This window comes from Brienomyrus brachyistius, chromosome 4, assembly GCF_023856365.1.
Source record: "Brienomyrus brachyistius isolate T26 chromosome 4, BBRACH_0.4, whole genome shotgun sequence".
Taxonomy (NCBI): Eukaryota; Metazoa; Chordata; class Actinopteri; order Osteoglossiformes; family Mormyridae; genus Brienomyrus; species Brienomyrus brachyistius.
Window position 1 is genome coordinate 31,981,145 of NC_064536.1, and position 72,089 is coordinate 32,053,233.

A 72,089-nucleotide genomic window follows, 5' to 3' on the forward strand; every position below is an offset into this window, starting at 1 on the left:
GCGGATAGTGAGGATAGCTGAGAAGATTATTAGAGTCTCTCTCCCCTCCATCATGGACATTCACATCACACGCTCCATCCGCAAAGCCACCAACATTGTGGATGACCGCACCCACCCCTCACATAATCTTTTCACTCTGGCATCTGGAAAAGCATTCAGGCCTCCACAACCAGACTCAGAAACATGGCATCAGACTACTGAACTCTCAGGGACTGATCTGATACCACACACAACACACACACACACAGCTGTGTAATTATATCTTCGTGGGGACTCTCCATTCATTTCTATGGGGAAAACTGTAATCCCAACATGACAACTTTAACCCCTACCAACCCCTAACCTTAACCATATGTAACCAAACCAAATACAAGACTTTTGGCATTTTTAGTTTTTTGACTGTATTTACAGATCTTTGTGAGTACCTGAAAATGCCCCCCAAAACATCAAAATAACAGGTTTTTGTCACATTGTGGAGGACATTTGGTCCCCACAATGTAATATACACCTAATCCACACACACACACAGAGTAGGTATTTGAATCTTTGTGGGGATTCTCCATTCATTTGTATGGGCATAACCCCAATCCTAACTATGGCAACCTTAAACATTGCAGTAGTTACCAAGCAGTAACAGTAAGCAACCAAACAAAATGCAAGACTTTTTGAATTATTCCTTTGGCTGCATTCATAGAATTTAATAAAATTCAGTATCTTCTTACTTTCGGGACCGAAAACATGTCCCTACAAAGTCAAAATAACATGTTTTATAGCACTATGTACATAACCACCCACCCAAACGCGCGCACACACACACACAAACAGGCCTACCTTCAGTATACCCTCCATAGATTCATGAATGAAATATCTGTAAAGCAGTTATTATGGCATGGCGTTTGGTTTGAACATGCAGTTTTTAAGAATATTGCGCTAATTCTAAACGAAAGACTGCACTAATTCTAAAATGGCTATATAAGAACTTTATTTACCATTAAATAAATTATAAATCAAACCAAAATTTAGTCTCTCAAAAAACTTGTATATGACATATCTTTGTTCACATTATGAGAAATTAAAAACACCAGGACACAGAATGTGAATAACAAGAACTATAGTGTTCTTTCTCAAAAGCGTACCTACCAACTTGGCTAAAATGTTAATTACGTTCACCAGCTATGGAAAAAAAACAGCGGGGCACCCCAAACATCGCGGTATTACGAATTACCGTAATACTGCATAGCAAAGACATAATGTCATAAAAAAAATTACAGTCAGTATTTATAGACAGAACTGCGTGGTTTCCCATTGACAAGTAGATACATGGTTTACGGGCTTGAAGGCGGTTAGATCAACAAATCCAATCACGCCCAGCCAGGACAAGCACGAGATAAACATACTACTTTTTATTGGTTCACCTTCAAATTCGTCCCGCCCTGACAATTAATTCTCGTTTTCATTCGTTGAAAATGGCGTCAGTACATATCTTCATCCATTCGACCAATGAAAAATTTCGCTGGTTTCCATAGAAACAAAATCTGCAGGTTGAACATAAACTTTCTGATAGATCGATGGCACAGAGGTGAGAAGCATCTCTTCGTATGTTTCTTGCTATTTCTTCAGATTATGTTTTGTTAGCATAGTTAATTTTATATTTCATTTTATGTCGTGATATAGTTCATGCAAATACTGCCGCAAAATATAATTGAAATATATTTAAAATTAGTAGCTTAAACTGTAGATGCTGTGGCCATTTTTCGGAATGTGATTGTTTATATTTAAATTGTAAGAGAAAATAATTGTGTTAAACTTAAAAACAATAAGCCTTATGGTTGATATGATTGGTTTTACTCATCCGGTCTGTCGTAATGCGTTTCATCTGAAGATGTTATTCTGAAAAGAGCCCCTATACGTTTACTTTTTAAATGTCCCATGTTGTTGAAGTAAGATTAACCGTTTGCTGGGTTCATTACCATGGCGATGTTATAACGTACCGAAGCAGCGTCCTGATTTCGCCAGCGTTACTGTATAGGTTGTGAAACAGTTTTAGCAATTTGGCCGCTTCTGTCGGAGTAGCCTCGATGCCACGAGCAGCTAATGAAGGCTCCATCCCTTTCCATAGGCATTCTTGGTGAATAGCATTTAGCAAATGTCTGGAGTACGTTGAAAATACACAGTGTCTAGTTTGGCTTTGAGAGTATCACAGACGGCTAGTTAATTATGTTAACCAGAATGAAAATTCCGAAAGCTGTTTCCTGGACCAACGACCAGCACTGGGGAGCCTGGGACCTGTGGGACGAGGTGATCGACTGGGGAGAGAGGAAAGGTTTGGAGGAGTGCTCACCAGCGACACCCCCCACTGTCCAGGCTGGGGAGGTTATGGGGGGACTGGGAGGTGTGACGGACTGGTGTAAGGGAGGGGAGGGTGTGAGAGTGATAGGCAATGCTGGCATTGTTTCTGAGACTCTTCAGAGAGGAAACTGGCGGTGTAGAGATAGATGTGGGTCTGGTATAGATAGAAGATGTAGAAGTGGTGGAAAATTAATATTAAAGTTGAGCTTGTAGAGCTCTTGACACAGAGAAGAGCCAAAATACAAGGAAGATGAAGCTGTGGTTCTTCTGCTGCTGTTTGGGGAACATTAAATGTTTGAAACAGTATCAAAGATAATGAATTAAGTGTGCTAAATTTTGAGATGTATAGTGGAATGTTTATTAATAATTGTTAATGTGGCGCCCCTGAACCCCCTCGGTTGGCCGCCCCTGCCGGTTGTGTGGGGTCGGGGATGAGGACTAATCGGGGCCAGTCGGGGTTCTGGCCCCGGTGCCAGGGGGGGCCCACTCCTGCACGCCCTTATTGCTCCCCTGGGCCGGACACCACATTTCATACAACACTAGGGCTTTGAGGGGCAGTGGGGAGGTTTTACTTGCACATTAGACAGCACATGACACTAGGGCTGAGGAGGTGGGTTTAGGCAGGTGGGGCTCTGCCAGCGGTGGGGTGCCCGTGCCTCGACTGTTCACCTGCTTTTTGCACTTTAGTTATATACACAGTCCATGCTACATTAGGGCCTTGGGGTGCAGGGAGGGGGATGGGGGACTCTGCCATCTGCCAGTGGTGGGGCCCTCATACTCGAACTGCACCCACTAATTTTAATGCATTGTAGACATAAACACACAAGTCTCTCACACATGTACATGCACACTTCACATTAACATGGGACGGGGAATCAGTGGGGGCTGAGGGGTCCCCCCTAACTCTCTGTCTCTGGCCCTGCGCGGGTGGGGTGGCCCGGCAGGTAGAAGACGGCCCTGGCCGGTGTGGGCCGTCTCCTCTTGTGGGCTGCGGGCTGGGTGGTCCTTGGCTCTGCTGCGCCATGTTGGGGCCCTGGCAGGCGGTCCGGGTTATCTAGGGATGCCTTCTGCGGACCTCTTTTTACGGGGGTTGGCGCCCCCTTAGTCCCTCGTGGGCTCCCTCTCGGGTTGGGCGGGTGGTTGTCTTGTGGACATATGGCCATGGGCCGTGTGTTTTTTATGGTTGTTTGTACTCTGTATTCCCCTACACTTTATTTTCTCCATCCCACCTTTATTACTACGATTGTTGTGTCTGTGTCCCCCTCTCTCCCCGGTTCGGGGAGTTCGGAGCGGCTACACTCTTTACACTGTATCTTTAATTTAATGTAAAATAAAGTTGTCCTCCGAAGATGGGGGTGGTGGTGGGCAAAAAAATAATTGTTAATGCTTATTCACAGCAAAATTGAATACAATTTGAAAATGATCTTTTTAGTATTATGTTCAGAGTTACCAGTGTCACCAGGTAAGTTAATTTGATTTAATTTCTTTTAAACGACACACACATAAAAATTACTAGCCTCATTATGTATTTGTGTTTAATGTATTGTCTATTTATTAAGCACCATATCTCTCATTAAGGATATTGTCAAGGTTCGAGAAGGATGCAGGTAAAGGCAGGCGTCGGGGAAAACGAAGGGGATTTTATTCTAATAAAAACACAATGCAAAAGGCAAAAGGAAACAGACCATGAGGGGTCAAAACCAGGCTGGGAGAGCAGGGGGGAAACACAGGATCAGCAGGATTGATCCTATACAGCAGGATCGCACACGTAACAATACAATGACTGGACTGGGGAGCACACGACGAAGAGGCACTATATGCACCACAGATGAGGAGCAGACGAGAGGGACCTGGGATCATCCACACAAGGGCTGAAACGGGAGGCAGGATTAAACGAGAAATAGATGTAGCTCATTAGCACCACACCACAGGGAAGACGAGGGAAACGGGCATGTGGGGAGTGATGGGCATGTAGTCCAGGTCACCTGTGTTACCATAGACTTTAACGTGTCCTGCAGTCTTGTTCCCCCCCCCCCCCCCACACCCTCTGCTTGTTCTCTTCCTCTGTTTCTATCTGCACTCCAGATCCCACACATCTCCAGCCCGCTGTTCCTGGGAAAAGCCACCTGCCAATCATCCTTGGAGCAGCAGCCATTCTCAGGATCTCCTACATCACAGATCACCTAATAAACACAGGACCTGTCGACGACTGGAGAAAAGGAGAAACGCTGAAGCACACTGGGCATTTTGGAAGCATTTCATCATAATAAATTACCTTTGCCTTTACTGGTTCTGTGTACAGTTTCATTATAGTTAATTGCACTTAGTTGTGATTACTCAGTTACAAAGACAATGGGTCACTCTATAATGGGTGATGGTATGCTTTTAGCTGTGCTTCCACAGGTTGTATCTGCCTTAGTAAGTGACTAAATGTCTTTTTCACAAGTGATTTTGATTATGTTTGTAGAATTAAATTAAAGGTAAACCTGTACATTGGTTAAAATAACATCTGACTGCTACAATAATACATCATACAGCGTTTTTTGTACTAATGTGCTACCTTGAGACATTCAGGTTGTATAATGAACAATTTTAATAAGAATTGTGTTAAGTAATTAACTTTCAAAATCTATCAATACCATGCAAAAGTGTAAAGTCAAATTTATGAGATACTTATTACAATAAACGGAAGTAGTCTGTACCCATTTAAAGAGGCTTTACATCGTACAGCTTCTTATACTGGTCTGGTTGGTGGGTATAAAGGATCTATTAGAAATCTTCCTCCTCCAAATGTATCATATCATTTCATGAGTTTTGGTAGAGTGGGGGTAGCAGGATAATAATAGGATTTACTGGTTATTTTTGATACGGTAAAATCGCAAGACGCAGAAAAATAAAAATTTGCGTATGGTCAGAATTATCAGTGGTAGGAGATTTTGTCCCTACTACTGTCGTGGTTTTTTTCTCCTTCCCCGCCAAATTAGAAGTCAGAAGTCCGCTTGTGCAGTATCCAGAATTCAGTCTTTATTGCAACAAAGAAGTTACAACCAAGGCTGGACACGTAAAAGTGTGTCCAGTACTGTTTTACACCAATTTTTATATAAGTTCTTATCATTTAACAATATCTCGTCACTTAAGCATCATCATTCCTTCAGCCATTCACAATAATAGTTTTTTCCCTTAATCCACACCCCTAGGTGATAAGTTTGTCCATCATTTCTTTTACCGTTTGGTCTCTCGGCTGAACATAATGGTGGCGTGAGCAGCTCCACTTGGGTTTTTAAAAATGCTCAGCCGTGAACTCAGGCGAATCCCTTCCTTCAGTAGTAAACCTAGGCAGTTTCAGCCTTTTACACATTGTCTAACTAAAAGGTTGATAATATATTTGTCCTTTAATATTGTGATAAAATATACGTTAATAAAAGTGAATATTCATAGATTCAGGACTAATATAAAGTAGCTAACAGAATCTCAGACTAACAAAAGGTGCAAATACATACTCAGCTGATTACGTTGTGTTGATTACATTATAATGTTTATATTGTAATGATTACATCATGGATATTTCACATACTTTTTAATAATATCATAATACTTGTATTCTATGTTATATAGTGCTAAATAATATTCCATATATTTCCCCCCTTTGGGACTCCAAGGAGTCCCACACACAATCCTGTACATCCAGCCTAGGAGGGAGGGCAAAAACCCTATGACCCAGGGAAATTCCACTCCCAGCCCGCCACAGGCGCCGCCCCCCTTCGGGGTCCATGGCAGGCATGGCTCACAAACTACTAACACTGAGAGTCAACCAACGGCAGCACAGGGGGTACATCAGGAAAGGGAAGGGAGGATCGCCATACAATGACCTCCCCTGGATATATTGCATATACAGTAGGACTACAAAATCTATTACAAACCCAATACAAAAACAGATATATGTAATACAAAGATAAGTAAAAGGTTAACTAATAACAATGCAGACTATTATAATGGACAGTCTGTCTTAATTAGAAAAAATCCCAGATGTCGTGGGAGGCAGCCACGCTGCAGGTCTCCTGCTCGGAGTATTCACACACGGAATGGCCGAACTTCAGCTATGGGCAGGACTGCATCCAAGGTGTCTATGTCGCCATCCATTTCTGTGTTGGTCCAGGAGGATGCCGCTCCAAACGGTCCTCCCACCACTCTAGACATTGCAGCTATAGTTGCCTGCCGGGACAGTGCTCTCCCTACTAGGGAGCGAACAAGAGGAACTATACAGCAAAAGATTAGTAGCAGAGCAGAAATGAGCACAGCACCCACACAGAGTGCTTTCATAAGGGCTTGCTGCCAATTGCCCCACATATCATACCACCAGTCAAACAACCCGTCATGTTGTCCTGCATTACTTGCCATCTCATCCTGTAACCCCTGCAACTTTCTCATAGCCTCAGTAAAGGAACCATCCGGGGCTGTATTATTAGGAATAAACGTACAGCACTGATCCCCAAACAGCACACATACTCCCCCTTTTTCTGCCAGGAGCCAATCCAGGGCCATCCTGTTCTGCCAGGTCATCAGACTGGTGGCCTGAAGCTGCTCCCCCAGAGATGCGAGTGCCCCCTGAGTATAGTTGGTAAACCTCTGCTGATTATAGTACAAATAATTTATCCATTCCACATTTTTGTTAAGAGTAGGCCAGATTAATATTGATTCGAAACCAGCAGCTATCTCACTTCTCGCCTGATATTTCTCTGGAATGCCCCTCGGCTGGCCAATCGCATCTATATATACATTGGGATCCTTCTCATAATTTGCAACAAATCTGCGGGACCTAGATGGTCGTCTTCTAGAATATATATCCACCTGGCTTGCTAACATTACCCTAGCGCAGAGGCCTCCCCAATTATAGGGAAGAGTAGGCCTCAATCCGCCCTCCTTACCACACAGCCACCACACATCTGCCAGGGGTACACTCTGGTTTTCTAACGCATCCAGCGGAACACGTGATAGTTCTCCATTCGGTACTCGGGGACCTTTCACATCCCAAACAGTTCCACAGGTTCCCCAGAAGATGCCTACCTCCTCTGGCCCATCATTTGTAAAACACTCATAAATAAGTCCCTTGAAAAAACTCAATTTGTTCACCATAATATCTTGTTGTCCCCCTTCCCAGGGCTTAAACTGCCCACAATGCTTTTCCACCCTGTAAGCATATTTAGTATTTCCCTGATATATCAGACACTTATAGGGGCAGTATGGTATGCGCTCTGACTGGTTAGATATGGGTCTGCAGTCTTTCTCAGGAGCCGGCCCCTCCTGACACAGACTCTTCCAGAATCTCATAATCCTCTCCATTTCCCATTCTTCACACCGTTTATTAGTGTATGGGAACAGGACTACCCTAACTGAAGGGTCAGGACCTGCACACAACACACAACCCTCCTGTCCTAATGAAGCAGCGGTATACTTAGCCCATTTATACCACCAATTTCCAAGCGTACGTTTTGCTAATCCTTCCAGGTCTATTTCATCCTGGTAATATTCTACAATTTGCTCACTCTCCTCACTCCCATATCTCCTCCCTACCTCTCTCCGCTTTCGCTCATTGTTATCTGAGAGGTTATTCAGCATTAAAGGACAAGGCTGAGTCAGTGAAGTCAATTGTTCTGAACTCACCTGACCTGTGGTCCTGCTGTGCCCCCAGACCTGAAGGGCCTGATATATCATTAGCATCACCAATATCATCGCTGTCAGCCCTACCAGAACCCACAGCTTCGTGTTCTGTCTGGAGTGGCTGGTCTGCTTGCGACGCTCCCTCTTGACCCTCAGTCTGCTCTGAACCTGAAACTGGCTCCTCTCCAAGTTGTGGAGCTCCTCTGGGAGCTCCATCAGGGCCATCTGAGCCAGGGGCAGCTGCATCCTCTGTGTTGGTTTCAGTGACTATCTGCCTTTCATGCAGTACTCTAGTGCAGTGGTTCAAATGATACCACGTGTTACTCCTTTCTGCCTGTACCGCTGTTGCTGAGGCTCGTGTCACCTTGAAGGGTCCCTCTCGTCGGGGCTCGTGCCACTTTCGCCGGAACACTCGCAGGTAGACTTTATCTCCTGGAAAGATGACTGGCTCCTCCCGGTCTGTGTCTTCTTTCTGTGCTTTCTCCTTTTCCTGTTTGGAAATAGCTTTGTGTATTTTGGTTAAAGTCCTCATGTACAACTTTAATTCATCCCCCAGCTGATCTAGGCTGGGTCCCTTATACGGCCCCCTCCAAGTCGATCCAGGCATTGGTCTCCCTGTCAGCATTTCATGCGGAGACAAATGCGTCACCCTGTGCGTTTCCATCCGATACGCCATCAAGGCTGTTGGCAGTGCATCTACCCAGTTCATTTTCATGGTGGCGCAAACTTATTCAGCTTCTGCTTAAGTGTGCCATTCACTCTCTCCACCATGCCCTGAGACTGAGGGTGATACACACATCCCAACCTTTGTTTTATTCTCAGCTGTTGAACCACTAACTTAGTAACTTTCCCCACAAAGGCAGCTCCATTATCAGAGCTTATTTCAGTTGGTATCCCAAACCTCGGAATCACCTCTCTGATCAGGAATTTCACCACTGTCATCGCCCCCATGTCCTTGGACGGTATTGCCTCCACCCATCTGCTGAACCTGTCCACAATCACAAGCATATATCGCTTTCCATATGCTGTTTTTCCCATGTCCACATAGTCCATCACCAAGTGTCTGAACGGTCCCTCAGGCACTGGAATGTGCCCTATTGGGGCCGTGATTGATTTGCGCACATTGTTTTTAATGCACACTTCACATTCGGACAACCTTGCATCCACCATTGCATCCCAGAAACCTTGTCGTGTAATTTTCCGTAACACCCCCCCCCCTTGCGCAATGGTCAAGACCATGCGCATCCGTTATGAAAATGTTCACCAGAGACAGAGGTGCGGCCGAAAGTCCCTCATGGTTGTGATACAGACCATTAGCATCCTTAGAGGCCCCCCTTTTTAGCCACACAGAGGCCTCATAGGGGCCCGCACGCTCCTGCAGGGCCACCAGATCAGAAACAGTAAGGCTCTACAGTCACCATAGGCAAAAGATGAGCAGCCCTGACCTGTGCAGCTGCCCTGGCTGCCGCATCAGCGGCCGCATTGCCTTGTATAACAAAATCACGACCTTTGCGGTGGGCCTGACACTTAATAATAGCCAAACGCTTAGGACGCATCATTGCATGTAGCAACTCCAAAATCTGATTATAATGCTGAATGGGGGAGCCGTCACTTTTGCGAAACCCCCTTTGCTTCCAGACTGCTCCAAAGAGATGGCATACATCGTGTGCGTATGCAGAGTCTGTGTAGATAGTAACCGTCTTATGTTGTCCTCACCGGCACGCTTCGGTCAAAGCCTTTAGCTCCGCTAATTGAGCGGAACACGGTTGTGCCGCTGGCTCTGAAACGAGAGTGTAAAAATCATCACCCTGTGCCTGAACTACAGCAAACCCAGCCTTTAAGGCATCCCCATCTCTCCAACATGAGCCGTCCACAAACAACACCATCTCGCTATTTTCAATGGGAGAACTCTCCAAGTCTGCTCTCAGTTTAGTGTAAACCAAAGACTGCCACACACTCATGTGGCTGCCCCTCATCCTCCAGGGGAATGCTGTCTGCAGGGTTTACTGTAGTGCAACGCTTTATTGTCACATCCGGGTAAGTGAGAAATGCAAAGTACGCTAGCTGCCTTGCTGGGGTCAACACAAATTTGCATTTGTCAATAAGGTCCACCACCTTATGTGAAGTATAAATTTTCACTGGATAACCCATCGTGATGGCAGTGGCCTTTTCATAGCCTAAATAGGCAGCCACCACTCCCTGGAAACAGGGTGGGCATCCCTGAGCCACATTGTCCAGCTTCATGCTATAGTATGCCAATGGCTGCTTCCGTCTGCCAGGACACAAGTCCTGAGTGAGCAGAGCTGTCCCAAAGCCGTCCTTCCTGTTCCTGACATACAGATAAAACGGCTTGGTGTAGTCTGGGAGGCCCAGAGCAGCTGCATTCTGTAGCTCCTGCTTGATAGATTCAAATGCTACTGAGACCTCATTTGTCCAAATTAAGGAGGCCTTCAAATTAGTGTGGCCCTCCTCCTTTATCAGTGCCCGCAACGGTGCCACCTTCACAGCGTAGTCCTCAATCCAGTCCATGCTGAATCCTGTCATCCCTAAAAAAGTCAGCATCTGTGACACAGTCATGGGTTTCGGAGCCTTAGTGATCCCCTTTAACTGTTCTGCTGCTATAGCTTTCCTCTGTATACTGTATTACTGTACTTTTTAAATTCAGTCCATCTAAGTCTGCCTTAAGCACCTGATTAAAAACATGCGGCGAATGCTTAAATCCCTGTGGCATCCTCGTGTAGGTATACTGCTGACCCCTGTAGGTGAAAGCAAACAGAAACTGTGACTGTTCTGCAAGGGGCACACTGAAAAACGCTGAACACAAATCCACAACTGTAAACCATTTTGCATTGGGGGGGCACATTTGTCAACAGTGTGTGTGGATTGGGAACTTCTGCTGTCTGATCCTCCACTACCTCATTTACTGCACGCAAATCATGTACCAGCCTCCACTTTTCACCTCCTGCCTTTGGCACAGGCAAGAGGGGGGTGTTGCAGCAGCTAATGGTAGGCACCAACACCCCTGCATCCAGTAATTCCTCTATCGTTTCCCTTATACCTTCCTCGGCTTCAGGTTTCAAGGGATACTGGTTTTTCCAGGGTGGTGTGCACCCTGGTTTAAGATAAATTTCCACTGGGCTAGCTGAATTTACTAGGCCTACTTCTGTATCGTGAGCAGTCCACACCTCCTCAGGCACTTCTCTTTCCATTTCCTGCCAACATTCCTCTGTACTTTCTTTTGCATCACACTGTACTCCTATCATGCTCCACAGCCACGGATCTCTGTTGTCTAACTTCAAATCACCTACAACCTTTGCACTCCACTGAATCCTTAACATCTTCTCTCCTGCCGCTGCCTGCACGCCTTCACGCACCATCGGCACCCAAACCACCTGCTTTGCTCATTTCTCCCAGATCCAGCATGGACTGATTAAAAGTCATCGCTATGTGGGGCTCCGTGTCTGGTATGTTGTACCATTCTCCCACTATTCCCATTTTCCGTATCGGAATGGCTACTCCCTCAGGGTCTAATATTATCCCGTCTGTTATCATGTACATCCTTTCTTTCTCCCAGCCAGGCAGATACTCTATGAGCTGATCCAACTCACCCTTTATTTCAGGATCACTGAATTTTCCCCATCGCAACAAACCTATTGCTATATTTGTTCCTGTATAAATGGACTCCACTTTTCTAAAATTTCCCAAATTTTTCCAGTAACATCTTCAATCCCATATGAACTATACTGCCCTTTATGGAACAACAAATTTTGTCACATGAGGCTGTACTGTCCACTGAGCACCTCTACACCCCCCTCTGTACATTTTATGTCTATCTGCAGCTGACACAAAGCATCTCTGCCTAACAAATTCACTGGGGTGTGCTCTGATATTAGTATGGGCATATTTACATTTTTGTCCCCTATCTTAATCTCCACTGGAGCAGATTTTGGAATATGCTGCACTTGTCCCGAGAATCCTATGGTCCTGACCTTCTCAGCGGACCGGGGGATATGACTGGCATCTTTTAGTCTTACACAAGTGTAGGTGGCTCCAGTGTCTATCATCATTGGAATTACTTTGCCATTTATTTGAACCTGCAGCATCGGCTCAGCCTCAGACCCCTTACTCAACATTGGCATCTGAGATACCCCTTTAGGATTTTCTGGGCACCCCTAGAATAAACGTCCCTGGGCCGATGGGTTGATCGGACCCCGTGATCTGTTATTCTGCAACTGCGGATTGCCACCCCTGCCTCTATTTGGCATTGGACCTACAGAGCCTCCTGGATTAACCGGGCCCATAGGGCGTGTCGGGCTCACCCGCTGAAAGGGTGGATTTGGGCAGACTCCAGAGGTGTGTCCGGGCTGGTTACAGTTCCAGCACACCAGCTGAAGTGGCCTGTTCTCCAGTCTTCCCATAGACTGGGATTGTCTAATTTGTGGGAAATCAGGTGCTCTCTGATCACCCCCCCACGTATCATATCTATTCTCTCTATTCCAATCAGGGACCGAAGGCCAATTAGTATTCTGAGGGGCCCCAGCGACAGGAGACTGTCGGCTGTCTACAGGCTGCCCCCGGGGGCTGGGGTCCGGAGAGACCACTGGTGCCTGGACTTTTTTCTTTTTAGCGGTCAGCTCCTCCAGCTGCATCTGATTCAGTTTCTTTGTCAGCTCCCTCTCACGCTCTTTAGCAGAGTCCTCCTCCTCTCTGTATAAGTCAATAGCATGAATCAGCTGCTCACGGTACTGCTCCTCAGGCATAATAATAAGTCCCACAACTTGCCTTAGCCTGGTTCTCACTGGCTTAGGGAGCGCGTCCTGCAGTGCCCTCCGGCACAGACCTCTGAATGCCGGATTCTGCAGGTCCTGCTCTGTCTCAGTGCGCCACCGCTTTTCTTGAGCTTGTAGATAGGCAGCTGGGCTCTCCCCCTCCTTTATGGGCTCCACCTTCATTTCAACCACACTCAGCCATGGAGGAAACATTAATCGCAGCTGGTGCCAGAGGTTAGCACGGTAACCGTCAAAGGGACATGCATCATTCACAGGAGTCCCTGTCGCCGCTGCCAGGCCACTGCTTCGCAGCAATCTCTCCATTGCGTCCACCCCCAAAGCGCGAGCCATAACTGCCTTTATGTCCCCTATCGCCAGGAGCCGACCCATAGTTTCCTCCTCTAATGCTTTTATCCACTTTCCGGCCCCTTCTGCCAGGACTGGGAGTCTGAGAAGCAGGCCCTCCAGATCCTGTCCTGCCCACGGCACATACTGTGTCTGTGCTCCTTTCACCATTAACGGAAGCATCGGAGTGTACCTGGTGGGGGCCCTTACAGCCCTCCTGCTTCTCACTACTCTATCCTCTACTCCTTCCTCACTTTCTGTTTCTGTCTCCTTCTCCTGAAACTGACTCCATCCTTTAGATGGAGGGTTAGGGGTGTCCAGCAGGTGCATCAGCCCTTCTGCATCAATACCACTTACTCCGTACCCCACCTTTTTAGCACTTCCCTTTTTCTCAGATCCACATGCCTGGCCTTCTGTTATTAGCTCACTCTCTCGCAGTCCTTCCTCCACAGCCTGCCGCAGCAATGCACTCACTTCCCTGTATCCATCTAAACAACTTTCCGTTCCTTTCTGCTCCCTTCCTGCTTCCTCCGTCTGTGTCACCTCACCTTTGAATTCTACCTTCCCCTCTATTACTGGAAACTGACCCTTGTACGAAGGAGGTGGGGCTTCCACTAACGGGTACTGACTTTGATAAGACGGTGGCCATATTTCTTCCTGCCTCGTCTCTTCTTTCTCACTTAATGCCTTTCTCATTGCTTTCTGGTCCCTTCTCCGGGTCTCTCCCTTTACTTTAAACAACCTCAAAACTTCCAGTTCCTTACGCCTTTTCTTTTTACGCCTTTCTGTGTTCTTATTAGCCTTATGATACTTTATCAGAGTCTCCATCTCCTCACACACTGCTACATCCCATGTGCCCCCTTTAGGCCACTTAGTTACCAGGGCCTCTGTTCTATTCTCCCACTTTTTAGACACCTTTTCTATCTTTGTTTTAAGCAGGGGGTGCTCCCTCCCCAGCTGCTGTACTGGTGTGTCTGCTGCCTTTACTGGGCCCTTCATCTTACTGTTTTCCTCCACTCTACTGTCACTTGGGCTGTTTTCCTGTCTGGTATAAAAATTATCAAATTTCCTAACAGCCAACCCGTGTTCTATTGTTTTCCTTTCTTTTCCTTAATAAGAATTCTCTCCCTGACTGAACCTACTTCACCTTAAAGTGTCACTGACTCTAAATTATTTTCTACTTACTCCTAACGTTGCACCCAATTATCTACGGGCACACATATACAAAAGCCTCCCTTCTCTCATTTTTATCAGCCTGATTTTACGTTTGCCTGTCCACCATGCACACAAGCCTCCTCACGCTTTCTCTGTTAAACTCTCTAATTCCATGGAAGGTCACAAAACCCCTTGTCTATGACCTGTTGTTCTCTCACAAAGATGTGCTTTAATACCCTTTATTTCTAAACTTAGTCTCTATAGTCCATAGAATATTCTAATCACATTTTATTCAAAAAACTTTATTTTGAGATTTGTCAAAATTCTAAACTCACCTACCTGCACTTCCACTACTATAATTGATTTTTTATAGAAATGCACAAATGCTCTATCCAGTCCCCCTGCTAGATTGATCCCTTTTTAATTTTAGTTTTCTAAGCAGTTTTACCTCTGGGGTGCTTATTTCTGCTTCATACTCCTTATCACTCAACTTATCCGTCAAAAATATATGTGCTTTTTCTCTGATTCAACCCAAAAATGCATATATGATCACTTTCCCCACTTCTGCATAACAAAACCAGTCTGATCCAGCAGACCTTTAAAATCCCCACAACTTCTAATACTTAGGCTCTCTCTGGCCTTATTACTTTACCAATATTTTATTTGCAACACAACATAACCTTTGCTTAAAATAATTCCTTAACAACTTAGCAATATCTTTGCATCACGACATAACAGCATTTAACAACTTAAAACACACGGGCCCCTCCCTTAGGGCCACCCAACCTTTATCAGAACAGGGAGACCCCCCTCTCTTAGGGCGATGTCTCTGACTCACACTAATCCAAGAACCTGCAGCACAAACACTGGCCCTCTCTCAGGGCAATACCTTTAAATCACTATTAAACCTTCAAGGCCTCTCCGTCTCGCAACAGTATATCAAGCCCTCAGGGTCAACTTTCCCCTCCTTCAAGGCGCTTATCTCTGAGGGAATATCCACACGTGACCCTTCCTTTAGGGATTTCTCTCACATCACACACACACACTGGGCCCACTGGACGCTGCACAAACAGCTCTCCTATCTTTAGTTCTTCTAATCGGCGAGTGCCCTTACCGGGAGGCTCTGCCTGGCGGCGTATGTCCCCCGGGACACCCCCATCTCCGTCTCCTTATTCTATTTCCCTATTCTATTAAACAATAATAAAAACCTTTCCTTACCTATGTTTAGGGCGCGCCGCTCAAATGCAGACGGGTGTCTCCCGGTTCTCCGCCAGGTGGTCGCCTCCCCAGGTCTCTTCTCCGATCCTGTTCGTGACGCCAATTTATGTCGTGGTTTTTTCTCCTTCCCCGCCAAATCAGAAGTCAGAGGGCCGCTTGTGTAGTATCCAGAATTCAGTCTTTATTGCAACAATGAAGTTACATCCAAGGCTGGACACGTAAAGTGTGTTCAGTACTGTTTTACACCTGTTAGGTTGAAGAAACTGTTATTAATCATTTGTTATCATTTCTGTATAATCAGCAATGAGTGTAAATATGTATATACATTATTTTGTTTTCCTTTATCTTCATACTTTAGATTATATTAGTTTACACGTATCCTGAGCACGTGTTTAAATAGTTGTCCACCTGAGTAAAACCAGAACTTCTTCTTACTCTCACAGTCCTTTCTTTGTTCTCACTCCAAGACCCCTGCCCCCCATTGACTATAAATAAAGGTGCCAAGGGGAACCACCCTTTGTAACACATTAGTTTGTAGCCTAGCATGCAGAGAGTGTGGTTACCCTTGCGCAAGTAAAACTTTAAGTGTGTTGTCTCGTAATTAATAGTGTGTGCAGAGTTGGAATGGAAAGCCTGACGCTTTCTCCAACAGAGGGTATACTGTAGGTAGGCCTGTTTGTGTCTGTTTGTGTGTGTGTGCGCGTTTGGGTGGGTGGTCATGTACATAGTGCTATAAAAACATGTTATTTTGACTTTGTAGGGACATGTTTTCGATCCCGAAAGTAAGAAGATACTGAATTTTATTAAATTCTGTGAATGCAGTCAAAGGAATAATTCAAAAAGTCTTGCATTTTGTTTGGTTGCTTACTGTTACTGCTTGGTAACTACTGCAATGTTTAAGGTTGCCATAGTTAGGATTGGGGTTACGCCCGTACAAATGAATGGAGAATCTCCACAAAGATTCAGATACCTAATCTCTGTGTGTGTGTGGATTAAGTGTATATTACATTGTGGGGACCAAATGTCCCCCACAATGTGACAAAAACCTGTTATTTTGATGTTTTGGGGGGCATTTTCAGGTACTCACAAAGATCTGTAAATACAGTCAAAAAACTAACTATGCCAAAAGTCTTGTATTTGGTTTGGTTACATATGGTTAAGGTTAGGGGTTGGTAGGGGTTAAAGTTGTCATGTTGGGATTACAGTTTTCCCCATAGAAATGAATGGAGAGTCCCCACGGTATTATAATTACACACCTGTGTGTGTGTGTGTGTGTGTGTGTGTGTGTTGTGTGTGGTATCAGAGCAGTCCCTGAGGCCTGAATGCTTTTCCAGATGCTAGGAGAGTGAAAAGATTATGTGAGGGGTGGGTGGGGTCATCCACAATGTTGGTGGCTTTGCGGATGGAGCGTGTGATGTGAATGTCCATGATGGAGGGGAGAGAGACTCTAATAATCTTCTCAGCTATCCTCACTATCCGCTGGTCTTGTGATCTGAGGCGAGGCAGTTCCCAAATCAGACCGTGATGCAGCTGCTCAGGATGCTCTCAGTAGTTTCCCAGTAAAATGTTGTGAGGATGGGAGATGGACTTTTCTCAGCTTCCACTGAAAGTAGAGGTGCTGCTGTGCTTTCTTGACTATGGAGCCTGTGTTGAGACAAACTTGTGTGTTGTTTTTGTTTGTCACATAGCGTAAAAATTGCCTAAGGAATCAAAAATGTGGTTCCATGGGGTTCCAGACAGTGGCCTTTTTCGAAGACAGTGAGACTAAATTTTATACCTAGGTGCACCAGTTATGACATTGGTCAGGTAGGCTGTGGTCTGTTAGTTGGTGACAAGTGGCTGGTGATCCATGCAACCCAAGCAGAAGTGAGCAGAACTTGTATCAGCCAAATAGACAGGAGCCCCCAATCAAACACCACATCCTTTGTCTTTTGTTGTTTCCATAGTAACACTGACACTGTCTCCATCCACACCCGTCACCTCCTGTTTGTCCACTGACAGCCCTGGAGGACTTCAACACACAGGTAAAACACTCAAAGATTTGCACAGCAATGAAATGTTTATGAATATCAGCCCATTACAACATACATACTGTATGTAAATGTTTGGCCAACCCCTGACATTTTTTAACATATTGCTTATCATATTTAACCTCATGAAGTCGCCCGATTTAGCTGACACTGTTACTTCTTCCAAGTCTCGTTTATCATATTGAATTAAATTAAAATGCAGATTTTTAAAATATTAAAACATTTTTTTCATCAGTGTTTGTGTTAAGGTCCTTCCTTTTTGACTCAGTGACATGTTACATACTGCGCATCTCATTGGCTACAGTCTGCAGTACAGACATATTACCATTAGTGACTGACAGATTAACCTGATCAAAGAGGCTCCACTGATCTTCACACCACACCAGTACTGATCGGAGTCCTCAGCTGTCAGATTGTTGATGGTCACAGTGAAGATTCGCTGGTCAGGATCATCTCTGACTGACATTTTACCCTCCTGTGGAGAGTCAGTGTGTACTGTGGGAGTACATGACCTCACAGCATGCAATTTGTACCAGTATTTCACATGAGTTTCATATCTGTCACCATAGGAACATGGGATTGTTACAGATCATCCTCTCTGTACACAGACCCATTTCACTGTCGACACACCATCAGCACCTGTGGGGAAAATAATTAACTGAATAAGGATTTTCCACCTCATGACATCTCTAACTAATGATGCTTGGTTTGTGTAATACTTAGATTAGGTCATGTGTAATTAACAGAACAGTGATGATGTATAAAACTCAAAGACCATCATTTTACTATAAAAACAAGGAAAACAAAACTAGTGTCTAATCTTTGGAAGGGCTTCAGCAGGATGTAGGATCGGGAATCTGAGCCTGGCAGTGTGTTCTAGGGTCTGAGAGGAAAACCAGGACCTTAAATCCCTAGTAAAAGGCCTAGATGAGGTGAATGAATGGGCTTGTCACTGTGTGGGATGGCCACACCCCTTCAGTACTATGGCCTTACTTGTAAACATATCCAGTCCTGTGATACAGGCCCTCTCATATTCCCTCTATACATGCTTCCTTTGGGTTCTATTTGTGAACATTATTATGTAAAATATCATTGCTATGCTGGTGATACGCAGCTCTATCTGCCATTAAAACCTGGTGACTGCTGCTCTCTGGTGGCCCTTTCTAACTGTCTGGAGGATATTAAGAACAGGACAGCAATGACTTTCGTCCAGATTAATGAAAACAACACAGAGGTAATGAGTTTTGGTCACTCAGGGTCTGTTCATGAGAACAATTAGGGCCTCATTCAGAGAACTTCCAGTCACATACTAAAAATCTTGGTGTCATCTTTGATTCACCACTGAGTTTGATAAACAAATAAATGCTGTTGTGAAGGGGTGTTTCTGTCAGCTGAGTTCAATAGCCTGGCTTAAACCACACCTTTCAACCAAAGACCTGGAGAGTTACTCCTGCTTTTATCCTGATTGGGTTACTGCCGTTCTCTGTACCCAGGTTTACAGTTACTCCTGCTTTTATCTTATCCCCATTGATTTACTAAAATTATATATTTTATGTAACTTTGTCCAATGTCTCTGGTTGTATTACGTATTTCATGCTTTTATTGTACTATTTTTATCTACAGCATTTTGGCACAATATGTATTGTTTTTTTTAATGTACTTTTTCAATAAAATCACTTGACATGACTTATACAAAAAGCATTTCAATGTATTTTAGTTCAGCCATTTATCTTGCACATTCATATTAAGTACAGGGTCAGTACAGTACTGGGAGCATGGAGCTGATCGGAGGCAGCACAGAGCATAAAGTCGGGGAACACCCAGGACAGGATGCCAGTCTGTCACAGGGCAAACACTCACACACAGTCACTATGGGCACTTTTAGAGGCACCAATTCACCTGAACCACGTGTCTTTGGACTGCGGGAGGAAACCAGAGAGCTGAGAGGAATCCAAGGTGGATACAGGGAGACCATGCAAACTGCCCATGTAACACCCTGAATAAAGGGGAAATCTAAATAAACACATCCATGCACGATGCTTCCTCCGTGGTAGCATTACCGAGAATATATGTGTATTATTTTCAAAGCATCTGCAGAGATGGTCCTTTTGTCCAAAATAAAATATTCCAACAATTAAATATGCGTTTATAAGGTTATTCTCAAAACAAAATATTGCACCAATTATATGCTCTTTCAGCTCCGAATGTAATTCCATTCTGCTGTACAGGTGAATAAACACTAACATCTCTCACTTTTCTTAAAACAGATAAAATCAAGTGTAACAGGTAAGTATAAGAAGGGTCTATTAATCAGTAAACATGACCTTAAATTTACAAATGAGAATTTACAGAAAATAAACAAAAAAAATACATATAGCATGTGTCCCTTCGTATTATCCGTTTTTTATCATGGCGACTGACTTAAGAAGTGAACATACGAATAAATGCATAACAAAGTACACCCACAAACATACCAAAACCCAAATGCTTTGTGTGCGTCTTACTGAGCTTGACCTGAGCAGAGCGCACACGCTATACAACAAGCTGGCCTCAGGTCGTTCTGTTCCCGCCACTGGGGAAGAAGTTTCAGCTAGCCGCTTAGCCATATACTGATTAACAATTTACAACTGACAATACAGCTTCAAAACACACTCAACATACAATCGACATGTTAATAAAACACAAATAAAATAGCGCAGCAAACATATTAACAATTCAGGAGCTAATATGCTCATATCGTACCTGAATAAAAGGGGAATGTAAATAAACTCATCCAGGCACAATGCTTCCGCCGTGGTAGCATTACTGAGAATGAGGCATCGCGCTGAAAGTTTCCCCTTTCCAGCCTCCGCAGACATAATCAATCAACCCGTTGTGAGCAGTAAGGCTCAACAGGTAGACAGCAAGTTAAATATGGATGTATAGGCAGGTATAATTTTTTTTCTTTAAAAGCTTTTAACCCCGTCAGCCCATTTTTAACTTTTCTCATAGCTTTGACATTTTAACCTTTTTTAAATAAAACTTTGTTTTTATCTGACATTTTATATTTATAATTATGAATTTATTAATGTATTAATAAATGAATTCTGCTTTCCCTCAATGACCGTTTTATTTTTTTAAAACTACTGTGTTACAGCTTTCTAATAAAAATTAATCTATCTCACCCACAAAAAGCTGGGCCAGATATCGAAACCACAAGCCCAGCTAGAGGTTAACTTGCCCTCCAAACCTGCTGCAGAGTGAAAGACAACCAGGTCTTGTCTCAACTCCTGAGGCTGATCGTGACCACTGATCTGGACCCCCTTGCCTTCTCACTCTGGATCTTCAATTCCATGTCACTCATCCCCCTCCCTCTGAGCCTCAACACCAACTTCTAGAAGAAAACATCAATATTACCTTTATCTTGCAATTATTATACTTTTTAACACCACATCTGTCTGTGACAGACAGGTTGACCCAAGACCAAGCTACGCCCTGCCCTTAGTACCCCAGCTGACATCCCTGATGGATCATTTCATCCTTTGCCTATGCAAGGAGGGAAGTGATGAGGAAACGCCTCTTTCTGTTACCAAAGAACAAGGGATAAGTTCTTTTCCTAACTTCGCTGGGTGTTTCACTGTGGGAGATACAGACGGCTCCCAGAATGCACTGCAGTATCCCGAATCAGGAAACTATAAACACCCAAAAGCTGATTCTTACACCAGTTCTGAGGGATTGGCTTCCAACACTGCATGTGCACGGACGGCTCTGAGACAGCCAGCCTGTAAAAACACACAAATGTGTACAATGTAGCTCAGCTTGCCACATTACAGATATCCTGGCCTGACACCCCCTGAACAAGGCCCATGATGTGGCCACACCCCTAACAGAATGGGCATCGTATCGCACCGAATCACACTGCATCACAATAGGGGTAAATGACATCGAATTACGTTAGTAGTTTCTTCATATGTATCTTAATGAATCAGATGGTTGCCAGTGCATTGAGATGTGTATCACATCAGCCTTAGTGATGGAGAGGCACACCCCTAATGTATAAGTTTAGGGTATAGCTTGTACAATGCAGTGAGGAAGCCTCTGGCGGGACAGTGATTTGCCCCTCTGGGGTGTAGCCCAGGACACGACCAGCTGATGGTACCTCCTGAAGCCCGCTGTCCTGTGTACATACACAGGCAGGCTCTGAACTGGATACAATGTGCTCAGCTTCTGCTCCTCAGCAGAGGAAAGAGGAGGGGGCTAGAAAGCTGTCAGCTCCAGTGAAGAGAATCTGTAGGCCAAGTCTGCAATATTGTGACCACCAGCATGACTCTAAAAAGGATGACACTTGTATCCAAAAAGGAGGACTACAGCACAGAAAGGAGGACGACATCTGTGTGCATTGGTTCCCATATAAAATTTGGTCAATGAACAAATTCCTCGATCAGATTTCATTTTTTTAAACTAATGTAATGCCGGTGGGGCGCATATCCCAGCATGCCCCGCGTACAATTGTAAATAGAAGGACCACGACAGGCACCCAACAAGCACCGAACCCAAATACACAGATGGGAAACACAATGTAGTCAGATGCTGAACTGCGAAATGCACATGCAGTGAGAGATTTACACACACTAAATACACGTTAGGATCGGACAGGGTATACACACAAGACATGGGCAAAGTGTAAAGTGAGGTAGACCTTCAACAGCACGTCAGTCCATTGCAGGGCAATGGAAGCTGGAGAAATGCCATGTGAACAGCAGAAATGTGGTCATACAGGATGTGAGGGTGAGACTGTGTGCTGTATACAGAGGGTCTGACCTCACGACTTTGTTTCAGTCTTTAGTATTGTGATGACATTGTGATAGCCCAGTGATAACTATACTGGATGGGTGGTACCCCTTTAAAGAGCAAGGGGAGATGGGATACCATTGTGGTATGCAAGCAGGTCCTCAGGGTTGTCACACGTGTTTTTGTGAGGTGTACACTACTGGTTGCTTGAGCCCTTGGATGAGACACTGGTCAGTGCCCTGCAGAATCGCTGTGGGCAGTGTGAGGACTTCTGCCCTCTCAGTTAAACAATAGGCGCAGGGACTGAGTCAAATGAGTCTCTCTGCATCCTGGCTAATGATATCAAGGGGTTGTGTAGGCGTGTCTGTGCTCACATGGCTCTATCAGTACAGAGTGAACTGGCCAGGGATCAGTTTATCCAGACACTTAACCCCAGATAGCTCACATTCAGACACAGCCAACCCACCCTTGTATGCATGTCTTTTCTTTTTGGTAAGAAGTTGAACTTATGTTTAATATGTTTTATAGTAAAACAATTAACTGGAAAAGAAGGATGTTATTTTCTTTTATGAAAAGACTGATATTGAATACAATAGGAAATGTATATTAAACCTTTTTAATTTACATGGGAAATATTTTATTCATAGATGTAAATATGGACAAAGAAGGAACCCAGGATCCAGGACTTTAAAATCGAAATGGGACTTTATTTCCAAACTCTGCATGGATCAAAAAACAGAAAAGCTGTTAAGACCATGGATGCATTTTCAGCCTTGAGCTTACCGTTAAAACTTTTTCTCCTTTTTCTATTCTGTGCATTTACCCCTGTCTGTATCTTGCTGTATTTCGTTTTGTTAAGTGTGTTCAAATGAGAACATCAGCATGTTGTTGTTTGGAATGCTTAATAATAAATAATAATAATAAAAAGAGTATCATGCGTGCAGCCATCTTTGTTTATGTACGGCTTCAGGGTACAGCCATGTTTGTTTACATTCTTTTTTTTCTCCCAGAAGCTTTATTAACAACATAAAATTCAGAACAATATACAGAAATACAAATTCTCATGGCCGATGTAAGAACTATAAAGAATAAGCTAGGGGGCAATCTACCGAAAAAAAAACAAAATAAATACACAATATGGGAGCATGAATAAAAAGGGACACTTTAAACAATAGGTTTTCATTAATCTGATGTGAGATGATTCTAGCGCTTTTCCAGTTTTTTTAAATCTACTTAAAAAAGGATATTACAATTTAAATTTATTCAAGAACCAGGGAAAAGAGGGCTTGTTACTCCTTCACTTACTACAGTGTCTTTGTTTACGTTCGGCTTTAGGGCGCGTCCATCTTTGTTTACATTCGGCTCCAGGTCGTGGCCATCTTTGTTTACATTCGGCTTCAAGACGCGGCCATCTTTGTATACATTCGGCTTCAAGACGCGGCCATCTTTGTTTACGTTCGGCTTAAGGGCGCGGCCATCTTTGTTTAAATTCTTTTAAATTCTTTTTTCTTTGTTCATACGAGGAACGGTTACTTGAGCTAAATCTGTTCAGTCTCAAGCAAAGGAGACTGAGGGGGGACATGATCCAGGTATATAAGATTCTAACAGGTTTGGATGCTGTTCAACCAAATAGTTACTTCAGCATTAGTTTAAATACACGAACTCGTGGCCATAGGTGGAAATTAGCGGGAGAACATTTCAAGCTGGATTTAAGGAAGCACTTCTTTACACAGCGCGTAGTCAGAGTATGGAATAGTCTTCCTGATAACGTAGTGCAAGCTGAATCCTTAGGTTCCTTTAAATCAGAGTTAGATAAGATTTTAACAACTCTGAGCTATTAGTTAAGTTCTCCCCAAGCGAGCTTGATGGGCCGAATGGCCTCCTCTCGTTTGTATAGTTCTTATGTTCATTGCAGAATAGAAACCCACAAATGCAGCTCCCTCCACCAGCAACGCCAACCAGCTTAAGCGCTTCTATGCTCAGTTTGATATGGACAATAAAGAAACTGCCACAAAATCCATGCCCCTGATGACCAGCCCCTTATAATTCCACCACCGTTGTGGGGTCCATACTACAAAGAGTCAACGCAAGGTAAGCTGCAAAGTGCAGACAAATTTACACCTACCCTACCAGGGGGTTCATTTGAAGCCGGCACCCGGCGATATTTCGCCGCCTGTGGGTAAGTACATAGCCGGCTACTTTCAGTTGTTGAAAAAAAAAATCTGCCTCTGTTACCAGAATCAAACGATCAGCACTCGGTGCCACAATAAAAGATTTATTTTGCAGAAATTTCCGTGTTCTGTCTAGGCGCAGCCATCTTCATCTTAGCTTGGCTTTCTTAATTCTTATCTTCGTTTTGATTGGCTATTTTTGGCAAGTTTTTATTCTACGTTTTCTGATTGGCTGATTGAGGCAAGTGGACAAAATGGCGTCTAGAAAGCGAAGCAGCCTTCTTGACCAGTGGCTGCAACCGAGCGCGAAATTGCCCAGGACTGAAGGAACTGAAGGTGAGTTTAATACTTAATAAAGTGAGACCAGCATGGCGTAACACTATACTATTTCATCCCGGTGTCGTCGCTTCGTTTGCTGCATGCATTGCATTGACATACGACTCGACTCGTCGACTTATTCACACAGTACAGATGCACATGGATCAGACCAGCAGCAGACGATCGATATCTTCGTTCGTTTGAGCCAACATCGGCGTAAAATTGGTGAAGAATATGGGGAGATATTGCATGACACTGATTTTGTTTGAAAGCTAAGGCCGACAGCTTATTTACAAAGTGAAATATTCTGACAAAAAAAAACGACAGAACGCTGGAGCATCTGAACTCGCTGATCTAGTTGTGTGTGTAGGCTAGCTACTATTACTAGCCATATAAAATACAGCGATGACGTCACGATCAGCCGAGCTTGTTTACAAACATTAACACGTGTTCCAAGTTAACCTATTCTGACAGTTTTTATACCATGCGTGAAAATTCAGTCTTTCTTAGTAAATTCAGTCTTTCTTATTTGATTTTCAGATTGATTATTTACCCTGTACTGTGCCTGTGGAATATTTCTAGCCGAGTCTTGACATGAGTGTACCTGGTAGGATTATGGAATTATTTTGATTTAGGAGACCACTGAATTTACTGAATTTAAGAAGCTACATTCAGACAGTTGTAGGTTCCTTTAACATGTCTAATAGGGTGTGAAATAAATAAAGTCATAGACATAATTTCCTTTGTCACGTTAACTTTATTTTTTAAAATGATTGGTTAATGGTTAAAAGTCTTATTTCAGACACTGGTAAGCTGACATCTTGTTGATGAAACCATTACTTGATAATTGAGCACTGCAACTGACCAGTACATCAATCATTAATCAACATAATCTGAGAATGAGATACATTTGGTGTCCTCAGTAACAGACTGCTACTACTACTTAGTACTACTACTGTATGATGAAAAATAACCCAGAGTTTGTGTCAGTAAAATTTGGTGGAATGAGGCCTCTAAGATGCCTGAAAAGGGGACTATTAATGGGTCTACATTTCAAAATTTCCTCAGAAGGACCCCTACCACCCCCTGAAATTGGTTTACGTCTCATGTCTCAGAGTTTGCATGTCGAGTTTCCCTAAACAATGGTAGCCACCTACTTTCAAGGTGGTAGCCTCCTTCTCCTGAAACTAATGAACCCCCTGCCCTACATAGTGCACTACGTTTACTTTGTACTATGAGTTCTGTCTTTGCACCATATCTGTTTGGCACTATATGTCAGTCATTCCTGTTATTCAGTGATTTTTCTGTCCCCATAGTTTACTTACATTTTCTCTAACATGAGTCACATATTTAAAGCAAATAGCTTATATATTTAGGTCTTTATCACGTAAAGAGATATAATACGTATTAAAATATCATTTTGTATATACACACATTTTTTTGATGTATGCATTAAGGCTGCTATGATTAGTGGACATAGTGGATGACATGTCTTTCTTCAATATCACTACGTAATTATTGGAGTAGTTATTCTCTATAGCCCTGCAGTGACATACAGTTTGTTGTTGTCAAAATTAAACTTAAACACTCAATGTGATTTTATGCAGGAAAATTAATCGTTTAGATTGTTCGACCAATCATTAAAATAACTGATAGATTAATCAGTAGAAAAATAAACGGCTGTAGCCACTTATTTGTGCACGAATCTTCATCATCAGAGGAAGCTGGAAGGGGGGATGTGACCTTTATGGAGTAGAATGAGACAGAAGAGCTGTAAAATAAATGGTTATGCTAACTGCAGTGAGGCCTCTTTCACGCAGATCTGCTCAGACTGTCTAGTCAGACCATGAGAGTCAGTTAATGAAGGAGGTTTGGATTGTCTGCTGGGAACCTGTACAGCCGGTGCTTTGTACTGCTGATGGCCTCTTCTTCACACGTGCTTTGCTGCCACCTGCTGGTTAAAAAAAATCTTATTGCATTGCTTATTGTTAAAAATTGTATAATCATGATTATTTTGATTTAATAAATATTCTGATTTAATTAATATTTTACAAATATTTCAAAATTAAATGTAAATAGTTGTGGATTTCAGATCAGAGTTCCCCCTCAGAGCCCACCAATCAGTGACCATCTTGTAGTATAATGAAAGACATGAAATTAGGACTTTTTTTCTCATCCTGTAACGTCTCTCCTGCATGCCCTGTTGCTGTACCACAGTTCCTCCTGTCATCAGAAGCAGCACCAGCACCTGCCTGCCATCACCTGCCCACTTTGAGACTCAAATCTTAAAATATAGACAGTGTGAATTGGGACCTTGACATTTTGCTCATATCACTTCCTGTGCCGGCACTTGGAGGATGGGCTTCCCCTTTGAGTCTGGTTCCTCCCAAGGTTTCTTCCTTCTAAGGAGTTTTTCCTTGCCACTGGTTTGCTCTCTGGGGGCTTTGGGCAGGGGATAAGGTAAAGTGATTTGAGACAATGTAATGTGAAAATGCATGACAGAAGTAATGTTGAATTGAATTGAAATTAATCACACCAGCTTGTCTCAGCTGACAGCAGCTCTTACTTATCTGATGAGGGGTAAGGGGAGAAAGATATCACATACCTTCTAGTCAACATCAAAATAAATATACATATAATAATGTATTGGAAACTGGTATAATACTCACTAAATGGGACCTATTATGCTTTTCCCTTTCTATTAGTGTGTTTTATGGCTTCAGGTGCATGTAAACAGTCTGTAAATTCTTAAGACGCAAAGTACATAGCAAAGGGAGTAACTTTCACCACAGAAACCACTCTTCTCTCATCTGCCTAAAACACCTCATTGGAATTCCAGCCCTTATTTTCACAACACGATGAGGTCTCTTCATAACACAATCCTTATTGGCTGTCTACCTGCAAGGATCTGTCTGCCAAATGCAAGACAGGGGAATGAAGGGTAAGCCGACCAATCAAACCACACGGGACTCATTGGGGGTGGGATTAGACAGAGGGTGAATAGAGATATGCATTAATGAGAAAATATGTGTTTTTGGAACACTGAAGCATGCAAACTCTATTCTTGTAGAGCCTAAAAATAGAATTATAAATTGAAAGTGAGCATAATAATGCCCCTTTAAGCAATAGTAGGCTGCTGTCTATGGTGCTGAATGCCCGAATTGGCAAATTTTACATAAAATTCCTTTATCTAATGTAACTATAACCCTCTAATTTTGTTGGCAGTGATGCTATGTGAAGTCTACTAGGTTGGTATTGAAAGGATTACAGTGGGTAATAGGTGATTTAGATGAACCTAGATGAAATTTGACATCCAAAAGGGTTTGGGCACTCAGTTCAACTTTGGACAACAAATCTTCCCAGAAGTTTCTCTCTGTGTCTCTTGATAGTTATTTTCTGTTTCACCTGAATCAAGGAAGAGTCAAATGCACAAGCACACTGTAGGATATATAAGATGCAAACCCATTAAAAAGCTTTTTGTTTAAATATTATAAAACATATTTACATACATTAATTAAGTGCTTTGAAACTTCATTTAGAAAAAGCAGGCAATGACCAGCCCAACCAGTAGTTCCATCTCAGATTTTTCAGAATCTCTTGTCCCTTGGATAACTTTTGAAGTCATGATATAACTAATTTTCAGCTCTGTCTTCAACTTCATCAGTTAGATGATCATTGTGGAGGGAAATGCAGTGAAGCCATGAAACATGCTAGATTTAAACTTTTCAGGTGTTTCACTGAGACCCATTGCCAATAAGAATTACCAAAATCCCCAGGTAATTTAATTTAATAATTTAAAGTAAAAATTAATTTAATTTAATTATTTAAGATAATAAATTACCTTTGTCTTTTCTATTTATGTGTGCAGTTTCATTATGGGTTATTGCACTTAATTTTGAGTACTCAGTTACAAAGAGAATGGGTCACTCCAGTATCGATGGGTGTCCCAGAAGGGGGCCCGGCCGTGTCTCGATCTCCCGGAGAGGGAGACGGGGACACACCATCCATGGTCGCTGCTCCGGCCCCGCTGCACGCTCCCACCCTGCAAGGCCCTTGGAGCCCTCCAGGTCCTGCTCCTGCCCTGTTCCGCACTCTGCTGCTGGACTACTGCATCTGGGCACTTCACTCTATATTTACATTTATTTAAATTACATTTTTTTTGCTTTTTAAAAACTAATCCCTTCCTTATTCCCTTTAGAGATATTTAAAATGATTATTAGGATAAAATATACCATGTCAAATTCAGTGTATACGTGTCTACTTGGCTCATAAAAATGATTGACTGAAGTCAGCTTCCAAAAACCATTGGCGCTGTGTGTACAGTGAGTCGTGTCATTTGATTGAGGCTTAAAAAGCTTTTGTTGAAAAAGACATACTTCGCATATACCTATTTTGTGTCAAGTGTGTGTAGATTGTAAAATGAGAGTTAACTGTAAAATCACCATACATCCTGCGAGAATTTTCATTTTAGTTATGACTTCAAAAGTTACCCTGACAAGGCATTCTGTACAATCAGAGATGCAACTGCTGGTTTGAACGTAAAGTTTCAAAGCGCTTAATGTATATGTCTGTTTTATAATGTTAAAACAAATCTTTAATGTGTTTGCACCTTATATCTCCTACAATGAGCATTTTATTCCTCTTTGATTGGAGGGTAACGAGAAATAACTAGCAAGACAGACAGAGAGAATCTTTTGGGCGGCGTTATTGTCCAAAGTTGAACTGATTGTCAGAAGTTCATCTAAATCACCTATTACCCACTGTAATCCTTTCTATACCCACCTCTTTAGACTCCTAAGAGCATCACTGGCAACAATATAAGAGGGTTACAGTTAAATTAGGTAAAGGAATTTAATGTAAGATTTACCAATCCAGGTTATCAGCACCATGGACAGCAACCTAGTGTTGCATAAAAGGCCATTATTATGCTCATTTTCACTGTTCAAAACTTCTACTAGAATAGATTCACATGCTTCAATGTTCCAAAGACACATATTTACCCCAAACACTGTGGTATTACGCATTACCGTAATACTGCCTAGCAAAGACAAAATGGCATAAGGATTTACAGACAGACTTTACAGACAGAATTGTGTAGTTTCCCTTAGACAGACAGATACATGGTTTACGGGCTTGAAAGCAGTTAGATCAACAATATCCAATCAGGCGCAAATGCAATAAGCACCAACTAAAGATGCTGCTTCTGATTGGACTAGCTTCAAATTTGTCCCTCCCTGACAATCAATTCTGGCTTTCTTTCGTTGAACATAGTCTTAAGAATAATAATTTTTAGGTGGTTCACTTTTACAAAATTACTAAATTATTGCCGGTTAAACATAAACTTTCTGATAGAGAGATGGTGCAGAGATAAGCAGCATCTCTTCAGATGTTATTTCTTCACAATTTGTTTTGTTAACATATTTAATTCAATAGAAACTGGTGATGTAGAAATGGATGTGTGTTGGATAAATTTTGTTATGTACATGTGCTTGTTTCCTTCCTCTGTTTCTATCTTCACTCCAGATCCCACATCTCCAGCCCGCTGTTCCTGGGAAAAGCCACCTGCCAATCATCCTTGGAGCAGCAGGCATTCTCAGGATCTCATACATCACAGATCACCTAATAATCACAGAACCTGTCGACGACTGGAGAAAAGGAGAAACACTGAAGTACAATGGGCATTTTGCAAGCTTTTCATCATAGTAAATTACATTTATCTCTAATGTTTCTGTGTGCATTTTCATTATGGTTAATTGCACTTAGTTGTGATTACTCAGTTACAAAGACAATGGGTCACTCTATAATGGGTGATGGTATGCTTTTAGCTGTGCTTCCACAGGTTTAACCTGCCTTTGTGACCAACTAAATTAGACTCATTCACAGGTGTTTTTGATAGTGTGTATACATGTAATTCTAACAGTATACCCACACATTATACAGACTCATCCATACGACTGCCAGACAGAGATGCATGATTCGTCACTCCACATAACACATTTCCACTGCTCCACAGTCCAGTGGTGGTGTGCTTTACACCACTCCATCCGACTCTTGGCATTGCGTTTGATGATGTGAGGCTTGCTTGAAGCTGCTCAGCCATAGAAGCCCATTCCCTGAATCTCCCAGTGCACAGTGTTTGTGCAGGAGTTAATGCCAGAGAAAGTTTGGAATTATAAAGTTTCGAGTCCACAAAGCATTAGCAATTTTTACACAATATGCACCTTAGCACTTCACACTTAGTTACTTCACATGGCCTGCCACTTTCTGGCTGGGTTTCTGTTCCTAAACACTTTAACTTTGCAATAAAACCACTTACAAGTGACTGTGAAATATATAGTAGGAAAAGAATTTCACAAACAGACTTGTTGCAAAGGTGGTATCCCGTGACAATAGCAGGCTAGAATTCACTGAGCTCTTCAGAACACCCCATTATTTCACAAATGATTGTAAACCAAACTGCATGACTGGGATTTTACACACTTTTGGCAATGGGTCTGAACATTGCACGGTGATGATGAAATCATGCTCAGGCCTGGAACGTTTAGCGCAATGTGTCCGCAGACAAGTGGGGCGGGGGGGGGGACAATCATGCTCAGACATGGTACAAGGCCAATTGTGAGTACATCCTAACACTGACCATTTGCCAGGCTGAGCTCTACCTGGGAGGGTCCTGGAGCAACTACTGAAAGATGTGGTGCAACTCTACTCACCTCAGCCACCTGACAGACAACCTCAGTGCCTCCAAACCTACAATGAAAGAGCAGCCTGCAAGGGAAGAGCAGGCCATGAAATACAGACACCATCACGAAGGGCTACGGAGCCAGACTCCACTCACTCACAGAGATGGAACTCAGGCGTTCATGACGAACCATTTGCATTATTTGTGATTATAGCATTATTAAGTGTTTCCTCTGTTTATGTTAAAGTTCAGTGGTCAGTTTAACAGATAAACCACACACAGTTCCTCAAAGTGGTCGGATCCCACGCAATTTATTTGACTTGAATATACCTGCATTTAAGCAGGTTATAGGAAATTATAATCACTCTGAAACAGAATATGTTAGGGTTATCTTCTTCTAAAGATACGCTGGAAACCAACCTGTCTCTGAACACAGAACAACACGGACAGCTGCAATGACTTTTTACTTGCTGCAAGGGAAGTCCGGTCCTGACTGCGAGGTGTCAGCTTCTCAGTCGAACTCAGCCAACTTCGAAAGAGGAACTCCCCTCGCAGTATCTTTTATTGAGGTACACAAACAGGATATGCAAATAACATTCAACATTGTTTATCGCCATGTATGGGGTGGAAATTTTCAAGCGACAGTTCTTAAGAAGTGTTATTGCTAAATTAAGATCAAGGTGCTGCAGGGTGTTATTTCCAAGCGTCTAGCAAAATGACAATAAAAAAGTACATATTTCTCTAACATAATATCAAAAAGATCTGAAATATTCACAATGAATATGAGTCTAAAAGTTTGGAAAGCACAAAAAAGCCCAGTTATGTTAATCATCTATTTTATTTCAATGGATTAAAAATAACAAATAATAACAAAATAACAAAGGAAATTTAAGTGCATATTTTATTTGTACCATTTGTTTCTGTCAGTGCTACTAATGATTACAGCCTAGAAAAATTCTGTGTTTCTAGGACATTATTCTGTATTTTTGTGACTGGGGACCTGTAGTCTATTCTCTAGCTGGGGTCATCAATTGTAATGGAATAACTATATTTTATTCTTCAAAACAAATATAAAAATAATTATGCAATAAAAATGAAAAATGCTGGAAAACTGTTTGGCTACACATTAACTCACATCAAAGTATATGATGTTTCTGTGATCAGTTATGGCCAATAAGCAACATCTTATGCATGATTTAAAGTGCTCAAAACAGCAAACTGGGATGTCTTGGTGCTGGGTGATACTGGTAATTTAATCAGTCTCAGTTAGCCTCATATCACACCAAATCCCATCAGTCTAAGTGAAGTAGTTCAACAACGAACATAAATCTACCTGATGGCTGTGGGGCTTCTTTGGATAGTATGCTGCCTTCTGTCTTTTCTGAATGAACACAAAACAGTGATTGGTTTAAGAAAAAGGCATTTATTTGCTTAACACAAACTCCAACAAATGCATGTAAGGTGCAGAGTGCTGCAAGCTGGGTGATCATTGCCATGGTGCCTGGGGTGGGGGCACAGCTGGCAGAGGGTGGCAGTTCTTGATCCTTCTGTTGGCCTGGGGGTACAGACTGTTCTGGAGTCTGGGTGTTGTGGTATTAACACTCCTGTACAGGTTTCATGAGAGTGACGATTTGTTGGGTGAGGTGGGTGAGACTGCTGACAATGCTGCTGGCCCATCTGCAGATTCTCCTGTCACAGATGTCCTGCAGTGAAGGGAGACCTAACCCTGTGATTTTCTGGGCTAACATGATCACCCACTGCAGTGCCTGTCTGTCCTGTCCAGCGCAGCTGCCAAAGCACGCAGCTATGCAGCAGATTAATATGCTCTCCACTGTGCACCTGTAGAAGCTGCTTAGGACTGTCAGCAACATGCCAAATTTCTTCAGCCTCCACATAAAGAGTAGGCTTTGGTGAGCTTTCTTAAGCAGCCATACCATGGTCTTTGACCAGTTTAGATCCTAAAACCAGCTGAAAGAAGCAAAACACACACCCACAGAAACACAAAGTAAATGGCTGAACAAAGCCAAGGGGGAGAGGGAGGGAGCACGCAAGCTGCATAGGAAGCCTCACACTGCATTGCTTGATATGATGAGGGGCAGTCCTGCCCCCTGCTGGTGGGATGGCAACAGCTGTTCACTGAACATCTGCTTTAATTAAGTTTTGCATCATTTTCATTCCAGTGCTGGAAAAGCTAGGAAACATAAATGGGTGATATGTAGCTTAATTAATTAATGTAAGTTAATTTATGTGCAAAGCTGAATTTTACACCACTGCATAAAGTTAATTAAGAAGTTTAACCTTTTGAATGGCTGGATAGGCCAGCTTTACAAATACCAAATTGAAATTCGATTCAGATGATTTCGGTTCAACTTGCAATATGCAAGGCTCATTTCAGCGGCATAGATATATACATTTTTAAAAGATTTACATCCAGTGCCTTGCTGGAGTCGACAGTCAGATTAAACTCCTCTGCAAGAACCACGTTGAAAAGGTCTGAATTGACTCCTTTACTGGCACCAGTTGAAGGGCAAGACTGAGAAATTAGCATACAATGTATATAAAATGGTAGGCAGCAACAATCAAGGCACCATTAGTGTAAAAAATTTAGCTTGCTAACCACGATATTTAGTATCTTTACAAAAAAGCATTCGTACTAAATAAACAATATTGCAGATACTCAGAAGGCGCTTATTAATAAAAATACACCGTGCAGTTGAAATTACATAATGCAGCGTCGGGGGTACCGATGCAATGCAGAAGTAGAAAGAACCACGGAGACTCGACGGGCGGAGAGAAAACGCTCTACATTAGTCGCCCTGAAAAGAACCATATCAGACAAGCAAAGCGCATCCAATCAATTACATACACGAAACATAAGGTTGCCAGACACCGAACTGTAAGACGCGTGCACGGTGGAAGATTTACGTAAATTAATTACACACGAGGATGCAACACACAAGCGCAACATTAAGGAAATGTAACCAGTAACATTAACAATAACGACAAAACAAGGGCTACTTACAACTTGCATGCGAGGCATGCTGGGACATGCGCCCAGCCGGCGCTACGATACAAATAATCCCTTCAAAGACTAACAAGCTGTAAAAGACGGACAACTCGAGTCCCTACGTCGTGACTACAACAATTTGAGCTCCTACCCATGACATCATTAAACAAGGACCTATTCGCAGGCGCATTGTTTGGAATTAGATGTCTAAAGAGCAAAGGAATAAACTTTCACAGCTAATATATTCTAATTAATTCAATGTAATACAATGATAACAGAACAATTACTATTAGTAGGGATGTTACCTTCAATCTAAAGAAATACGGGACTTAGGAAATACAAGACACCGGAACACAGAGTGGGACCGGGGGATTCTGATTGGATGCTTAGTTTCAAATGATTCCGATCTCTCTTTTTATGCAAAATAGTAAATAGATGAAAATAAGTGGGAGGTAACGATTAGTAAGGCGACTAGCTGCTGCTACGAAAATTACTTTTACCAGTTACTACAGCTTTTTTGTAAATCTCTAAGCGACCCATGTTTATATTTAGCTAATAATTGCGTGGTCAAAGCAGTGGTAAAATAAACTTACATGTGGACCGCATTTCCGTTTTTATTTGAAAGGGCGGTGAAACGTATTTGTTTTGCAAGTTTACCCTGTACTTACGTAATCCCGTTTCTCATTGGCTATCGGGTTTAATCGCGATATGACGGGCAGCTGTGTTGAGTTCTAGAATTTCTACGTCACGCGGTCCTCTGGCCACAGAGGGACAGGACGTACAGTAGGTGGGTGGAAGTACTTATAGTTAGGTGCTATTCCATTACTCTGAACTTGGTGCCAGCATCTACAGAGAGCCAGTGAAGAGAGACAAGGTACGGTGTATCATTGGAGCGTTTGGGCTGACTGAATACCAGACTTCTTAGTTTTGAACGGATCGGATGAAGATGGAAAAAGTATGTGAGCTGTGCTGTGGGCTATATCCATGACTGGACCGGGACATTGGACTCAAACAGAAGACATTAGGATCAGCGGGTGAGGTTGGCATGCTGACCATCAAGGGAACGAATGCCGGTAGGTGCCGTTTCATTAAACTAATCATGTTGCAAGCGCCTATATATATGGAGCCAATGAAGACAGACGAAGTTGTATCTTTGGCGTATTTCATCTGATTGAGTACCAAATGTTCTGCTTAGTCTTATAAAAGTTCAGTTGGACATGGTGAATGTCTGGGGCTCCGCTGCCGCGTTTTAGTATCTAGTGATTTTACTTTGCAGCTGCAATATCACGGGATCCTTACCGACCCCAACATTGTGTGCATGGACTTGCTGTCCCTATATTTCAATGGATTCCTCCCATATTTTTATTAATCAAAAAGAAAAGACCTGATAAGAAGAATGATAATATGAAATAAATTTAAATAATTCAAATAAGCTAAGAGAAAAAAAAAATGATAAAAAATATAAAGATAAAAAATAAGATGATAAAAAATAAAATCACTAATATATTTGTTGTTGCTGCTGATGTTCTTGCTGCTGCGGATGTTCTTGTTTCTGCGGATGTTCTTGCTGCTGCTGATGTTCTTTGCTGATGTTATTTGCTGCTGCTGATCTTCTTACTGATGTTCTTTGCTGCTGCGGATGTTCTTGCTGCTGTTGATTTTCTTGCTGATGTTCTTTGCTGCTGCTCATGTTCTGTGCTGATGTTCTTTGCTGCTGCTGATCTTCTTGCTGATGTTATTTGCTGCTGCTGATGTTCTTGCTGCTGCTGATGTTCTTGTTGATGTTCTTTGCTGCTGCGGATGTTCTTGCTGCTGCAGATGTTCTTGCTGATGTTCTTTGTTGCTGCTGATGTTCTGTGCTGATGTTATTTGTTGCTGCTGATGTTCTGTGCTGCTGCGGATGTTATTTGCTGCTGCTGATGTTCTTGCTGCTGCTGATTTTCTTGCTGATGTTCTTTGCTGCTGCAGATGTTCTTGCTGCTGTTGATTTTCTTGCTGATGTTCTTTGCTGATGTTATTTGCTGCTGCTGATCTTCTTGCTGATGTTATTTGCTGCTGCTGATCTTCTTGCTGCTGCTGATGTTCTTGTTGATGTTCTTTGCTGCTGCGGATGTTCTTGCTGCTGCAGATGTTCTTGCTGATGTTCTTTGTTGCTGCTGATGTTCTGTGCTGCTGCGGATGTTATTTGCTGCTGCTGATGTTCTTGCTGCTGCTGATTTTCTTGCTGATGTTCTTTGCTGCTGCAGATGTTCTTGCTGCTGCTGATGTTCTTTGTTGCTGCTGATGTTCTTGCTGCTGCTAATCTTCTTGGTGATGTTCTTTGCTGCTGCTGATGTTCTTGGTGCTGCTGATGTTCTTGATGATGTTCTTGGTGCTGCTGATGTTCTTGTTGCTGCTGATGTTCATCCGCTACTGCTGCTTTTCTTGCTGATGTTCTTTGCTGCTGATGATGTTCTTGCTGATGTTGATGTTCTTACTGATGTTCTTGGTGCTGCTGATGTTCTTTCTGCTGCTGATGTTCTTGCTGTTGCTATTGTTCTTGCTGCTGCTGATGTTCTTTCTGCCAGTGGTTTCTGATGTTTTTAATCCCTGCCTGTTCCTGTGCAGCTAGTTTCACTTTGTAGATCATTTTGTTCTCTTAGTTACTTTAGTGGTCCTTTTTGTTTTGTAGTGTTCTCTGTGTTTTTGGTTTTTGTTAATAAATCCCTCGCCCCCATGCCAGAACCTCTCGAGGTCATGACAACAATGCATATCTTAACCTACTGATTGTCAAGACCTAATATAAAGAATGATAGTAAAAACACAAATCAAAATATAACTGCAGGCAGTAAGGAACAGGTCCAAAGTGTAGGATGGTCGTCCTGGTAGGACAAAGAGTAGAGGAGCGTACTAGAAAGTCAAACAGAACTATAGGTCAGCAGATGTCTGACAGAGCAGGACTGGTTTGGGTCAGATGGTCTGAGTAGTAGGTAGAAATGAGGATGGAGATTGTTGAGTGTCGGTCTAGCAGGTCAGCAAATGTAGGACAGAATGTAGAACCCAGTGGTGGAGTGCCTGAGCTTGAGTGAATGCATGGTTTGGGTCTGATGGTCTGACTAGTTGGTAGATTTAGGCACCTTCATACCTGGTCTGATAAGTATAGATCTTACAGGGTTGCTTTGTTTATACTGCTTGTGTAAATATAGGCTGTGCTGTATATTATTAACAAAGTGCCGAGTTGCGGCACTGCTACAAGTAACAGCAGTAATATCATGCTGTATCCTATTCTAGGCTGTTCATTCAGACAAGAGAATGGCTGAAAGTATTGAATGGCATTTTATAAATGGAGCACTGACTCCATCTGCTGGCAGTTGCTGCAGTGTACACAGCCTGAAGTATCATTGAAGTTTTAGGAATTTTTCAAAGTCAAATGGCAGGATAATGACAGGAAATTAAAAATCTGGAGTCAGATGAAGGGAATGGTAGCAATTCTTTGAAGGTTTTATGAGAAATAAGGACATTTCAGCTGAATTTGCTATGGTGGGTGTTAGACATATATATGGACAGTGGCCTTAGCACTTAGGGTCTGTTTGTGGTCTAATGCTACATTACTGGGTCAAATTTGGTGAGGATTGGTTGAAGCATGCCTGAGATAAAGGCACCTGATTGAAATGAGTATGGAAATGGTGCAGGGTTGGTTGTGGGTCCACTACGTGCTTTGGACCCTTAATTAAAAGAATAAAAACAAACTACGATAAAACAACAAAATGATATTTATTTCTCACATAGAAAATATCTAATAGAAAGAACCTCCATTAAATGAAATTAGAATGACGAATACGATTAAATAATTAAAATAACTTTAATATATAAAAGCAGTAATGCAAATATCTGTATTGTAAGTTAATGTAAGTCACAAGATAAGGAATGGCTAAAAAACATTGTGGTACCAACATAGAGTGTCCATTGCATGTGAGGTGTTAACCATCCTCATTTAGTATATGGGTGTTTGGGCTAGTAGTACGGTATGAGTTTGGGATAGAGTTGGCATTCTGAGTCTAGTTAGGGTAATATTGTAGATGGTATATCTAATGGCTAGGGCCAAGGCTAGGGTTAGACTTGGCATTACGGTTAGGGTTAGGTTTGAAATTTATACTTTGGCCTAGTGTTGTCTTTGAATATAGAACTCAGCTTAAGATCAGGATTGGCGTTCGCACTAGAGTTTGTTTTGGGGTTTGCTGTAAAAGTTAGAGATATAGCTATTGAGGTGGTTAGGATATGCACTAGGCTTCAATTTAGGGCTGGCAATAGAGTTCAGGCTAAGTCTAGGGATCATATTACAGATACAGCCACCTCAATATTCCCCTCTAAACTGGCTGCCTGCCAGCTGCCAGCCGACTGCTTGCCAAAAGCCAGCCAAAAGGAGTAACCCCTCTCCTTCTGGGGGTGACCCTAATTTCTCGTCTAAACCCTCCTATTTATTCACTTTCAGGATGTTACCATGAGATGGCGCTTTCTTTACAAAAACACATTTTACTTGTCACAATTTTACATACACAAGTACAACAGGCATCAACCAGAATCTTTTGGTAGCCATTAGCAAGCTTCTGGCATAATTCTGACTGAATATTTGACCACTCTTCTTTGGAGAATTTCTAGTTTATTTAAACTAGTTGGGTTCCTGCCACGGACCCGGCTTTTAAGCATGATCCACAAATTTTCAATAGGGTTGAGATCAGGGGTACTTCACAAAGCAGGATTTCTTGCTTAGCCGAATAACTTGTTGGAGTTAAGGTGAATTGAAGACACAGCCGAAGTTTTTACAACACCAGAGACAAACAGGGCTAGGTACTTGGCTAGCGAGCATGCCGGCACATACTAATCCAGTGCTATGATATAATACAGTGCATACAAAACCAATCGAAAGTGCAAAGCATGTGCTTCCCATCTCTGCCTTCAACCAGACAGAAACTGTTTTGAAGCTTGGCATCTTGATCAGGAGTGACAATTTGTTGTTCTAATATTCATTTATTGTTTTGTATTATTCCTGTAATATAATGTGATTGCACATTTTATTCAACAACGTTTAATTTGTTGCATGTTATAAACTGTGAAATTATACTAGTATTGTATACGGTACAAACTCAGCACCAATAATCTGAGATCATTTTGAATGTGATTATTCTATTTTTTTGTTAAAATCTACTTTAAACATATACTTTTCGAATCCTATTTTCAGTGGTGCTGACAAATTGTAAAAAAATCACATTATAAACATTTCTAGCCAAGACGTTTGAGCTCTGAACCTTATAGACATAGGGGCTGGCTACACAAAGGTGAATGAGACACATTCAAAGAATTGTGTGAGGTTTGATTACTAAAGTGTTACAACTTTGAAGTGACTTTGGAGTCACCACACCTTTGCATACTGTCATTGGTCCATCAGTCTGGAATGTCTGTCACTGCTCCTCACACTAATCAGTTTGGAAAGGCAGTGTGAATTTTACAGTTTTTTTCAATTGCTAAGACAGATACTGCAATACTGAAGTTGCTTTCTCAAAACTCTTCATACAGTCACCACAACATTAACTTATGTGGGCTAAACTGTTAAAATGCTTATGTTAAGCATTTTGCTTTGCTTTCATACAAAATGCTAACTAAATGCATGTGTAACTAAATGCTTCAAAAATCATGGATTCCTGTCTCACTCATAACATTAAATTTTCAGAGGCCATTTTGCACATAAGTACATACTAACCTAAAACTGCCAATAAAACAGTCAAAATTGAAATATGTCATTTTGCTAAATTACAATCAAGACCCTTTCTAAAATAGATTGTAAAAACCACATAAAATAAACAAATTATGTTAATTGACACAAGATCAAACAATGAATGCTGTATGCCAAGATATTTCTCCAGAGCAATGCAATGAGTATGTGAAGAGATAGTACCGTGGATTCTACTCTGTGTTAGCAATTGAAAAAAACTGTAAGAAAAGACACAACACTAGCCTTTTTGCAGTTTATGACATGCAACGGATTAAACGTTGATGTATAAAATGTGCAATCACATTATATTACAGGAATAATACAAAACAATAAATGAATACTAGAACAATAAAATTAGTTAGCTATTAGTTGCTGAGCTATTAGTTAAGTTCTCCTCAAACGAGCTTGATGGGCCGAATTACCTCCTCTAGTTTGTAAATTTCTTATGTTCTTATGTTTTTATGTAAATTGTCACTCCTGATCAGGATGCCAAGCTTCAAAACAGTTGTGGGTTATGCTTAAAAAGTCAGGTCCGTGCCAGGAACCCAACTAGTTTAAATGAACTAGAAATTCTGCAAAGAAGAGTGGTCAAAAATTCAGCCAGAATTATGCCAGAGGCTTGCTAATGGCTACCAAAAGGTATCTGGTTGATACCTGTTGTACTTGTGTATGTAAACTTGTGACCACAACTAAAATGTTTTTGTAAAGAAAGCTCCATCTCATAGTAACACCCTGCAAGTGAATAAATGGGCGGGTTTAGACGAGAATTTAGGCACACCCCCAGAAGGAGGGGGGTTACACCCTTTGGCTGGCTTTTGGCAGGCAACCGGCAGATAGCCGGCTGGCAGTTGGCTGGCAGCCGGCAGGCAGCCGGCTGGGAGGGGAAAATTGAGGTGGCTGCATCTGTAGTCTGTTACACACATCTTGGGTCACTCTCGTCTCCCAAAATAACTCTATTGCTTGGACACACTGCTGCTTTGTACCTGGCTTGACCTCCTTGCGGATGAAGTTTTTCATCATGTGCCAAACAAGTCCGATAGGCTTCAAATCTGTTTAATTTGACAATATCAGTCTTGTTACTTTGGTTAGGCCTGTAATTATTATATCTTGGGTCTGCCTCATCTCCAAAAGGTGAAGTAAAATACAAAATTCTAATTCCATCAATAAACTGACTGAAAACACATTTTGCTAGTTTTAGGCCATCTTTGCCTCACAACAGAAACAATTTGTTTAAATTTCACAGGCCATTTATTGCAATGTAGTCAGTTTATTAATGAAATTGGAATTTTCTATGAATATAAGAAAATTATACTTGCTTAGATTTTCATTTTTTGCAGTGGTGTTACAATACCAGATTTCAGGTAAGTCACTTCAGCTTTCATAATCACTGCTCTCCCTGGTGGATGGATAAATCATTGCAAGTACTCTACACACAGAGTGTTATTGCTGAACTCGTAGTCTAAATTTAAGTGGCTACATCTGTATTTAGCCAGCAAACTCCTAGAACACTGCCACAAGGAGGCAGCGAGCTGAGCCACGTCCGACGAGCGAGGAAGCCTTGGTCCAAGCTTCCAGGTTGTCATACTCTCCTGTCATCTGGAGCCAGACCCAGTCAGACTCAGAGACTAAGGAAGCACTGTGCCTTGAACCCCATCACGACCAAAATAATAAAAATTCTGGAGAGCAACGTTTTCCATCATCAGAGCAATCGAGGATGGCGGGAGGTGGGAGGCCGCGAACGGAGCTGCGTGGCATGGGCTGGTAGAGCAAGAGCTGAGCCGAGTGGCGTGAGCAAATGAGGCTGCGAGCTGAGCCGCGTGGCATGAGCTAGGAGGCCGCAGGCTGAGCTGCGTGTCGTGAGCTAGGAAGCCGTGAGCTGAGAGGCCACGAGCTGAGCCGTGTCTCGCGAGCTAGGAGGCAGCGAGCTGAGCCACGTCCGACAAGCGAGGAAGCCTTGGTCCAAGCTGTGTCCCGCGAGCTGAGAGGCCACAAACTGTACCGCCTCGACCCACATTGCTGAACTCGCAGTCTAAAGCGTCCAACAGGTTGTCATACTCTCCTGTCATCTGGAGCCAGACCCAGTCAGACTCAGAGACTAAGGAAGCTTCTCTGGAAATAAGACTCCTCTGGCTCCTTTTTGCAAGAGTGATATCTAGCCAGCACTGTGCTTTGAACCCCATCACAACCAAAATAATAAAAATTCTGGAGAACAACGTTTTCCGTCATCAGGGCACTCGAGGATGGCGTGAGGTGGGAGGCCGCGATCGGAGCTGCGTGGCATGGGCTGGTAGAGCAAGAGCTGAGCCGAGTGGCGTGAACAAATGAGGCCGCGAGCTGAGCCGCGTGGCATGAGCTAGGATGCCGTGAGCTGAGAGGCCACGAGCTGAGCCGTGTCTCGCGAGCTAGGAGGCAGCGAGCTGAGCCACGTCCGACGAGCGAGGAAGCCTTGGTCCAAGCTGTGTCCCGCGAGCTGAGAGGCCACAAACTGTACCGCCTCGACCCACATTGCTGAACTCGCAGTCTAAAGCGTCCAAGAGGTTGTCATACTCTCCTGTCATCTGGAGCCAGACCCAGTCAGACTCAGAGACTAAGGAAGCTTCTCTGGAAATAAGACTCCTCGGGCTCCTTTTTGCAAGAGTGATATCTAGCCAGCACTGTGCTTTGAACCCCATCACAACCAAAATAATAAAAATTCTGGAGAACAACGTTTTCCGTCATCAGGGCACTCGAGGATGGCGTGAGGTGGGAGGCCGCGAACGGAGCTGCGTGGCATGGGCTGGTAGAGCAAGAGCTGAGCCGAGTGGCGTGAGCAAATGAGGCCGCGAGCTGAGCCGCGTGGCATGAGCTAGGATGCCGTGAGCTGAGAGGCCACGAGCTGAGCCGTGTCTCGCGAGCTAGGAGGCAGCGAGCTGAGCCACGTCCGACGAGCGAGGAAGCCTTGGTCCAAGCTGTGTCCCGCGAGCTGAGAGGCCACAAACTGTACCGCCTCGACCCACATTGCTGAACTCGCAGTCTAAAGCGTCCAAGAGGTTGTCATCCTCTCCTGCCATCTGTAGCCAGACCCAGTCAATATCGGACACTACTAAATATTTTCTCGAAATGAAAGACTCCTCGGACTCCTTTCTAAGAAAGCGATATTTAGAGAATTTTGTGCCTAGAAACCCAGCTAAAATAAAATAATACAATCTCTGGAGGGCAATTTTTTCCGCCATCAGATCCCTCGAGGAAGGCGTGAGGTAGGAGGCTGTGAACAGAGCTGCGTGGCATGAGCTGGAAGACCACGAGCTGAGCCGCGTGGCATGAGCAATGTGGCTCTGAGCTGAGCCGCGTGGCGCGAGCGAGGAGGCCGCAGGCTGAGCTGCGTGTCGCGAGCTAGGAAGCCGTGAGCTGAGAGGCCACGAGCTGAGCCACGTTCCGCAAGCTGGGATGCCCCAAGCTGAGCCGCGTCCTGTGAGCTAGGAGGCAGCGAGCTGAGCCATGACCGATGAGCTAGGAAACCGTGGTCTGAGCTGTGTCCCGCAAGCTAAGAGGCCGCAAACATTGCTTAAATCGTAGTCTAAAGCATCCAAAAATTTCTCATCCTCTCCTGCCATCTGTAGCCAGACCCAGTCAATATCGGACACTACTAAATATTTTCTCGAAATGAAAGACTCCTCGGACTCCTTTCTAAGAAAGCGATATTTAGAGAATTTTGTGCCTAGAAACCCAGCTAAAATAAAATAATACAATCTCTGGAGGGCAATTTTTTCCGCCATCAGATCACTCGAGGAAGGCGTGAGGTAGGAGGCTGTGAACAGAGCTGCGTGGCATGAGCTGGAAGACCACGAGCTGAGCCGCGTAGCATGAGCAATGAGGCTCTGAGCTGAGCCGCGTGGCGCGAGCGAGGAGGCTGCAGGCTGAGCTGCGTGTCGTGAGCTAGGAAGCCGTGAGCTGAGAGGCCACGAGCTGAGCCGCGTTCCGCAAGCTGGGATGCCCCAAGCTGAGCCGCGTCCTGTGAGCTAGGAGGCAGCGAGCTGAGCCATGACCGATGAGCTAGGAAGCCGTGGTCTGAGCTGTGTCCCGCAAGCTAAGAGGCCTCAAACATTGCTTAAATCGTAGTCTAAAGCATCCAACAATTTGTCATCCTCTCCTGCCATCTGTAGCCAGACCCAGTCAATATCGGACACTAATAAATATTTTCTCGAAATAGAAGACTCTTCGGACTCCTTTTTAAGAAAGCGATATTTAGAGAATTTTGTTCCGAGAAACCCAGCTAAAATAAAATAATACAATCTCTGGAGGGCAATTTTTTCCGCCATCAGATCCCTCGAGGAAGGCGTGAGGTAGGAGGCTGAGAACAGAGCTGCGTGGCATGAGCTGGAAGACCACGAGCTGAGCCGCGTGGCATGAGCAATGAGGCTCTGAGCTGAGCCGCGTGGCGCGAGCGAGGAGGCCGCAGGCTGAGCTGTGTGTCGCGAGCTAGGAAGCCGTGAGCTGAGAGGCCACGAGCTGAGCCGCGTTCCGCAAGCTGGGATGCCCCAAGCTGAGCCGCGTCCTGTGAGCTAGGAGGCAGCGAGCTGAGCCATGACCGATGAGCTAGGAAGCCGTGGTCTGAGCCGTGTCCCGCAAGCTAAGAGGCCTCAAACATTGCTGAAATCGTAGTCTAAAGCATCCAACAATTTGTCATCCTCTCCTGCCATCTGTAGCCAGACCCAGTCAATATCGGACACTACTAAATATTTTCTCGAAATGAAAGACTCCTCGGACTCCTTTCTAAGAAAGCGATATTTAGAGAATTTTGTGCCTAGAAACCCAGCTAAAATAAAATAATACAATCTCTGGAGGGCAATTTTTTCCGCCATCAGATCACTCGAGGAAGGCGTGAGGTAGGAGGCTGTGAACAGAGCTGCGTGGCATGAGCTGGAAGACCACGAGCTGAGCCGCGTGGCATGAGCAATGTGGCTCTGAGCTGAGCCGCGTGGCGCGAGCGAGGAGGCCGCAGGCTGAGCTGCGTGTCGCGAGCTAGGAAGCCGTGAGCTGAGAGGCCACGAGCTGAGCCACGTTCCGCAAGCTGGGATGCCCCAAGCTGAGCCGCGTCCTGTGAGCTCGGAGGCAGCGAGCTGAGCCATGACCGATGAGCTAGGAAACCGTGGTCTGAGCTGTGTCCCGCAAGCTAAGAGGCCGCAAACATTGCTTAAATCGTAGTCTAAAGCATCCAACAATTTGTCATCCTCTCCTGCCATCTGTAGCCAGACCCAGTCAATATCGGACACTAATAAATATTTTCTCGAAATAAAAGACTCCTCGGACTCCTTTTTAAGAAAGCGATATTTAGAGAATTTTGTTCCGAGAAACCCAGCTAAAATAAAATAATACAATCTTTGGAGGGCAATTTTTTCCGCCATCAGATCCCTCGAGGAAGGCGTGAGGTAGGAGGCTGTGAACAGAGCTGCGTGGCATGAGCTGGAAGAGCACGAGCTGAGCCGCGTGGCATGAGCAATGAGGCTCTGAGCTGAGCCGCGTGGCGCGAGCGAGGAGGCCGCAGGCTGAGCTGCGTGTCGCGAGCTAGGAAGCCGTGAGCTGAGAGGCCACGAGCTGAGCCACGTTCTGCAAGCTGGGATGCCCCAAGCTGAGCCGCGTCCTGTGAGCTAGGAGGCAGTGAGCTGAGCCATGACCGATGAGCTAGGAAGCCGTGGTCTGAGCTGTGTCCCGCAAGCTAAGAGGCCGCAAACATTGCTTAAATCGTAGTCTAAAGCATCCAAAAATTTCTCATCCTCTCCTGCCATCTGTAGCCAGACCCAGTCAATATCGGACACTACTAAATATTTTCTCGAAATGAAAGACTCCTCGGACTCCTTTCTAAGAAAGCGATATTTAGAGAATTTTGTGCCTAGAAACCCAGCTAAAATAAAATAATACAATCTCTGGAGGGCAATTTTTTCCGCCATCAGATCACTCGAGGAAGGCGTGAGGTAGGAGGCTGTGAACAGAGCTGCGTGGCATGAGCTGGAAGACCACGAGCTGAGCCGCGTAGCATGAGCAATGAGGCTCTGAGCTGAGCCGCGTGGCGCGAGCGAGGAGGCTGCAGGCTGAGCTGCGTGTCGTGAGCTAGGAAGCCGTGAGCTGAGAGGCCACGAGCTGAGCCGCGTTCCGCAAGCTGGGATGCCCCAAGCTGAGCCGCGTCCTGTGAGCTAGGAGGCAGTGAGCTGAGCCATGACCGATGAGCTAGGAAGCCGTGGTCTGAGCTGTGTCCCGCAAGCTAAGAGGCCTCAAACATTGCTTAAATCGTAGTCTAAAGCATCCAACAATTTGTCATCCTCTCCTGCCATCTGTAGCCAGACCCAGTCAATATCGGACACTAATAAATATTTTCTCGAAATAGAAGACTCCTCGGACTCCTTTTTAAGAAAGCGATATTTAGAGAATTTTGTTCCGAGAAACCCAGCTAAAATAAAATAATACAATCTCTGGAGGGCAATTTTTTCCGCCATCAGATCCCTCGAGGAAGGCGTGAGGTAGGAGGCTGAGAACAGAGCTGCGTGGCATGAGCTGGAAGACCACGAGCTGAGCCGCGTGGCATGAGCAATGAGGCTCTGAGCTGAGCCGCGTGGCGCGAGCGAGGAGGCCGCAGGCTGAGCTGTGTGTCGCGAGCTAGGAAGCCGTGAGCTGAGAGGCCACGAGCTGAGCCGCGTTCCGCAAGCTGGGATGCCCCAAGCTGAGCCGCGTCCTGTGAGCTAGGAGGCAGCGAGCTGAGCCATGACCGATGAGCTAGGAAGCCGTGGTCTGAGCCGTGTCCCGCAAGCTAAGAGGCCTCAAACATTGCTGAAATCGTAGTCTAAAGCATCCAACAATTTGTCATCCTCTCCTGCCATCTGTAGCCAGACCCAGTCAATATCGGACACTACTAAATATTTTCTCGAAATGAAAGACTCCTCGGACTCCTTTTTAAGAAAGCGATATTTAGAGAATTTTGTTCCGAGAAACCCAGCTAAAATAAAATAATACAATCTCTGGAGGGCAATTTTTTCCGCCATCAGATCCCTCGAGGAAGGCGTGAGGTAGGAGGCTGAGAACAGAGCTGCGTGGCATGAGCTGGAAGACCACGAGCTGAGCCGCGTGGCATGAGCAATGAGGCTCTGAGCTGAGCCGCGTGGCGCGAGCGAGGAGGCCGCAGGCTGAGCTGTGTGTCGCGAGCTAGGAAGCCGTGAGCTGAGAGGCCACGAGCTGAGCCGCGTTCCGCAAGCTGGGATGCCCCAAGCTGAGCCGCGTCCTGTGAGCTAGGAGGCAGCGAGCTGAGCCATGACCGATGAGCTAGGAAGCCGTGGTCTGTGCCGTGTCCCGCAAGCTAAGAGGCCTCAAACATTGCTGAAATCGTAGTCTAAAGCATCCAACAATTTGTCATCCTCTCCTGCCATCTGTAGCCAGACCCAGTCAATATCGGACACTACTAAATATTTTCTCGAAATGAAAGACTCCTCGGACTCCTTTCTAAGAAAGCGATATTTAGAGAATTTTGTGCCTAGAAACCCAGCTAAAATAAAATAATACAATCTCTGGAGGGCAATTTTTTCTGCCATCAGATCCCTCGAGGAAGGCGTGAGGTAGGAGGCTGTGAATAGAGCTGCGTGGCATGAGCTGGAAGACCACGAGCTGAGCCGCGTGGCATGAGCAATGTGGCTCTGAGCTGAGCCGCGTGGCGCGAGCGAGGAGGCCGCAGGCTGAGCTGCGTGTCGTGAGCTAGGAAGCCGTGAGCTGAGAGGCCACGAGCTGAGCCACGTTCCGCAAGCTGGGATGCCCCAAGCTGAGCCGCGTCCTGTGAGCTAGGAGGCAGCGAGCTGAGCCATGACCGATGAGCTAGGAAGCCGTGGTCTGAGCTGTGTCCCGCAAGCTAAGAGGCCGCAAACATTGCTTAAATCGCAGTCTAAAGCATCCAACAATTTGTCATCCTCTCCTGCCATCTGTAGCCAGACCCAGTCAATATCGGACACTAATAAATATTTTCTCGAAATAAAAGACTCCTCGGACTACTTTTTAAGAAAGCGATATTTAGAGAATTTTGTTCCGAGAAACCCAGCTAAAATAAAATAATACAATCTTTGGAGGGCAATTTTTTCCGCCATCAGATCCCTCGAGGAAGGCGTGAGGTAGGAGGCTGTGAACAGAGCTGCGTGGCATGAGCTGGAAGACCACGAGCTGAGCCGCGTGGCATGAGCAATGAGGCTCTGAGCTGAGCCGCGTGGCGTGAGCGAGGAGGCTGCAGGCTGAGCTGCGTGTCGTGAGCTAGGAAGCCGTGAGCTGAGAGGCCACGAGCTGAGCCGCGTTCCGCAAGCTGGGATGCCCCAAGCTGAGCCGCGTCCTGTGAGCTAGGAGGCAGCGAGCTGAGCCATGACCGATGAGCTAGGAAGCCGTGGTCTGAGCTGTGTCCCGCAAGCTAAGAGGCCTCAAACATTGCTTAAATCGTAGTCTAAAGCATCCAACAATTTGTCATCCTCTCCTGCCATCTGTAGCCAGACCCAGTCAATATCGGACACTAATAAATATTTTCTCGAAATAGAAGACTCCTCGGACTCCTTTTTAAGAAAGCGATATTTAGAGAATTTTGTTCCGAGAAACCCAGCTAAAATAAAATAATACAATCTCTGGAGGGCAATTTTTTCCGCCATCAGATCCCTCGAGGAAGGCGTGAGGTAGGAGGCTGAGAACAGAGCTGCGTGGCATGAGCTGGAAGACCACGAGCTGAGCCGCGTGGCATGAGCAATGAGGCTCTGAGCTGAGCCGCGTGGCGCGAGCGAGGAGGCCGCAGGCTGAGCTGTGTGTCGCGAGCTAGGAAGCCGTGAGCTGAGAGGCCACGAGCTGAGCCGCGTTCCGCAAGCTGGGATGCCCCAAGCTGAGCCGCGTCCTGTGAGCTAGGAGGCAGCGAGCTGAGCCATGACCGATGAGCTAGGAAGCCGTGGTCTGAGCCGTGTCCCGCAAGCTAAGAGGCCTCAAACATTGCTGAAATCGTAGTCTAAAGCATCCAACAATTTGTCATCCTCTCCTGCCATCTGTAGCCAGACCCAGTCAATATCGGACACTACTAAATATTTTCTCGAAATGAAAGACTCCTCGGACTCCTTTTTAAGAAAGCGATATTTAGAGAATTTTGTTCCGAGAAACCCAGCTAAAATAAAATAATACAATCTCTGGAGGGCAATTTTTTCCGCCATCAGATCCCTCGAGGAAGGCGTGAGGTAGGAGGCTGAGAACAGAGCTGCGTGGCATGAGCTGGAAGACCACGAGCTGAGCCGCGTGGCATGAGCAATGAGGCTCTGAGCTGAGCCGCGTGGCGCGAGCGAGGAGGCCGCAGGCTGAGCTGTGTGTCGCGAGCTAGGAAGCCGTGAGCTGAGAGGCCACGAGCTGAGCCGCGTTCCGCAAGCTGGGATGCCCCAAGCTGAGCCGCGTCCTGTGAGCTAGGAGGCAGCGAGCTGAGCCATGACCGATGAGCTAGGAAGCCGTGGTCTGAGCCGTGTCCCGCAAGCTAAGAGGCCTCAAACATTGCTGAAATCGTAGTCTAAAGCATCCAACAATTTGTCATCCTCTCCTGCCATCTGTAGCCAGACCCAGTCAATATCGGACACTACTAAATATTTTCTCGAAATGAAAGACTCCTCGGACTCCTTTCTAAGAAAGCGATATTTAGAGAATTTTGTGCCTAGAAACCCAGCTAAAATAAAATAATACAATCTCTGGAGGGCAATTTTTTCCGCCATCAGATCACTCGAGGAAGGCGTGAGGTAGGAGGCTGTGAATAGAGCTGCGTGGCATGAGCTGGAAGACCACGAGCTGAGCCGCGTGGCATGAGCAATGTGGCTCTGAGCTGAGCCGCGTGGCGCGAGCGAGGAGGCCGCAGGCTGAGCTGCGTGTCGTGAGCTAGGAAGCCGTGAGCTGAGAGGCCACGAGCTGAGCCACGTTCCGCAAGCTGGGATGCCCCAAGCTGAGCCGCGTCCTGTGAGCTAGGAGGCAGCGAGCTGAGCCATGACCGATGAGCTAGGAAGCCGTGGTCTGAGCTGTGTCCCGCAAGCTAAGAGGCCGCAAACATTGCTTAAATCGCAGTCTAAAGCATCCAACAATTTGTCATCCTCTCCTGCCATCTGTAGCCAGACCCAGTCAATATCGGACACTAATAAATATTTTCTCGAAATAAAAGACTCCTCGGACTCCTTTTTAAGAAAGCGATATTTAGAGAATTTTGTTCCGAGAAACCCAGCTAAAATAAAATAATACAATCTTTGGAGGGCAATTTTTTCCGCCATCAGATCCCTCGAGGAAGGCGTGAGGTAGGAGGCTGTGAACAGAGCTGCGTGGCATGAGCTGGAAGACCACGAGCTGAGCCGCGTGGCATGAGCAATGAGGCTCTGAGCTGAGCCGCGTGGCGCGAGCGAGGAGGCCGCAGGCTGAGCTGCGTGTCGCGAGCTAGGAAGCCGTGAGCTGAGAGGCCACGAGCTGAGCCACGTTCCGCAAGCTGGGATGCCCCAAGCTGAGCCGCGTCCTGTGAGCTAGGAGGCAGTGAGCTGAGCCATGACCGATGAGCTAGGAAGCCGTGGTCTGAGCTGTGTCCCGCAAGCTAAGAGGCCGCAAACATTGCTTAAATCGTAGTCTCAAGCATCCAAAAATTTCTCATCCTCTCCTGCCATCTGTAGCCAGACCCAGTCAATATCGGACACTACTAAATATTTTCTCGAAATGAAAGACTCCTAGGACTCCTTTCTAAGAAAGCGATATTTAGAGAATTTTGTGCCTAGAAACCCAGCTAAAATAAAATAATACAATCTCTGGAGGGCAATTTTTTCCGCCATCAGATCACTCGAGGAAGGCGTGAGGTAGGAGGCTGTGAACAGAGCTGCGTGGCATGAGCTGGAAGACCACGAGCTGAGCCGCGTAGCATGAGCAATGAGGCTCTGAGCTGAGCCGCGTGGCGCGAGCGAGGAGGCCGCAGGCTGAGCTGCGTGTCGTGAGCTAGGAAGCCGTGAGCTGAGAGGCCACGAGCTGAGCCGCGTTCCGCAAGCTGGGATGCCCCAAGCTGAGCCGCGTCCTGTGAGCTAGGAGGCAGCGAGCTGAGCCATGACCGATGAGCTAGGAAGCCGTGGTCTGAGCTGTGTCCCGCAAGCTAAGAGGCCTCAAACATTGCTTAAATCGTAGTCTAAAGCATCCAACAATTTGTCATCCTCTCCTGCCATCTGTAGCCAGACCCAGTCAATATCGGACACTAATAAATATTTTCTCGAAATAAAAGACTCCTCGGACTCCTTTTTAAGAAAGCGATATTTAGAGAATTTTGTGCCTAGAAACCCAGCTAAAATAAAATAATACAATCTCTGGAGGGCAATTTTTTCCGCCATCAGATCACTCGAGGAAGGCGTGAGGTAGGAGGCTGTGAACAGAGCTGCGTGGCATGAGCTGGAAGACCACGAGCTGAGCCGCGTGGCATGAGCAATGTGGCTCTGAGCTGAGCCGCGTGGCGCGAGCGAGGAGGCCGCAGGCTGAGCTGCGTGTCGCGAGCTAGGAAGCCGTGAGCTGAGAGGCCACGAGCTGAGCCACGTTCCGCAAGCTGGGATGCCCCAAGCTGAGCCGCGTCCTGTGAGCTAGGAGGCAGCGAGCTGAGCCATGACCGATGAGCTAGGAAACCGTGGTCTGAGCTGTGTCCCGCAAGCTAAGAGGCCGCAAACATTGCTTAAATCGTAGTCTAAAGCATCCAACAATTTGTCATCCTCTCCTGCCATCTGTAGCCAGACCCAGTCAATATCGGACACTAATAAATATTTTCTCGAAATAAAAGACTCCTCGGACTCCTTTTTAAGAAAGCGATATTTAGAGAATTTTGTTCCGAGAAACCCAGCTAAAATAAAATAATACAATCTTTGGAGGGCAATTTTTTCCGCCATCAGATCCCTCGAGGAAGGCGTGAGGTAGGAGGCTGTGAACAGAGCTGCGTGGCATGAGCTGGAAGACCACGAGCTGAGCCGCGTGGCATGAGCAATGAGGCTCTGAGCTGAGCCGCGTGGCGCGAGCGAGGAGGCCGCAGGCTGAGCTGCGTGTCGCGAGCTAGGAAGCCGTGAGCTGAGAGGCCACGAGCTGAGCCACGTTCCGCAAGCTGGGATGCCCCAAGCTGAGCCGCGTCCTGTGAGCTAGGAGGCAGTGAGCTGAGCCATGACCGATGAGCTAGGAAGCCGTGGTCTGAGCTGTGTCCCGCAAGCTAAGAGGCCTCAAACATTGCTTAAATCGTAGTCTAAAGCATCCAACAATTTGTCATCCTCTCCTGCCATCTGTAGCCAGACCCAGTCAATATCGGACACTAATAAATATTTTCTCGAAATAGAAGACTCCTCGGACTCCTTTTTAAGAAAGCGATATTTAGAGAATTTTGTTCCGAGAAACCCAGCTAAAATAAAATAATACAATCTCTGGAGGGCAATTTTTTCCGCCATCAGATCCCTCGAGGAAGGCGTGAGGTAGGAGGCTGAGAACAGAGCTGCGTGGCATGAGCTGGAAGACCACGAGCTGAGCCGCGTGGCATGAGCAATGAGGCTCTGAGCTGAGCCGCGTGGCGCGAGCGAGGAGGCCGCAGGCTGAGCTGTGTGTCGCGAGCTAGGAAGCCGTGAGCTGAGAGGCCACGAGCTGAGCCGCGTTCCGCAAGCTGGGATGCCCCAAGCTGAGCCGCGTCCTGTGAGCTAGGAGGCAGCGAGCTGAGCCATGACCGATGAGCTAGGAAGCCGTGGTCTGAGCCGTGTCCCGCAAGCTAAGAGGCCTCAAACATTGCTGAAATCGTAGTCTAAAGCATCCAACAATTTGTCATCCTCTCCTGCCATCTGTAGCCAGACCCAGTCAATATCGGACACTACTAAATATTTTCTCGAAATGAAAGACTCCTCGGACTCCTTTCTAAGAAAGCGATATTTAGAGAATTTTGTGCCTAGAAACCCAGCTAAAATAAAATAATACAATCTCTGGAGGGCAATTTTTTCCGCCATCAGATCACTCGAGGAAGGCGTGAGGTAGGAGGCTGTGAACAGAGCTGCGTGGCATGAGCTGGAAGACCACGAGCTGAGCCGCGTAGCATGAGCAATGAGGCTCTGAGCTGAGCCGCGTGGCGCGAGCGAGGAGGCCGCAGGCTGAGCTGCGTGTCGCGAGCTAGGAAGCCGTGAGCTGAGAGGCCACGAGCTGAGCCGCGTTCCGCAAGCTGGGATGCCCCAAGCTGAGCCGCGTCCTGTGAGCTAGGAGGCAGCGAGCTGAGCCATGACCGATGAGCTAGGAAGCCGTGGTCTGAGCTGTGTCCCGCAAGCTAAGAGGCCGCAAACATTGCTTAAATCGTAGTCTAAAGCATCCAACAATTTCTCATCCTCTCCTGCCATCTGTAGCCAGACCAAGTCAATATCGGACACTACTAAATATTTTCTCGAAATGAAAGACTCCTCGGACTCCTTTCTAAGAAAGCGATATTTAGAGAATTTTGTGCCTAGAAACCCAGCTAAAATAAAATAATACAATCTCTGGAGGGCAATTTTTTCCGCCATCAGATCACTCGAGGAAGGCGTGAGGTAGGAGGCTGTGAACAGAGCTGCGTGGCATGAGCTGGAAGACCACGAGCTGAGCCGCGTGGCATGAGCAATGTGGCTCTGAGCTGAGCCGCGTGGCGCGAGCGAGGAGGCCGCAGGCTGAGCTGTGTGTCCCGCGCTAGGAAGCCGTGAGCTGAGAGGCCACGAGCTGAGCCGCGTTCCGCAAGCTGGGATGCCCCAAGCTGAGCCGCGTCCTGTGAGCTAGGAGGCAGCGAGCTGAGCCATGACCGATGAGCTAGGAAGCCGTGGTCTGAGCTGTGTCCCGCAAGCTAAGAGGCCGCAAACATTGCTTAAATCGTAGTCTAAAGCATCCAACAATTTCTCATCCTCTCCTGCCATCTGTAGCCAGACCCAGTCAATATCGGACACTACTAAATATTTTCTCGAAATGAAAGACTCCTCGGACTCCTTTCTAAGAAAGCGATATTTAGAGAATTTTGTGCCTAGAAACCCAGCTAAAATAAAATAATACAATCTCTGGAGGGCAATTTTTTCCGCCATCAGATCACTCGAGGAAGGCGTGAGGTAGGAGGCTGTGAACAGAGCTGCGTGGCATGAGCTGGAAGACCACGAGCTGAGCCGCGTGGCATGAGCAATGTGGCTCTGAGCTGAGCCGCGTGGCGCGAGCGAGGAGGCCGCAGGCTGAGCTGTGTGTCCCGCGCTAGGAAGCCGTGAGCTGAGAGGCCACGAGCTGAGCCGCGTTCCGCAAGCTGGGATGCCCCAAGCTGAGCCGCGTCCTGTGAGCTAGGAGGCAGCGAGCTGAGCCATGACCGATGAGCTAGGAAGCCGTGGTCTGAGCTGTGTCCCACAAGCTAAGAGGCCGCAAACATTGCTTAAATCGTAGTCTAAAGCATCCAAAAATTTCTCATCCTCTCCTGCCATCTGTAGCCAGACCCAGTCAATATCGGACACTACTAAATATTTTCTCGAAATGAAAGACTCCTCGGACTCCTTTCTAAGAAAGCGATATTTAGAGAATTTTGTGCCTAGAAACCCAGCTAAAATAAAATAATACAATCTCTGGAGGGCAATTTTTTCCGCCATCAGATCACTCGAGGAAGGCGTGAGGTAGGAGGCTGTGAACAGAGCTGCGTGGCATGAGCTGGAAGACCACGAGCTGAGCCGCGTAGCATGAGCAATGAGGCTCTGAGCTGAGCCGCGTGGCGCGAGCGAGGAGGCCGCAGGCTGAGCTGCGTGTCGCGAGCTAGGAAGCCGTGAGCTGAGAGGCCACGAGCTGAGCCGCGTTCCGCAAGCTGGGATGCCCCAAGCTGAGCCGCGTCCTGTGAGCTAGGAGGCAGCGAGCTGAGCCATGACCGATGAGCTAGGAAGCCGTGGTCTGAGCTGTGTCCCGCAAGCTAAGAGGCCGCAAACATTGCTTAAATCGTAGTCTAAAGCATCCAACAATTTCTCATCCTCTCCTGCCATCTGTAGCCAGACCCAGTCAATATCGGACACTACTAAATATTTTCTCGAAATGAAAGACTCCTCGGACTCCTTTCTAAGAAAGCGATATTTAGAGAATTTTGTGCCTAGAAACCCAGCTAAAATAAAATAATACAATCTCTGGAGGGCAATTTTTTCCGCCATCAGATCACTCGAGGAAGGCGTGAGGTAGGAGGCTGTGAACAGAGCTGCGTGGCATGAGCTGGAAGACCACGAGCTGAGCCGCGTGGCATGAGCAATGTGGCTCTGAGCTGAGCCGCGTGGCGCGAGCGAGGAGGCCGCAGGCTGAGCTGAGTGTCGCGAGCTAGGAAGCCGTGAGCTGAGAGGCCACGAGCTGAGCCGCGTTCCGCAAGCTGGGATGCCCCAAGCTGAGCCGCGTCCTGTGAGCTAGGAGGCAGCAAGCTGAGCCATGACCGATGAGCTAGGAAGCCGTGGTCTGAGCCGTGTCCCGCAAGCTAAGAGGCCTCAAACATTGCTGAAATCGTACTCTAAAGCATCCAACAATTTGTCATCCTCTCCTGCCATCTGTAGCCAGACCCAGTCAATATCGGACACTAATAAGTAATTTCTCGAAATAAAAGACTCCTCGGACTCCTTTTTAAGAAAGCGATATTTAGAGAATTTTGTTCCGAGAAACCCAGCTAAAATAAAATAATACAATCTTTGGAGGGCAATTTTTTCCGCCATCAGATCCCTCGAGGAAGGCGTGAGGTAGGAGGCCGTGAACAGAGCTGCGTGGCATGAGCTGGAAGACCACGAGCTGAGCCGTGTGGCATGAGCAATGTGGCTCTGAGCTGAGCCGCGTGGCGCGAGCGAGGAGGCCGCAGGCTGCGCTGCGTGTCGCGAGCTAGGAAGCCGTGAGCTGAGAGGCCACGAGCTGAGCCGCATTCCGCAAGCTGGGATGCCCCAAGCTGAGCCGCGTCCTGTGAGCTAGGAGGCAGCAAGCTGAGCCATGACCGATGAGCTAGGAAGCCGTGGTCTGAGCCGTGTCCCGCAAGCTAAGAGGCCTCAAACATTGCTGAAATCGTAGTCTAAAGCATCCAACAATTTGTCATCCTCTCCTGCCATCTGTAGCCAGACCCAGTCAATATCGGACACTAATAAGTAATTTCTCGAAATAAAAGACTCCTCGGACTCCTTTCTAAGAAAGCGATATTTAGAGAATTTTGTGCCTAGAAACCCAGCTAAAATAAAATAATACAATCTCTGGAGGGCAATTTTTTCCGCCATCAGATCCCTCGAGGAAGGCGTGAGGTAGGAGGCTGTGAACAGAGCTGCGTGGCATGAGCTGGAAGACCACGAGCTGAGCCGCGTGGCATGAGCAATGAGGCTCTGAGCTGAGCCGCGTGGCGCGAGCGAGGAGGCCGCAGGCTGAGCTGTGTGTCGCGAGCTAGGAAGCCGTGAGCTGAGAGGCCACGAGCTGAGCCACGTTCCGCAAGCTGGGATGCCCCAAGCTGAGCCGCGTCCTGTGAGCTAGGAGGCAGCGAGCTGAGCCATGACCGATGAGCTAGGAAGCCGTGGTCTGAGCCGTGTCCTGCAAGCTAAGAGGCCTCAAACATTGCTGAAATCGTAGTCTAAAGCATCCAACAATTTGTCATCCTCTCCTGCCATCTGTAGCCAGACCCAGTCAATATCGGACACTACTAAATATTTTCTCGAAATGAAAGACTCCTAGGACTCCTTTCTAAGAAAGCGATATTTAGAGAATTTTGTGCCTAGAAACCCAGCTAAAATAAAATAATACAATCTCTGGAGGGCAATTTTTTCCGCCATCAGATCACTCGAGGAAGGCGTGAGGTAGGAGGCCGTGAACAGAGCTGCGTGGCATGAGCTGGAAGACCACGAGCTGAGCCGCGTGGCATGAGCAATGTGGCTCTGAGCTGAGCCGCGTGGCGCGAGCGAGGAGGCCGCAGGCTGAGCTGCGTGTCGCGAGCTAGGAAGCCGTGAGCTGAGAGGCCACGAGCTGAGCCACGTTCCGCAAGCTGGGATGCCCCAAACTGAGCCGCGTCCTGTGAGCTAGGAGGCAGCGAGCTGAGCCATGACCGATGAGCTAGGAAGCCGTGGTCTGAGCTGTGTCCCACAAGCTAAGAGGCCGCAAACATTGCTTAAATCGTAGTCTAAAGCATCCAAAAATTTCTCATCCTCTCCTGCCATCTGTAGCCAGACCCAGTCAATATCGGACACTACTAAATATTTTCTCGAAATGAAAGACTCCTCGGACTCCTTTCTAAGAAAGCGATATTTAGAGAATTTTGTGCCTAGAAACCCAGCTAAAATAAAATAATACAATCTCTGGAGGGCAATTTTTTCCGCCATCAGATCACTCGAGGAAGGCGTGAGGTAGGAGGCTGTGAACAGAGCTGCGTGGCATGAGCTGGAAGACCACGAGCTGAGCCGCGTAGCATGAGCAATGAGGCTCTGAGCTGAGCCGCGTGGCGCGAGCGAGGAGGCCGCAGGCTGAGCTGCGTGTCGCGAGCTAGGAAGCCGTGAGCTGAGAGGCCACGAGCTGAGCCGCGTTCCGCAAGCTGGGATGCCCCAAGCTGAGCCGCGTCCTGTGAGCTAGGAGGCAGCGAGCTGAGCCATGACCGATGAGCTAGGAAGCCGTGGTCTGAGCTGTGTCCCGCAAGCTAAGAGGCCGCAAACATTGCTTAAATCGTAGTCTAAAGCATCCAACAATTTCTCATCCTCTCCTGCCATCTGTAGCCAGACCCAGTCAATATCGGACACTACTAAATATTTTCTCGAAATGAAAGACTCCTCGGACTCCTTTCTAAGAAAGCGATATTTAGAGAATTTTGTGCCTAGAAACCCAGCTAAAATAAAATAATACAATCTCTGGAGGGCAATTTTTTCCGCCATCAGATCACTCGAGGAAGGCGTGAGGTAGGAGGCTGTGAACAGAGCTGCGTGGCATGAGCTGGAAGACCACGAGCTGAGCCGCGTGGCATGAGCAATGTGGCTCTGAGCTGAGCCGCGTGGCGCGAGCGAGGAGGCCGCAGGCTGAGCTGAGTGTCGCGAGCTAGGAAGCCGTGAGCTGAGAGGCCACGAGCTGAGCCGCGTTCCGCAAGCTGGGATGCCCCAAGCTGAGCCGCGTCCTGTGAGCTAGGAGGCAGCAAGCTGAGCCATGACCGATGAGCTAGGAAGCCGTGGTCTGAGCCGTGTCCCGCAAGCTAAGAGGCCTCAAACATTGCTGAAATCGTACTCTAAAGCATCCAACAATTTGTCATCCTCTCCTGCCATCTGTAGCCAGACCCAGTCAATATCGGACACTAATAAGTAATTTCTCGAAATAAAAGACTCCTCGGACTCCTTTTTAAGAAAGCGATATTTAGAGAATTTTGTTCCGAGAAACCCAGCTAAAATAAAATAATACAATCTTTGGAGGGCAATTTTTTCCGCCATCAGATCCCTCGAGGAAGGCGTGAGGTAGGAGGCCGTGAACAGAGCTGCGTGGCATGAGCTGGAAGACCACGAGCTGAGCCGCGTGGCATGAGCAATGTGGCTCTGAGCTGAGCCGCGTGGCGCGAGCGAGGAGGCCGCAGGCTGAGCTGCGTGTCGCGAGCTAGGAAGCCGTGAGCTGAGAGGCCACGAGCTGAGCCGCATTCCGCAAGCTGGGATGCCCCAAGCTGAGCCGCGTCCTGTGAGCTAGGAGGCAGCAAGCTGAGCCATGACCGATGAGCTAGGAAGCCGTGGTCTGAGCCGTGTCCCGCAAGCTAAGAGGCCTCAAACATTGCTGAAATCGTAGTCTAAAGCATCCAACAATTTGTCATCCTCTCCTGCCATCTGTAGCCAAACCCAGTCAATATCGGACACTAATAAGTAATTTCTCGAAATAAAAGACTCCTCGGACTCCTTTCTAAGAAAGCGATATTTAGAGAATTTTGTGCCTAGAAACCCAGCTAAAATAAAATAATACAATCTCTGGAGGGCAATTTTTTCCGCCATCAGATCACTCGAGGAAGGCGTGAGGTAGGAGGCTGTGAACAGAGCTGCGTGGCATGAGCTGGAAGACCACGAGCTGAGCCGCGTAGCATGAGCAATGAGGCTCTGAGCTGAGCCGCGTGGCGCGAGCGAGGAGGCTGCAGGCTGAGCTGCGTGTCGTGAGCTAGGAAGCCGTGAGCTGAGAGGCCACGAGCTGAGCCGCGTTCCGCAAGCTGGGATGCCCCAAGCTGAGCCGCGTCCTGTGAGCTAGGAGGCAGCGAGCTGAGCCATAACCGATGAGCTAGGAAGCCGTGGTCTGAGCTGTGTCCCGCAAGCTAAGAGGCCTCAAACATTGCTTAAATCGTAGTCTAAAGCATCCAACAATTTGTCATCCTCTCCTGCCATCTGTAGCCAGACCCAGTCAATATCGGACACTAATAAATATTTTCTCGAAATAGAAGACTCCTCGGACTCCTTTTTAAGAAAGCGATATTTAGAGAATTTTGTTCCGAGAAACCCAGCTAAAATAAAATAATACAATCTCTGGAGGGCAATTTTTTCCGCCATCAGATCCCTCGAGGAAGGCGTGAGGTAGGAGGCTGTGAACAGAGCTGCGTGGCATGAGCTGGAAGACCACGAGCTGAGCCGCGTGGCATGAGCAATGAGGCTCTGAGCTGAGCCGCGTGGCGCGAGCGAGGAGGCCGCAGGCTGAGCTGTGTGTCGCGAGCTAGGAAGCCGTGAGCTGAGAGGCCACGAGCTGAGCCACGTTCCGCAAGCTGGGATGCCCCAAGCTGAGCCGCGTCCTGTGAGCTAGGAGGCAGCGAGCTGAGCCATGACCGATGAGCTAGGAAGCCGTGGTCTGAGCCGTGTCCTGCAAGCTAAGAGGCCTCAAACATTGCTGAAATCGTAGTCTAAAGCATCCAACAATTTGTCATCCTCTCCTGCCATCTGTAGCCAGACCCAGTCAATATCGGACACTACTAAATATTTTCTCGAAATGAAAGACTCCTAGGACTCCTTTCTAAGAAAGCGATATTTAGAGAATTTTGTGCCTAGAAACCCAGCTAAAATAAAATAATACAATCTCTGGAGGGCAATTTTTTCCGCCATCAGATCACTCGAGGAAGGCGTGAGGTAGGAGGCCGTGAACAGAGCTGCGTGGCATGAGCTGGAAGACCACGAGCTGAGCCGCGTGGCATGAGCAATGTGGCTCTGAGCTGAGCCGCGTGGCGCGAGCGAGGAGGCCGCAGGCTGAGCTGCGTGTCGCGAGCTAGGAAGCCGTGAGCTGAGAGGCCACGAGCTGAGCCACGTTCCGCAAGCTGGGATGCCCCAAGCTGAGCCGCGTCCTGTGAGCTAGGAGGCAGTGAGCTGAGCCATGACCGATGAGCTAGGAAGCCGTGGTCTGAGCTGTGTCCCGCAAGCGAAGAGGCCGCAAACATTGCTTAAATCGTAGTCTAAAGCATCCAAAAATTTCTCATCCTCTCCTGCCATCTGTAGCCAGACCCAGTCAATATCGGACACTACTAAATATTTTCTCGAAATGAAAGACTCCTCGGACTCCTTTCTAAGAAAGCGATATTTAGAGAATTTTGTGCCTAGAAACCCAGCTAAAATAAAATAATACAATCTCTGGAGGGCAATTTTTTCCGCCATCAGATCACTCGAGGAAGGCGTGAGGTAGGAGGCTGTGAACAGAGCTGCGTGGCATGAGCTGGAAGACCACGAGCTGAGCCACGTAGCATGAGCAATGAGGCTCTGAGCTGAGCCGCGTGGCGCGAGCGAGGAGGCCGCAGGCTGAGCTGCGTGTCGCGAGCTAGGAAGCCGTGAGCTGAGAGGCCACGAGCTGAGCCGCGTTCCGCAAGCTGGGATGCCCCAAACTGAGCCGCGTCCTGTGAGCTAGGAGGCAGCGAGCTGAGCCATGACCGATGAGCTAGGAAGCCGTGGTCTGAGCTGTGTCCCGCAAGCTAAGAGGCCGCAAACATTGCTTAAATCGTAGTCTAAAGCATCCAACAATTTCTCATCCTCTCCTGCCATCTGTAGCCAGACCCAGTCAATATCGGACACTAATAAATATTTTCTCGAAATAAAAGACTCCTCGGACTCCTTTTTAAGAAAGCGATATTTAGAGAATTTTGTTCCGAGAAACCCAGCTAAAATAAAATAATACAATCTTTGGAGGGCAATTTTTTCCGCCATCAGATCCCTCGAGGAAGGCGTGAGGTAGGAGGCTGTGAACAGAGCTGCGTGGCATGAGCTGGAAGACCACGAGCTGAGCCGCGTGGCATGAGCAATGAGGCTCTGAGCTGAGCCGCGTGGCGCGAGCGAGGAGGCCGCAGGCTGAGCTGCGTGTCGCGAGCTAGGAAGCCGTGAGCTGAGAGGCCACGAGCTGAGCCACGTTCCGCAAGCTGGGATGCCCCAAGCTGAGCCGCGTCCTGTGAGCTAGGAGGCAGTGAGCTGAGCCATGACCGATGAGCTAGGAAGCCGTGGTCTGAGCTGTGTCCCGCAAGCTAAGAGGCCGCAAACATTGCTTAAATCGTAGTCTAAAGCATCCAAAAATTTCTCATCCTCTCCTGCCATCTGTAGCCAGACCCAGTCAATATCGGACACTACTAAATATTTTCTCGAAATGAAAGACTCCTCGGACTCCTTTCTAAGAAAGCGATATTTAGAGAATTTTGTGCCTAGAAACCCAGCTAAAATAAAATAATACAATCTCTGGAGGGCAATTTTTTCCGCCATCAGATCACTCGAGGAAGGCGTGAGGTAGGAGGCTGTGAACAGAGCTGCGTGGCATGAGCTGGAAGACCACGAGCTGAGCCACGTAGCATGAGCAATGAGGCTCTGAGCTGAGCCGCGTGGCGCGAGCGAGGAGGCCGCAGGCTGAGCTGCGTGTCGCGAGCTAGGAAGCCGTGAGCTGAGAGGCCACGAGCTGAGCCGCGTTCCGCAAGCTGGGATGCCCCAAACTGAGCCGCGTCCTGTGAGCTAGGAGGCAGCGAGCTGAGCCATGACCGATGAGCTAGGAAGCCGTGGTCTGAGCTGTGTCCCGCAAGCTAAGAGGCCGCAAACATTGCTTAAATCGTAGTCTAAAGCATCCAACAATTTCTCATCCTCTCCTGCCATCTGTAGCCAGACCCAGTCAATATCGGACACTAATAAATATTTTCTCGAAATAAAAGACTCCTCGGACTCCTTTTTAAGAAAGCGATATGTAGAGAATTTTGTTCCGAGAAACCCAGCTAAAATAAAATAATACAATCTTTGGAGGGCAATTTTTTCCGCCATCAGATCCCTCGAGGAAGGCGTGAGGTAGGAGGCTGTGAACAGAGCTGCGTGGCATGAGCTGGAAGACCACGAGCTGAGCCGCGTGGCATGAGCAATGAGGCTCTGAGCTGAGCCGCGTGGCGCGAGCGAGGAGGCCGCAGGCTGAGCTGCGTGTCGCGAGCTAGGAAGCCGTGAGCTGAGAGGCCACGAGCTGAGCCACGTTCCGCAAGCTGGGATGCCCCAAGCTGAGCCGCGTCCTGTGAGCTAGGAGGCAGTGAGCTGAGCCATGACCGATGAGCTAGGAAGCCGTGGTCTGAGCTGTGTCCCGCAAGCTAAGAGGCCGCAAACATTGCTTAAATCGTAGTCTAAAGCATCCAAAAATTTCTCATCCTCTCCTGCCATCTGTAGCCAGACCCAGTCAATATCGGACACTACTAAATATTTTCTCGAAATGAAAGAATCCTCGGACTCCTTTCTAAGAAAGCGATATTTAGAGAATTTTGTGCCTAGAAACCCAGCTAAAATAAAATAATACAATCTCTGGAGGGCAATTTTTTCCGCCATCAGATCACTCGAGGAAGGCGTGAGGTAGGAGGCTGTGAACAGAGCTGCGTGGCATGAGCTGGAAGACCACGAGCTGAGCCGCGTGGCATGAGCAATGTGGCTCTGAGCTGAGCCGCGTGGCGCGAGCGAGGAGGCCGCAGGCTGAGCTGCGTGTCGCGAGCTAGGAAGCCGTGAGCTGAGAGGCCACGAGCTGAGCCGCGTTCCGCAAGCTGGGATGCCCCAAGCTGAGCCGCGTCCTGTGAGCTAGGAGGCAGCAAGCTGAGCCATGACCGATGAGCTAGGAAGCCGTGGTCTGAGCCGTGTCCCGCAAGCTAAGAGGCCTCAAACATTGCTGAAATCGTAGTCTAAAGCATCCAACAATTTGTCATCCTCTCCTGCCATCTGTAGCCAGACCCAGTCAATATCGGACACTAATAAGTAATTTCTCGAAATAAAAGACTCCTCGGACTCCTTTTTAAGAAAGCGATATTTAGAGAATTTTGTTCCGAGAAACCCAGCTAAAATAAAATAATACAATCTTTGGAGGGCAATTTTTTCCGCCATCAGATCCCTCGAGGAAGGCGTGAGGTAGGAGGCCGTGAACAGAGCTGCGTGGCATGAGCTGGAAGACCACGAGCTGAGCCGCGTGGCATGAGCAATGTGGCTCTGAGCTGAGCCGCGTGGCGCGAGCGAGGAGGCCGCAGGCTGAGCTGCGTGTCGCGAGCTAGGAAGCCGTGAGCTGAGAGGCCACGAGCTGAGCCGCATTCCGCAAGCTGGGATGCCCCAAGCTGAGCCGCGTCCTGTGAGCTAGGAGGCAGCAAGCTGAGCCATGACCGATGAGCTAGGAAGCCGTGGTCTGAGCCGTGTCCCGCAAGCTAAGAGGCCTCAAACATTGCTGAAATCGTAGTCTAAAGCATCCAACAATTTGTCATCCTCTCCTGCCATCTGTAGCCAAACCCAGTCAATATCGGACACTAATAAGTAATTTCTCGAAATAAAAGACTCCTCGGACTCCTTTCTAAGAAAGCGATATTTAGAGAATTTTGTGCCTAGAAACCCAGCTAAAATAAAATAATACAATCTCTGGAGGGCAATTTTTTCCGCCATCAGATCACTCGAGGAAGGCGTGAGGTAGGAGGCTGTGAACAGAGCTGCGTGGCATGAGCTGGAAGACCACGAGCTGAGCCGCGTAGCATGAGCAATGAGGCTCTGAGCTGAGCCGCGTGGCGCGAGCGAGGAGGCTGCAGGCTGAGCTGCGTGTCGTGAGCTAGGAAGCCGTGAGCTGAGAGGCCACGAGCTGAGCCGCGTTCCGCAAGCTGGGATGCCCCAAGCTGAGCCGCGTCCTGTGAGCTAGGAGGCAGCGAGCTGAGCCATAACCGATGAGCTAGGAAGCCGTGGTCTGAGCTGTGTCCCGCAAGCTAAGAGGCCTCAAACATTGCTTAAATCGTAGTCTAAAGCATCCAACAATTTGTCATCCTCTCCTGCCATCTGTAGCCAGACCCAGTCAATATCGGACACTAATAAATATTTTCTCGAAATAGAAGACTCCTCGGACTCCTTTTTAAGAAAGCGATATTTAGAGAATTTTGTTCCGAGAAACCCAGCTAAAATAAAATAATACAATCTCTGGAGGGCAATTTTTTCCGCCATCAGATCCCTCGAGGAAGGCGTGAGGTAGGAGGCTGTGAACAGAGCTGCGTGGCATGAGCTGGAAGACCACGAGCTGAGCCGCGTGGCATGAGCAATGAGGCTCTGAGCTGAGCCGCGTGGCGCGAGCGAGGAGGCCGCAGGCTGAGCTGTGTGTCGCGAGCTAGGAAGCCGTGAGCTGAGAGGCCACGAGCTGAGCCACGTTCCGCAAGCTGGGATGCCCCAAGCTGAGCCGCGTCCTGTGAGCTAGGAGGCAGCGAGCTGAGCCATGACCGATGAGCTAGGAAGCCGTGGTCTGAGCCGTGTCCTGCAAGCTAAGAGGCCTCAAACATTGCTGAAATCGTAGTCTAAAGCATCCAACAATTTGTCATCCTCTCCTGCCATCTGTAGCCAGACCCAGTCAATATCGGACACTACTAAATATTTTCTCGAAATGAAAGACTCCTAGGACTCCTTTCTAAGAAAGCGATATTTAGAGAATTTTGTGCCTAGAAACCCAGCTAAAATAAAATAATACAATCTCTGGAGGGCAATTTTTTCCGCCATCAGATCACTCGAGGAAGGCGTGAGGTAGGAGGCCGTGAACAGAGCTGCGTGGCATGAGCTGGAAGACCACGAGCTGAGCCGCGTGGCATGAGCAATGTGGCTCTGAGCTGAGCCGCGTGGCGCGAGCGAGGAGGCCGCAGGCTGAGCTGCGTGTCGCGAGCTAGGAAGCCGTGAGCTGAGAGGCCACGAGCTGAGCCACGTTCCGCAAGCTGGGATGCCCCAAGCTGAGCCGCGTCCTGTGAGCTAGGAGGCAGTGAGCTGAGCCATGACCGATGAGCTAGGAAGCCGTGGTCTGAGCTGTGTCCCGCAAGCGAAGAGGCCGCAAACATTGCTTAAATCGTAGTCTAAAGCATCCAAAAATTTCTCATCCTCTCCTGCCATCTGTAGCCAGACCCAGTCAATATCGGACACTACTAAATATTTTCTCGAAATGAAAGACTCCTCGGACTCCTTTCTAAGAAAGCGATATTTAGAGAATTTTGTGCCTAGAAACCCAGCTAAAATAAAATAATACAATCTCTGGAGGGCAATTTTTTCCGCCATCAGATCACTCGAGGAAGGCGTGAGGTAGGAGGCTGTGAACAGAGCTGCGTGGCATGAGCTGGAAGACCACGAGCTGAGCCACGTAGCATGAGCAATGAGGCTCTGAGCTGAGCCGCGTGGCGCGAGCGAGGAGGCCGCAGGCTGAGCTGCGTGTCGCGAGCTAGGAAGCCGTGAGCTGAGAGGCCACGAGCTGAGCCGCGTTCCGCAAGCTGGGATGCCCCAAACTGAGCCGCGTCCTGTGAGCTAGGAGGCAGCGAGCTGAGCCATGACCGATGAGCTAGGAAGCCGTGGTCTGAGCTGTGTCCCGCAAGCTAAGAGGCCGCAAACATTGCTTAAATCGTAGTCTAAAGCATCCAACAATTTCTCATCCTCTCCTGCCATCTGTAGCCAGACCCAGTCAATATCGGACACTAATAAATATTTTCTCGAAATAAAAGACTCCTCGGACTCCTTTTTAAGAAAGCGATATTTAGAGAATTTTGTTCCGAGAAACCCAGCTAAAATAAAATAATACAATCTTTGGAGGGCAATTTTTTCCGCCATCAGATCCCTCGAGGAAGGCGTGAGGTAGGAGGCTGTGAACAGAGCTGCGTGGCATGAGCTGGAAGACCACGAGCTGAGCCGCGTGGCATGAGCAATGAGGCTCTGAGCTGAGCCGCGTGGCGCGAGCGAGGAGGCCGCAGGCTGAGCTGCGTGTCGCGAGCTAGGAAGCCGTGAGCTGAGAGGCCACGAGCTGAGCCACGTTCCGCAAGCTGGGATGCCCCAAGCTGAGCCGCGTCCTGTGAGCTAGGAGGCAGTGAGCTGAGCCATGACCGATGAGCTAGGAAGCCGTGGTCTGAGCTGTGTCCCGCAAGCTAAGAGGCCGCAAACATTGCTTAAATCGTAGTCTAAAGCATCCAAAAATTTCTCATCCTCTCCTGCCATCTGTAGCCAGACCCAGTCAATATCGGACACTACTAAATATTTTCTCGAAATGAAAGACTCCTCGGACTCCTTTCTAAGAAAGCGATATTTAGAGAATTTTGTGCCTAGAAACCCAGCTAAAATAAAATAATACAATCTCTGGAGGGCAATTTTTTCCGCCATCAGATCACTCGAGGAAGGCGTGAGGTAGGAGGCTGTGAACAGAGCTGCGTGGCATGAGCTGGAAGACCACGAGCTGAGCCACGTAGCATGAGCAATGAGGCTCTGAGCTGAGCCGCGTGGCGCGAGCGAGGAGGCCGCAGGCTGAGCTGCGTGTCGCGAGCTAGGAAGCCGTGAGCTGAGAGGCCACGAGCTGAGCCGCGTTCCGCAAGCTGGGATGCCCCAAACTGAGCCGCGTCCTGTGAGCTAGGAGGCAGCGAGCTGAGCCATGACCGATGAGCTAGGAAGCCGTGGTCTGAGCTGTGTCCCGCAAGCTAAGAGGCCGCAAACATTGCTTAAATCGTAGTCTAAAGCATCCAACAATTTCTCATCCTCTCCTGCCATCTGTAGCCAGACCCAGTCAATATCGGACACTAATAAATATTTTCTCGAAATAAAAGACTCCTCGGACTCCTTTTTAAGAAAGCGATATGTAGAGAATTTTGTTCCGAGAAACCCAGCTAAAATAAAATAATACAATCTTTGGAGGGCAATTTTTTCCGCCATCAGATCCCTCGAGGAAGGCGTGAGGTAGGAGGCTGTGAACAGAGCTGCGTGGCATGAGCTGGAAGACCACGAGCTGAGCCGCGTGGCATGAGCAATGAGGCTCTGAGCTGAGCCGCGTGGCGCGAGCGAGGAGGCCGCAGGCTGAGCTGCGTGTCGCGAGCTAGGAAGCCGTGAGCTGAGAGGCCACGAGCTGAGCCACGTTCCGCAAGCTGGGATGCCCCAAGCTGAGCCGCGTCCTGTGAGCTAGGAGGCAGTGAGCTGAGCCATGACCGATGAGCTAGGAAGCCGTGGTCTGAGCTGTGTCCCGCAAGCTAAGAGGCCGCAAACATTGCTTAAATCGTAGTCTAAAGCATCCAAAAATTTCTCATCCTCTCCTGCCATCTGTAGCCAGACCCAGTCAATATCGGACACTACTAAATATTTTCTCGAAATGAAAGAATCCTCGGACTCCTTTCTAAGAAAGCGATATTTAGAGAATTTTGTGCCTAGAAACCCAGCTAAAATAAAATAATACAATCTCTGGAGGGCAATTTTTTCCGCCATCAGATCACTCGAGGAAGGCGTGAGGTAGGAGGCTGTGAACAGAGCTGCGTGGCATGAGCTGGAAGACCACGAGCTGAGCCGCGTAGCATGAGCAATGAGGCTCTGAGCTGAGCCGCGTGGCGCGAGCGAGGAGGCCGCAGGCTGAGCTGCGTGTCGCGAGCTAGGAAGCCATGAGCTGAGAGGCCACGAGCTGAGCCGCGTTCCGCAAGCTGGGATGCCCCAAGCTGAGCCGCGTCCTGTGAGCTAGGAGGCAGCGAGCTGAGCCATGACCGATGAGCTAGGAAGCCGTGGTCTGAGCCGTGTCCCGCAAGCTAAGAGGCCGCAAACATTGCTTAAATCGTAGTCTAAAGCATCCAACAATTTCTCATCCTCTCCTGCCATCTGTAGCCAGACCCAGTCAATATCGGACACTACTAAATATTTTCTCGAAATGAAAGACTCCTCGGACTCCTTTCTAAGAAAGCGATATTTAGAGAATTTTGTGCCTAGAAACCCAGCTAAAATAAAATAATACAATCTCTGGAGGGCAATTTTTTCCGCCATCAGATCACTCGAGGAAGGCGTGAGGTAGGAGGCTGTGAACAGAGCTGCGTGGCATGAGCTGGAAGACCACGAGCTGAGCCGCGTGGCATGAGCAATGTGGCTCTGAGCTGAGCCGCGTGGCGCGAGCGAGGAGGCCGCAGGCTGAGCTGCGTGTCGCGAGCTAGGAAGCCGTGAGCTGAGAGGCCACGAGCTGAGCCGCGTTCCGCAAGCTGGGATGCCCCAAGCTGAGCCGCGTCCTGTGAGCTAGGAGGCAGCAAGCTGAGCCATGACCGATGAGCTAGGAAGCCGTGGTCTGAGCCGTGTCCCGCAAGCTAAGAGGCCTCAAACATTGCTGAAATCGTAGTCTAAAGCATCCAACAATTTGTCATCCTCTCCTGCCATCTGTAGCCAGACCCAGTCAATATCGGACACTAATAAGTAATTTCTCGAAATAAAAGACTCCTCGGACTCCTTTTTAAGAAAGCGATATTTAGAGAATTTTGTTCCGAGAAACCCAGCTAAAATAAAATAATACAATCTTTGGAGGGCAATTTTTTCCGCCATCAGATCCCTCGAGGAAGGCGTGAGGTAGGAGGCCGTGAACAGAGCTGCGTGGCATGAGCTGGAAGACCACGAGCTGAGCCGCGTGGCATGAGCAATGTGGCTCTGAGCTGAGCCGCGTGGCGCGAGCGAGGAGGCCGCAGGCTGAGCTGCGTGTCGCGAGCTAGGAAGCCGTGAGCTGAGAGGCCACGAGCTGAGCCGCATTCCGCAAGCTGGGATGCCCCAAGCTGAGCCGCGTCCTGTGAGCTAGGAGGCAGCAAGCTGAGCCATGACCGATGAGCTAGGAAGCCGTGGTCTGAGCCGTGTCCCGCAAGCTAAGAGGCCTCAAACATTGCTGAAATCGTAGTCTAAAGCATCCAACAATTTGTCATCCTCTCCTGCCATCTGTAGCCAGACCCAGTCAATATCGGACACTAATAAGTAATTTCTCGAAATAAAAGACTCCTCGGACTCCTTTTTAAGAAAGCGATATTTAGAGAATTTTGTTCCGAGAAACCCAGCTAAAATAAAATAATACAATCTCTGGAGGGCAATTTTTTCCGCCATCAGATCACTCGAGGAAGGCGTGAGGTAGGAGGCTGTGAACAGAGCTGTGTGGCATGAGCTGGAAGACCACGAGCTGAGCCGCGTAGCATGAGCAATGAGGCTCTGAGCTGAGCCGCGTGGCGCGAGCGAGGAGGCCGCAGGCTGAGCTGCGTGTCGTGAGCTAGGAAGCCGTGAGCTGAGAGGCCACGAGCTGAGCCGCGTTCCGCAAGCTGGGATGCCCCAAGCTGAGCCGCGTCCTGTGAGCTAGGAGGCAGCGAGCTGAGCCATGACCGATGAGCTAGGAAGCCGTGGTCTGAGCTGTGTCCCGCAAGCTAAGAGGCCGCAAACATTGCTTAAATCGTAGTCTAAAGCATCCAACAATTTCTCATCCTCTCCTGCCATCTGTAGCCAGACCCATTCAATATCGGACACTACTAAATATTTTCTCGAAATGAAAGACTCCTCGGACTCCTTTCTAAGAAAGCGATATTTAGAGAATTTTGTTCAGAGAAACCCAGCTAAAATAAAATAATACAATCTCTGGAGGGCAATTTTTTCCGCCATCAGATCACTCGAGGAAGGCGTGAGGTAGGAGGCTGTGAACAGAGCTGCGTGGCATGAGCTGGAAGACCACAAGCTGAGCCGCGTTCCGCAAGCTGGGATGCCCCAAGCTGAGCCGCGTCCTGTGAGCTAGGAGGCAGCAAGCTGAGCCATGACCGATGAGCTAGGAAGCCGTGGTCTGAGCTGTGTCCCGCAAGCTAAGAGGCCTCAAACATTGCTTAAATCGTAGTCTAAAGCATCCAACAATTTGTCATCCTCTCCTGCCATCTGTAGCCAGACCCAGTCAATATCGGACACTAATAAATATTTTCTCGAAATAAAAGACTCCTCGGACTCCTTTTTAAGAAAGCGATATTTAGAGAATTTTGTTCCGAGAAACCCAGCTAAAATAAAATAATACAATCTTTGGAGGGCAATTTTTTCCGCCATCAGATCCCTCGAGGAAGGCGTGAGGTAGGAGGCTGTGAACAGAGCTGCGTGGCATGAGCCGGAAGACCACGAGCTGAGCCGCGTGGCATGAGCAATGAGGCTCTGAGCTGAGCCGCGTGGCGCGAGCGAGGAGGCCGCAGGCTGAGCTGCGTGTCGCGAGCTAGGAAGCCGTGAGCTGAGAGGCCACGAGCTGAGCCGCGTTCCGCAAGCTGGGATGCCCCAAGCTGTGCCGCGTCCTGTGAGCTAGGAGGCAGCGAGCTGAGCCATGACCGATGAGCTAGGAAGCCGTGGTCTGAGCCGTGTCCTGCAAGCTAAGAGGCCTCAAACATTGCTGAAATCGTAGTCTAAAGCATCCAACAATTTGTCATCCTCTCCTGCCATCTGTAGCCAGACCCAGTCAATATCGGACACTACTAAATATTTTCTCGAAATGAAAGACTCCTAGGACTCCTTTCTAAGAAAGCGATATTTAGAGAATTTTGTGCCTAGAAACCCAGCTAAAATAAAATAATACAATCTCTGGAGGGCAATTTTTTCCGCCATCAGATCACTCGAGGAAGGCGTGAGGTAGGAGGCTGTGAACAGAGCTGCGTGGCATGAGCTGGAAGACCACGAGCTGAGCCACGTAGCATGAGCAATGAGGCTCTGAGCTGAGCCGCGTGGCGCGAGCGAGGAGGCCGCAGGCTGAGCTGCGTGTCGCGAGCTAGGAAGCCGTGAGCTGAGAGGCCACGAGCTGAGCCGCGTTCCGCAAGCTGGGATGCCCCAAACTGAGCCGCGTCCTGTGAGCTAGGAGGCAGCGAGCTGAGCCATGACCGATGAGCTAGGAAGCCGTGGTCTGAGCTGTGTCCCGCAAGCTAAGAGGCCGCAAACATTGCTTAAATCGTAGTCTAAAGCATCCAACAATTTCTCATCCTCTCCTGCCATCTGTAGCCAGACCCAGTCAATATCGGACACTAATAAATATTTTCTCGAAATAAAAGACTCCTCGGACTCCTTTTTAAGAAAGCGATATTTAGAGAATTTTGTTCCGAGAAACCCAGCTAAAATAAAATAATACAATCTTTGGAGGGCAATTTTTTCCGCCATCAGATCCCTCGAGGAAGGCGTGAGGTAGGAGGCTGTGAACAGAGCTGCGTGGCATGAGCTGGAAGACCACGAGCTGAGCCGCGTGGCATGAGCAATGAGGCTCTGAGCTGAGCCGCGTGGCGCGAGCGAGGAGGCCGCAGGCTGAGCTGCGTGTCGCGAGCTAGGAAGCCGTGAGCTGAGAGGCCACGAGCTGAGCCACGTTCCGCAAGCTGGGATGCCCCAAGCTGAGCCGCGTCCTGTGAGCTAGGAGGCAGTGAGCTGAGCCATGACCGATGAGCTAGGAAGCCGTGGTCTGAGCTGTGTCCAGCAAGATAAGAGGCCGCAAACATTGCTTAAATCGTAGTCTAAAGCATCCAAAAATTTCTCATCCTCTCCTGCCATCTGTAGCCAGACCCAGTCAATATCGGACACTACTAAATATTTTCTCGAAATGAAAGACTCCTCGGACTCCTTTCTAAGAAAGCGATATTTAGAGAATTTTGTGCCTAGAAACCCAGCTAAAATAAAATAATACAATCTCTGGAGGGCAATTTTTTCCGC

At 47.0% G+C, this 72,089-nt stretch overlaps 1 long non-coding RNA gene across 1 annotated transcript; it reads right to left on the reverse strand.

Annotated features, from left to right (window-relative positions):
• Positions 1 to 26,508: 26,508 nt before the first annotated feature.
• Positions 26,509 to 30,607, reverse strand: LOC125740370 (uncharacterized). Its single transcript, XR_007397594.1, has 3 exons — positions 30,267 to 30,607; positions 27,097 to 27,225; positions 26,509 to 26,737 (listed from the first exon to the last, which is right to left on the reverse strand). It is a non-coding gene; the product is annotated as an uncharacterized LOC125740370 (long non-coding RNA).
• Positions 30,608 to 72,089: the final 41,482 nt, after the last annotated feature.